The sequence below is a fragment of the Dasypus novemcinctus genome, chromosome X (genome assembly GCF_030445035.2).
Source record: "Dasypus novemcinctus isolate mDasNov1 chromosome X, mDasNov1.1.hap2, whole genome shotgun sequence".
Lineage (NCBI taxonomy): Eukaryota > Metazoa > Chordata > Mammalia > Cingulata > Dasypodidae > Dasypus > Dasypus novemcinctus.
This window is the reverse complement of record NC_080704.1, coordinates 4,315,276-4,387,364: the sequence shown is the minus strand read 5'-3', so window position 1 is coordinate 4,387,364 and position 72,089 is coordinate 4,315,276.

The following is a 72,089-nucleotide window of genomic DNA, read 5'->3' as shown; positions in this document are numbered from 1 at the left end:
TCCAGCATTACTTCTGTGATTTATAGCAGCTTGATGCGGGCAATCTGCAACTGTGTTTGCTCTTGTTTCCCTCTGCATAAAGGGACATTGGGCTGTGTGTTCTCTAAGGTACTTAACATCTCAACGTTCAGCTAATCTCTTGTTCTTTGAAAATAATTCTGGCAAGTTGTGAATCAGAGCAGATAGAATGTTATCAGTAAATGTAATTCAAAGCGCCCCCTGCATTGCCATTCTTCCATTATTAAATGAAGAGCAGATCCTCACTAATTTTTAGAATTGTAAAAAAAAGCCCCTAAATACATCATCCTTACTGACCTTTACGTTTTGAAAAAGTATTAAAGGAGCTCATTGGACATGAAAAGCTCCCATAATTTTCTCGTGGGCTTAGAATACTTCATAGGACAGAATGCAGGTGCACATAAAAAATGTCTGATATTTACTACATTTACAGATAGGAAAACAAAGGTAGAAAAATGTAAACCACCCCCAAAGCTAGTTATCAGGGCAGGAATTGATAAGAGCCAATTCTCCAACTGTCTTCTTTACATATAAAACAAAGGACTTGAAATTTGAGGGTTTTTTCAGCCTGATTCCACTTGTTATCAGCTGTGAAAAAATGGACAATTTATCATTTTGCCTGACACCTAGGTTTTTCATGCATAGAATGGTGCCAATTCATAGGGGTTTGGGGGCAGATTAAATGAACATTGCATGGACAAAGGGTTTTTAAATCTATAATGTGTTGTAAAGTACTCTTCACTTGTAAATTATGGGTTACTCATAATTATTATACAGGCACATTCAGAGGAAGGGGTTTATACATGCATAATCTTAGGTAAATGCTAATTAAGCACATTATTTATACAACATACTGAGACAATCAAATATGAAGTATTTAGTCCCTTCAAAAGCACAGTATCTATGTTAAATCTTTGGGTTCTCCAAGAAAGATGGTGTAAAGCCAACTAATCCAGTTGCCCTCTCGATGGGTGCTGAGGCAAACAAGAATGGAAATGATTATTGTTAGATTAAATTTTTACTATAAATATTTAATGATTGCCTTTCCATAAGATTTTAATATGTCTGCAAAAAAGTTATCGGGTGTTTTCCCCAAGTAAATATTTCTCATTTTAAAATCTTGAATTTGCTTAATAGGACTACAAACTTGTTGTATCCCCCTCTCAATAACTTATTATCAGCATTATACCATGTTTAGAGTTTTAAAAACCTCATGGTAGTCTCACAAGCTACACTGTTTCTGAATAAATTGTCACTTGGCCGACTTCCATCCCAAGAGATTGAATTTACCTTCAATTTCCGCAGCATAATATATTATAGAGATCCCTACTTATCATCAGATATGGAAATTCAAAAAGAAGAGCTGAGAACATCCTGAATATTTGAAGTCATTTTGGTTAAGGGAGGCCATTCACTCCTTTTTTCAAGTGGAATTAAAGTTGTCCACATGAGTGAAAAAGGCCTCGAAAACCGTTCTCCATGGATACCCCACACTCCATATTTTCCAGTGCTCTTCAAAGTCCTCCAAAGAGTCACAATCCTAATTTCCAACTGATTCAGCTGAAGACATTTCCAAATGTCTGTTTTCCCCTAAATTGACTGTGATGGAAATTGGCATGCCACTTTATTTATGATTAGGATGCCTCTTTTTGCTTTTTCTTTGTTTATTTGCTTGGTTTTTATCTAGAAGTCTGATGTTTCAAGGGTAGATTCCGACTCACACAATTTGATTTCCACATGGCCATTCATCCAACAAGTATTTAATCAATCATCCATAATAAATGAAGGCCAAAGGATGGAATAAATGAGTAGCAAAATTTCTGAGCAATAGAAAGGAGACAATTTGTTAAAGTTCCTGTCCTTTGCTCTTATATCCAGATATAGGACAATTATTTGTACATTTAATCCCTACTAATTTCAGAGATATTCTAATGGATGGAAAAAACAGTTTGATTAATCTTTACCAAGGGAAATTGAAAAAAAAAGATTGTTCTTGTCCTACTTAACTTTGGATATAAAGATTTTACTTTTTCGTAAAGGGTTGTGGAATAAAAGTTATAGGCTCATTTTCCTATTGGAAAAGAAATCCAGTGGGTTCCTTTCACAGGCAGAGGGTCATGATGAAATATACCTTCGAGGCATCATTTCTTTTCTCTTGAACAACCCAAAATATATGAATCTCAGTTAAAGGGACGTTGGAAAAATACGAAGTGCAAGTCCTACATTTTCTGCTACTGATGGTTGAATTATTCAGCTCGGTCCACTGGACAGCAGTGGAGTACATTGAAGTCATTTTTATTTATTTTCTCAGTCTCTGGAAGAATGTGCATGGTTTCAAAAGCTGCTGATCAGTTCTGCATCTCACGTACAGTCCAAAGGCAAACTCCAACCCTAGTATCACTATTGAAGAGTAATCTCTGGTTTTTGTTTTTAATGTCAATGTTGTGTCAGTGACCTCCAGCCAAACCCCACCAAGAAGACAGGTGTAGTTTAACAAGTTGGGTTTATTACTGGTTGCCAGAAGACAGAAAGCTCAAAATGGATTTATTAGGCTAAACTATAGCCCCAAAGATATCAGCTCCCTAATTCCTAGAACCTGGAACCATTACCTTATATGGCAGGAGAGATTATGCACATGAGATTGAGTTAAAAGGATATTGGGGGGGGGGGGGGATTTTTCTGGATTATCTGGATGTGTCCAATATAATCACAAGTGTCCTTATAAGAGAGAATCAGAAAGAGATTGGCCACACACAGAGCAGAAGGTGATGGCTGGAATGCTGGCAGCCACCAAAAACAGAAGGAGGCAGGAGGGAGTGTAATTCTACTGACATCTAGCTTCAGACTCCTGGCCTCGAGAGCTATGGAAGAATAAACATATTGTTTTAAGACACTCAGTTGGGAGACATTTGTTATGAGAGCCACAGGAAGTATATACCACAGGGAAATGGGGGCACATCAGTCGGAGGTGTAAAGAGAACCTTCTGAGGAGATGGTCTTTGGTTGGGCGACTGTGCCCACGGAAGGAGGGTTTTGGTTTTGTATTGGGTGCTAAAAGAAAACAGGGACATATCTATGAGCAGGTGTCTCAGTTGATCTTCTCTATAAAGAGGGTAGACCAACTTCACTCAAGCCCTATTTGCTAAAGCAGCATCACCCGTATTAGCAAGGAGAGAGAGGGATATTAATCAGCCAAAGAGGTGCTGATGCAAAATACCAGAAATCTGTTGGCTTTTATAAAGGGTATTTATTTAGGGCAGAAGCTTAACTTCCCTCACCAAAGTCTGTTGCCATGTGTTGAAGCAAGATGGCGGGCGATGCCTGCAAGGGTTCAGCCTTCCTCTTCCTCTTAAGGCTTCATGGTCCCAGCTTCTTCCAAAATCAGTTGCAGACTGGGATAAGCCCCATGTATCTCCTAGGGCTTAGCAGAGCTCAGCTGCTCTGCTCTCTCTACGTGGTCAGCTGTAGACTATCAGGCTCTCTCTCTTCCCAGGACATCTGCTGTGTCTATGGAGCCATCTCTATTCCTCCATGTTCTTTTCCTTTGTGTTTATTTCCCAGGACTTTAGCATCAAGACTCCAACTCTCTCATCTGCCTTGTCATTTTTTCTGTGAGTTTCTGCCTACCAAGGGGGCAGGCACTGAATATCCTACTGATGTGGTGCAATCAAAGTGTGACAATCATAATTTAATCAAGTAAATTTGAAACCTCCGAGTGTAATACAATAAGATATGCCCAGAGGTACAGACCAGTTTACAAACATAATCCAATATCTATTTTTGGAATTCGTAGACAATATCGAACTACTACAGGGACTACTTGGCATTTTGTGGCTTGGACAAGGTTCAGGATTTCGCTGTACTCAGATGTAACCATAGCAAGGTCTTGTCTTGGTCTTGATCCATCATGGACATGGAACGGTCTTGCCTGATGTTGCCATTCTGTGAAATCATTCATATCCAACTGAAAAATCCAGCAGCTCAGCTGAGGGTGTCAGGCTAGCTCTTAGCTCTCTGTGACTGCTGCTTTGCTCTTATTAATGGGTTAAGAAAAGTCTGCATCTGAACCAGATTCCTTTCAGTAGTCTACCCTTTCCTCCTGGTAGCCCCACCACATTTCCATGAACACATTTGAAGCAACAGAGCAAAGACTGGAGATTAATTGGTGGGACTGCAAACACACCCGATAGGCAAGCATCATTTTTGAAGCTTTCTGTGCAGCTGTAGAAGCTGTGGGGGTTGCCCCTTCTACCTCATAACCCTTCAATAACTTCATGATCACCGACTCTCAGGCACCTTCATCCCCGTCAGCCGACACCTGCATCTCTCTTTTGGAGGTTACCTTCAGAGAGAAGGAAACAACATCACCTGAACACGTGGACAGCCAAGAAAGCTAAGGAATCTCTGCCCCTTTGGGATAGACCCAAATCAGTGACTAATAGATGCAAGTCAGTATAGCCCAGCTTGATTTGGAAACCCTGAGGTTTGACCCAGACCATCTCCTTGGCAGTGGGCTTGGGTCCCCTCCTTCTTGCCCTACTTAAAAAAAAAAATTGGGGTAACATTAAAAAAAAACCACATAAATGTCACCATTTTAACTACAGTAGAAAAGACAGTTCAATGACTGTTGGTACATTCACAACGTTGTCCAACCATCACTTCTATCCCGTTTCAGAACATCTTCATCACCCAAAACCCCTACCCACTAGCAATCACTCCCCATCCCCTCTTTCCCAGTGCCTGGAAACCTTGAATCTGCCTTCTATCTCTATGAAGGTCCCTCTTCTGGAACATTTCACACAAAGGAAATCAAACAATACGCGGTCTCTGGAGCCTGGCTTCTTTCACTTAGCATGTTGTATTTCTAGGTCCTTACCTGTCACCCCATACCCACTGGGATGGCTGCAATAAAAATAAGCAGGGAAGCAGATTTGGCTCAAAGGATAGAGCGTCCACCTACCACATGGGAGGTCCAGGGTTCAAACCCAGGGCCTCCTGACCGGTGTGATGAGTTGGCCCATGTGCAGTGCTGATGCACACAAGGAATGCCCTGTCATGCAGGGGTGTCCCCCACGTAAGGGAGCCCCATGCACAAGGAGTGCACCCCATAAGGAGAGCCACCCCGTGCTAAAGAAGTGCAGCCTGCCCAGGAATGGCGCTGCACACACGGAGAGCTGACGCAGCAAGATAACACAACAAAAAGAGACACAGGATCCTGGTGCCACTGACAAGAATACAAGCGGACACAGAAGAACACACAGTGAGTAGACACAGAGAGCAGACAACTGGGGGGAGGGGAAGGGGAGAAAAATAAATAAAAATAAGTCTTTAAAAATAAAACAAACAAAAAAATGGAAAATAACAAGTGTTGGAGAGTTGGTTGGTTGAACTGTAAAATGGTTCAGTTCCTATGGAAAACAGATTTTGGTGGTTCCTCAATAAGTCAAATATATGTTACTGTATTACCATCTGACCCAGAAATTCCCCATTTTTGTGTGTGTTTTTTTCTGGGAATACCTCTAACAAATCATTTTCCTGGATATGCTCTGCGGTAACGCGAGTGAGGACAAATGCCAATATTGAGCTGTTGATTATTGCAGCACATTACTAAATGATCACCTAATTGTCAGGAATTCCCAGTGAAAGGCATAGCTAACCTATTCTAAGCATGATTGCGGAAGGTTTCAAAAATGAAAAAAATTATAGACCTTTTGTAGATTACCGTTGTGTAGATTCTTAGAAACATGATCCACTAGAATCATCTTCAAATAGGGAAAATCTCCTCCCTTGCATTGTAAGCACAAAATTTGCTGCTTATGTTTGTTATCTCATTGCTCTCTCAGAATCCTCCTTCACAAGGTCACTGCAAATGACGCCATTGTCTTATTTCTGATATCAGGGAGAATTCCTCATTTTCCACATGCCTGCTCTGAGTTTTTGAAAGCTATCCTTCCATGCTAACAATATTTCATCGTGATTAAAAACTGTTTGAAACTGTGTTCAGTGAGAAGAACACAAGATCAAGTGTGATCTCAAATACTTAAATTCTTTCTCTCCATACATAGAAAGAAAGAAGAAATGGGGACTCATTGCTAAATGAGTTTGGAATGATGAAAATAGTCTGGAAATAGTGATAAAAATTGCACAGTATTGTCAATGCACTTAAAATCAAAGAGATACTCACTTAACATGGTTAAAATGATTTACATGATATGTATAGTTTACCACAGTTTAAAATAAATGAACTATTGTGCATCCTACCCTGTAGAAAACCCACAACCCATGTCTTAGTTTATGTACTTCCTTATTTCTTGTTTCTTTTTTTTTACCTTTTAAAGTTATTTATTTCTTTAATTTTTTTTTGTTTCTTAGTAAACTCTTTACTCAGAAAAAAATAAACCACTAACTATAGTCTGTGGTTTAAATTAGGGTTCACTATGTTGTGTAGTTTCATGGATTTTTTTATTTTTTATTATTCTAGTACTATATTTACAACCTGCTATTTTCCTTTTAACCACAATCAGATATAAAATTCAGCACCATTAATTATATTCAAAATGTTGTCCTATCATCACCGCTACTCATTACCAAAACATTCCCATCATTCCAAATAGAAACTCTCTATGCAACTTCTCTATAACAAACAGATAAGTATAAATAAATAAACAAACTATATAAAAACAAAAGCATACTGTCTTTGATTAATCTTCTTGAGATTAGTGTATATTTCTTGGGTTGTTCTCCACAATTCAAAAATGTGCTTAGCATAATGTTTCTTAATCTAAGATGCAAGTTTATGAATAATGCAAAAATAGACAATAAAAGTACAGATGAAACTAACGCTGCAAAGAAATAGGAAAATGCCCCATGTCTTTGAGATATAATGGGAATTCTTAGGACTGCTGGAGTCCTGGAGCTCATTATTAAAATTCTTAACCAAACCACAAATTTAAGCTAATATAATCAAGTCCAAATTTGCCTCAGCATTCTTCGTTGCAGAAATCTTTTTGTTGGTTTAAACAGAAATGGATTTATTGCCATGTGCTAATAAATAATAGAATTTGTGATGGCTGTACAACTTACAATGGATGCTTCAAAACCAGAAGTGACCAGCCAAGAGAAATACCCAATTAGACCACAAAACCAACTCCAAGAAAACCCTACACAAGAGCCACAAGCCAGGGCCTTGTATCTAAGAATATAGCAGGAGTGAAGCCAAAGCTATAATTAATAAATACAAAAAGCAGATGTTGTTTTTTTTTTATCTTATGGTGAGTCTCCACCTCCCAGCTACCAGAAGGGCTGAATGTTCTCCACAATCCAGTGATGGTTTTCATCTCTCCCATTCGTTCAAGCTGGTGTAAGTCCATTGCATGCAGGACCCAAATTCAAGAAAATCTGGTAGCTTCTCAGCTTCTGCTACGGAGGCCCACTTAAAGGAATAGATGCTGGACATCAGGGAATGCCACAACATCTTATCCAGGTGCAAGGCCAACTATCCGTCCATAAAGTAGAAAGCACAAATTCAAAATGCATGGCCTTAGGAATCCTTCAAATATCAATACCAGTATTCATTTCAACCACGCTGTGTGGGAAATACATGTAATCCTGTTACTATTCATCACACATTCATGAATCTGCACAAGGATTCATAGACATGCCCTATCAATGAAAAATCAAGGCGGTTATAGCCTTACAGATTATTTTTAAAATTACGAAAAAGCGATCAAAGCTGTAATATTTTTCAAGGAATGTTTGTCCAGAAAAATTCTACTTTAATTTAAAATGAGATGATAAATTCCATTGAGAAAAGAAAATCAATAATGGCATCTTTAGCCATTTGAATTGATTAGGGATTTTTCTAAAGTACAAAAACATGTGCATTTAAAAAATGGGTTCTAACGATAGTAAGGAAGTTTGGTAAGAATTAACAGGGTAAGGAACAACAATCTTTGTTTTGCACTGATAAATTAGGAGTGCAGAACAAGTCATGTCACCAATATAAAATGAAGTTAAAATAAACATACTTAAAATGAGTGTCCAAAAATTATTGTCAATATATCCATTCAATACAACAAATGCTTGCTGATCACCTATCCATTGCCATAAGCTGGTACCAGAATAGAAACAACAAGGTAAATTTCATGCCAGCCTAAGGAAGTATCAAAGTGAGGAGATTTTCTGTAGTGGTGAAGGGAATTTCAAGGGACATTCAGATTTATTTTTCTTTATTAGTAGAGTTATTACAGAGGACTGAAACCCTTGATCAGTGAGTCAAACTATCATATGAAATTTCCTGATTATGTCTTATGCTACACAAAGCTCCAAGACAATGTTTAATGAGGATTACATTTAATCACTAAGGATTTCCTCGAGGTGGTGAGTAAATACTGAAGTCATTCTTCCAATGAATAATGCACATTTCATTGTGTTGTCAAACTCACTTTCTTTTTCCAAAGCCTGGGGAATGAGGGTCTGGAACGGGGGCTAAGGGGAGTGGATTTTTATACACCCTGGTGTAATGAACTTTCTTTGGGTTTACAATACTGAGACTAATGAGCTGAATGCTAGAAGACAGAAGGTAAGAGAGAAGAGATCTGAAAGGAATGTGGCAAAAAAAAAAGAAATAGACAAGGGAAAGAATGGACGATGTCAAACCCATTCTGAGGATTTTTTCCATGGAACGCAGCTAGCAGGGGTATATACGTGTATTCTTTCCAACAGAAGTGATGTCAGAAATACACTTTGTTGTGTAGAGTCCCTTAGATGTTACGGTGTATTATAAGGGCAGCTGCAGTTTATTCTAATGAATACAGTACATTTCTACGTGTTTGAAAAATATCCTAAGTCCTTTGATACTTTTTGATTGATTTCTTTAAGTAAATTCCCAGAAACTTAGGCACAAATTCAATGTTAAAAACATACGTAACTCTAAAACAAAATGACATCTTTTTTCTGAATTATTCAAGCAGATTATTGAGATTTCCTAATAGCCATGTTGCCTATAAGGGACCATACATCAATATATTATTCCTAAAATGTCAAATATGATTGCAATATTTGCCATGCTATAGTAGTGAACTACCCTAAATGCGTTACTTAAAAAACATTTACAAAGGAAAAGAAGAGACTCAGTAAAAAGCGTTCTAGAATTCTTTCCTAGATCCTGAGTACTGATAATAGGAACAGAAGTTGTTTGAGACTCCCCAATATGTGTGTCAGTGAATTCATTCAATAAATTTGTGTTTTTTAAGAGACATGTAATTTTCTAATGATACACCAACTTCAATAAATGAACTAGGGGATCTTTTTCCAAGTTAACGTCCTAGTAAATTGAACTTACCTTGCTGAGATAAACAACAAAAACTAATTTAAAATGGAAAGAGTGCATACATTCAAATGCCCAGGAGATGTAAAAAGTGAAATAAATGAGTTAGATGTTTAAAGAGACTTTGGGGGTAATTATTTTCTGAAATATATGTATCTCTTCTGTCCTATTATGAAGACACATTTCCTACCCTTGAAGATTGAGGTTCTCTTTAATATAGTTTAACAATAAACCATTGGGGATCCCTTAAATTCTATAAGCAGTACTTGTAAGTACATATTCAAATAGCATAGTCCCTAATTCATTTAATTGTTTATTTTTACCTTGCTTTCCAAGGGAAAAAAAATTCTCCCTTAAAAAGTATGACGTAATTTTCCTTGACTAAAGAAGGCTCAAACCTTCAATCTGATTTATTGGACTCACCTCACTCAGCTAAGATGGAGTTGAAGAAGGACAACCACCACACCATGGAGCCTAGAGTGCCTACAACTGAAAGCAGGAGGAGTGCATCCAGTATCCATGTGGAATCTGAGCCTCCTCTTGACATAGAGGTGCAATGGACACAACCAATCCAATGTCCACAGAGAAAAGGTGGCATTGGAGTGGGAAAAGTGGACATGGTGGCTAATGGGTATGGGGAATGGCAGGAAGAGATGAGATGTGGAGGCGTCTTTGGGACTTGGAGCTGCCCTGGATGGTGCTTCAGGGGCAATCACCGGACATTGTAAATCCTCACAGGGCCCACTGGATGGAATGGGGGAGAGTATGGGCCATGATGTGGACCATTGACCATGAGGTGCAGAGGTGCCCAGAGATGTACTTACCAAATGCAATGGATGTGTCATGATGATGGGAATGAGTGTTGCTTGGGGAGGAGTGGTGGGGTGGGGGTGGTGGGGTTGAATGGGACCTCATATATTTATTTTTAATGTAATATTTTTACAAAATCAATTTAAAAAAAATAAAGAAGGCTCAATTATTTTATAATTTGTTCAATACAGGGAAATGCATGTGGCTCAACCAATTGGGCTCCCATCTACCATATAGGAAAAAAAAATTTTGTTCAGTCAAGACTGATAAAGAAATTATAAATTGCCTTACAAAAGGGAGACCATCACTATGGATGGTTACTTCTGATACATTTCTAAAACCTTGTACTAATGTACACCCAAGGTGAAAGACCAACATGCAAGTGTAACATATTGTGTTATTTGAAAATGTAATCATTCATGTTGCTATTTTTGGCCACTTATGAAAAGTGGACAATAAATTTAGAATCACTAAACAGTTACAATTTAATGAAGTCAGATTCAACAATTTTTAGTGTCTTTAATTAGGCAAAAACATACATCATTAAACACTCCCCACAAAAAATTAAGTTCTCTTGCAAATGCGATGCTAGAAGGCAAATAATGGCCTTAATTGATGAGTCTTCTGAAAACTCTGACATCTACTTTGCTTGGCTGATAAAATTTCTGACTAATTTACTGAAAAGACTCCCCCATTTTAAGAAAAGAGTTAGTTCAAAGAAATGCAAAGTTAACATTTCTGCTTAGAAGGAATGTTATTTATAGACACACTTTGTTTGAATGAAGTATTCATCAATTCTTACTTTATTGGATTTTTAAAATCAGAACTTTGTGCCAGAATTTTAAAATTTAATTCAAATTCTTATTTAATAATTTCCAACATTTACACTCTAAACTACCAAGCAACATCTCTCCCTTCCTCACCTCAAATCTGCTTTCTGTATTTATAAATTTTCTATGTTTAGATATTTCATATAGGCTGAAGTATTTGAACTTCTGTCTGGCTTATTTCACTCAGCATGTTTTCAAGGCTCATTCATGTTGAAGCATGGATCATTTTTTGGCTGAGTAATATGTATTGTATAAATAGACCCCAATTTGTTCATCTATTTAACTACCAATGGATATTTTGGTGACTTGGCCCTTTTGGCAATGGTGAATAATGCCACTGTGAATATTGGTGTACAAATATATGTTTGAATGCCTGTTTTCAATTCCTTCACATGCCTGTTTTCAATTCCTTCACATATATACCTACAAGAAGAATTATTGGATCACATAGTAATTATATATTTAACTTTTTGAAGGTCTACCAAACTGCTTTTCACACTGTCTGTACCATTTTACAGTTCCACCAACAATGCACAAAAGTTCCACAACTCGCCTTTAAAACAAGAGTTCTTTAAGATTAAATTGTCTTGTAGAGCAAACTGATACTTCCTTAAAAAAAAAACACACAAAAAAACACAAAACTATCTATGAGCAAGCTAAGGACCTGGTCACTGGTTTATAATGGTAGAGGAGATTTTGTATGAATCTCCATCATGAAAAATGTAAGTAATCTGAGCATGATGTAGAAAAATTGAATAAAAAGCCATCTGTGCATGGAAAATTAGTTATCCCTTCTCAAAATTATTTAGTATCCACCTCAAAGGCATGGAATAGAGAAAATAACTCCAGAGGTGATTTTTATTGAGTTAATATTCTTTGGTCACACATGCTCTGATTTAAAATAGGAGGAATTCAAAACCATCTCACTTGAAAACATAAATTCAATATACGTTGAAAATTTATAGATAATATGGCCACTTAGGATTTTCGAAGAGTTAGAGATTCATATTTGCCATATTAGCCCATCAAAGACTCCTTATAGATTCTATGACATTTTACAATGCAGGAAAATTTCAACACAGATGTATTATTAATCTCAGGAAAAGCAGTTGGTCAGCCTTGTGGATTCAAAGGAAAGAATACATAAAACATCAGGGATAAGTTACATGATAATATTAAATTATAAAATTGTAATAAATTGATAAAAGCTTCTCTTCAGGGTGATGGTTAAAAAGGGAAATGTTACTAGAATAAAAAATTGAAAAATAAACATAGGACTGTACAACACAAACGGAATCCTAATGTAAACCATGGACTTTAGTTAACAGTATAATTTTAATAATAATCTTTCATCATTATAACTAATATACCATACTAGGTAAAGTGTTAATAATGGGTGAGTGTTATATGGAAATGCTGTATTTTTGTATGAATTTTCTGTAAACCTACGACTTCCATAATAAAAAAGCAAACACAAAACTTGTACAATATACATATATTTATACAATTATATATAACTATAAAATTTTATTACAATTATATTAAAATACAATTGAATTATACAAATTAAATTATATGCACAATATTTTTTTAAAAAACACTAACAAAGACCTAATAGTAACTAGTCATTAATTGCTAACATTTGTAATCAAGCATAAAAATAGAAAATTTAACAAATCACAAATTTCAACTCTGTGCTGTCCACTTTGTAAACAGTGTCATACTACGAGAGGTAATATATTTTAACATACATTGACCCTACTCCCCAGCAACCACACTCCTGGCCAAGGGACTTGAAAACATCTGTTCATGCCAAGACTTGTATGTACGTTCTTAGCAGCTTTATTCATAATAGCTAAAAATGGAAAACAAAACATATGTCCATCAGCTAGTGAACAGATTAACGGATTTCATTTACCCGTGAATATAATCCATCCAGTGAATTCACACATTCATACAATGAAGACTTTCAGTATCTAAACCCTCCTCACTCTGCCCAAGTTTCCACCAGAATGAGATATCCACATTACTTCTTCCAAGTAAGGTGACCACCTCGTGGAGGGAAGCAAGGGAATGATAAGACCTTCTATTAGGAAGAGCCTCTCTTGGGTCCTAACCTACTCCACACTTTGCATTGTCAGGGTCTCCAAAAGCCTGACTCCCTTAAGCAATGGATACAAGGCATTTGCTCACATGGAGAAGAACCTGCCAGTCTCACTCATGGATTTTGGGCCCCCATGGCTGGGGAGTCATGATCCATGGCTAACTCAAGAAGACCTGATCTCTTGTGCCATAGCAGAAGGATGCCTCTCCTTCCCCAACAGGAATAGAGAGACCCAGGGGCTGAGCCAGGTGCTGTAAAATGGACACGCTTTAGTCAAACTGTGCTCAGTGAATGTTCACATGAACTCGGGAAAAAGTGAGAAGGAAGGAGGTGGCACATGCCCATTGACTTGGGGACGTGTTTTCTCTCTAGGCATTCCTGAGAAGGAATTCAGCCCATGTTCATCACCTGTCCAGGGAGCAAGTCTAACAGTCCCAGGACAGGGTTCATTTGGGGATTGCTGGGAAAGCTGTGTTCAGGCTGTCCCCCAATACAAATAATACTCAGCAATAAAAATGAACAAAAATTAATAAAGGCAACATCATGAATGAGTCTCAGGAAACATTATGCTAGTGAAAGAACACAAACAAAAAAGGCTACATACTGTGTGATGCCATTTATATAAAATTCTAGACAAGGTGAGACTCAAGGGAAAGTAAATAAATCAGCGTGTGCCTGTGGCTGTGAAAGAATTGACAGCAAAGGGGCACCAAGAAACTTGTCATAAACATAGTCATAATTGTAGATGCAGTTATAGTCATAGAAACTTATAGACATAAACATAGACATAGAAAAGGACATTCATAGATATTGACATTGACATAGTCATAGATATACTCACAGACATCATAATAGACATAGACATAGACTTAGTCATAAACACAGACATAGACTTAGACATAGTCATAGACATAGACATAGTCACATACATACTAATGGACATGGACATGGACATAGACAGACATGGGCATAGACATAGACATACACGAAGACATAGTTATAGACATAGTCATGGATATGGACATAGACATAAACACAGACATAGACATAGGCAGTTATAGACATTGACATAGAGACACAGTCAGGGACACAGACACAGACATAGTCATAGTCATAGACACTGACATAGTCATAGACATAAACATAGACATAGACAGTTATAGACATAGATATAGATAAAGACATAGTCATAGACATAGAAATAGTCATAGATATAGACATTGACATAGTCATAGACATAGACATAGACATGGTTATAGACATAGTCATGGACATGGACATAGATGTCAATGTGGACATGGACATAGACTCAGACATAGACATAGTCATCATAGACATGGTTATAGACATAGTCATAGTCATAGACATAGACATGGTTATAGACATAGTCATGGACATGGACATAGATGTCAATGTGGACATGGACATAGACTTAGATACAGACATAGTCATCATAGATATGGATATAGATGTAGTCATAGTCATAGACATAGACATAGACACAGTCATAGACATAGTTATAGACATAGACATCAATGTAGACATGGACATACACATAGACATAGTCATGGACATGAACATAGACATAGACATGGACTTAGACTTAGACATAGACATGGACATGGACATAGACATAGTCTTAGACATAGACATAGTCATAGTCACAGATATGGATATACACATGGTCATAGACTCAGTCATAGACATGGACATAGACATAGTCATAGACATAGTTATAGACATAGACATCAGTGTAGACATGGACATAGACATAGTCATGGACATAGACATAGACTTAAACATACACATAGACATAGACATAGTTATAGACATAGACAAAGACATAGACATAGACATAGTCATAGACATAGTCATACATGTAGACACGGTCATAGACATAGATATAAACATAGATGTAGACATAGACATAGGCATAGACATAGACATAGATAAAGACATAGTCGTAGACATAGTCATAGTCAAGGACATAGACAAGACATGGTGATAGACATGGTCATAATTATAGACATAAAAATAGACACAAACATAGTCATAGACCTAGTCATGGACACGGATGTGGACATGGACATAGACATAGTCATAGACAATCTTAGACATAGACATACACATTGACATAAACATAAAGTTAGATCTAGTTACAGACCTAGTCTTAGATACAGACAGAGATAAAGGCGGAGATATAGAGTTAGATGTAGACATGGTCTTAGATGTAGATGTAGACACAGTCATAAGCATAGACATAGCTATTTAGACAAGTATGTGTATCTACATCTATCTAGATCTAGATATAATCTATATTTTATCTACATCTCTTCTATATCTAATATCTTGATACCTCTCTCTATACACTATATCTAATCTATATAATTCTAGCTCAACTCTATGTCTATATTATTCATATCTGATCTTTATCTTGATCTCCACCTCTATACTAATCCATGCCATTAACCTTCCATGGGAGAACCATGTATCTCTCCTGAAAAGGCTTTACAGTGATCTGCTGCCTGGAGCTTGCTGGCACTAGACCCCTGGGAATGGGTCTTTCTGAGGTCTACCTTACTCATGTAATGGTCGGATGCTGAAGCTGGCTCCTTGCCTCATTGACCTGCTGGCTACCCCTGCCTAGTCTGGGACCACTTCTACCCTCTGGTCTACTTTTAGAGTTCCTAAGGGTGCCTTCTGCCAACATTTACCCACACTCCTCCTGAACAAAGACCTGTGGGAGGATGGCTCCAGAAGCAAAACCCAGTAGCAATGGTTTCCTTTGTTAATGAAGATTCTGGTTTCAAAGAAAGGCAGAGTTGAGTAGTTACAACAGAGACCTTGTGGTCTGAGAAAGCAAATTATTAACTATCAGATCCTTTACAAAGGAAAGTTTGCTGACACCTAGACTAGAAGATCTGTTTATTTATTAAAGTACAACAAATGTTTTGGCACATTAAATTTTTTTTAATTGCTTCAAGAGACATCTTCCATAGCCTTTTCCCTGTCTCTATTTTATTTATTGGGTACACATGACACAGAAAGATGGAAATTGTTTTAAGCCAAAGGATGGATGTGCACAAACACACACACACACAATTCTTCTGCACAAATCCTTGGCACAATTCTCAACCTTCATTTACAAGACGAATGCATTTTAGAATATTCCAATGCAGCAGAGGGGCGGTGGGTCCTCTGAGCAAGTGGGCACCTGCTCCGTAAAGTTCACCTGGCTGGTAAAATATGACTTTCTAAATCTTGAGATTTATTTTCCAATTTTGGTGTTATCTGCAGTCCCTAGTTAGTGTGTTAAATTTGCTGTTTCAAGTGAGGGGTTAATGATGAATATCATCAATGTTACTTGGTATTATATTACAAACAAAACTAATAGAAATTCTTCAATTTATTTATATTAATTAGTATCTGTGTCAAAATGAGATAGAGTATATCCTATCCCTTTTAAATCTTTCTTTGCTGCTTCTATCCTTCCCCACCCCCTCCATTCTCAAATATTTTGGATTATGTTTCTCTTTTCTTACTTGTTTGCTTTTGATTTATTCCTTAGGCTTGTTTGAGGTTATTGTTTTAGTGGAAATTTTACCATGCATATTTAGGTCTAAAATGAACATTTTAAAACTCACATTTACTGAGGGTTTTATTGGTTTTTTGTTGGTCTTACATTGGTGTATATGATTTGACAATTTCTAATCTATTATTTTTCTTACCAGGTTTCAAACACCCTATACTTATTTTAAAGACCTGGTGCTCTTATCACTTGGAATATGTTAAAATAATTAAATAACCTTTCTATTTCTTTCATTAAACTCTTTGCTTTTAGATAGTTTTTTTTTTTTTTAAGATTTCTTTCTTTCTTTCTTTCTTTCCCCTCTCCCACCATCCCGGTTGTCTATTCTCTGTGTCTATTTGCTGCGTCTTCTTTGTCTGCTTCTGTTGTTGTCAGTGGCATGGGAATCTGTGTCTCTTTCCATTATGTCATTTTGTTGTGTCAGCTCTCCGTGTGTGTGGTGCCATTCCTGGGCAGGCTGAACTTTCTTTCGCGTTGGGCGGCTCTCCTTATGGGGTGCACTCCTTGTGTGTGGGGCTCCCCTATGTGGGGGACACCCCTGCGTGGCAGGGCACTCCTTGCGCACATCAGCACTTCACGTGGGCCAGCTCCACAAGGGTCAAGGAGGCCCGGGGTTTTAACCATGGACCTCCCATGTGGTACACGGACGCCCTAACCACTGCGCCAAGTCCGCCGCCATAGATAAAGTTTTTTGTCTATCAGCTGTACAGTGTCTATTCTGTGGTGTGTACTCTTGTAACACTTTGAGATTATTTTATGAATCCCAAAAGAAAAACGATTATGTTTGTAAACTAATCTACTCCTTTGGGTGTGATATCCTTTAACTAAATTGGATTCAGCTGAGGAGCCCTTGATTAGATTACCTGTTAAGCTCGCTTTGAGGGCTTTCTTTGATTTGACTCAATTCAGGTTAAGCCCCTGCCATCTTGATGGGTGGATATAAAACGTCACTCACTCAACACAGACGCACAGAAGGAGAGAGAGCTCTGTCGTTCTTAATCCTGGGGCCCTAGAGAGAGTTGACGCATTCACCTGATAGCTTTGCAGCTGACCTTGTGAAGAGACCAGAAGAGCTGAGACTGATCTAGAAAGCCTGGAAGGAAATGAGCCCTATGTCAGGAGAGAGAGGAAGCCCTGAGACATAAGCCCTGTGCCAGCTGCAGCTGAGAGAGAGGAAGGGCAGAGTGGAAGGCTGGACTTTTGCAGAGATCAGCAGCTATCTTGCTTCAACACATGGCAACTGACGTTGGTGAGAAAGCCTTATTGAGTTGGACTCTTGAGGGCCTTGTAGTTGTAAGCTCTTACCCCAAATAAATCCCCTTTATGAAAGCCAACAGAGTCCTGGTACTTTGTACCAGCACCCCTTTGGCAGACTAAAACAACTATTATTAAATTTTACTGATTCTTGAATAAACTCAGCTTGATCGATGCCTCTTGAATATGTTTCTTAATTTGGTTTTGATGCTTGAGTATATATGCATCAGTTTACTTTAGATTTCCAGTTATCTAACCGATACATGGGTAATCCTGCCAATCCATGTGTTTGGATCACTTTAGCTGGGATTGCCCCACTTAACTCACAAGCCATTTTTTCCACTATTCTAAATCTGCCCTCTATCAGCTCGCCAATTATTGCTATCTTTATTACTATGGTATATAGACACTGCTTGTAGATTTATTTTCATGTTTATTAATGTTTTTGCTCTCAATTTCTTCATGGATCTCAGACCCTCCTTTCAACATCATTTTCCAGCCTTCTGAAGTATATATAACATGCTATAATCACATAGGGTCTTTTTTTTAAAAATTGCATTCTAGGTCCCTAGTTTCAAAATTTTAGTTTCAAATATTCTAGGATGGAGACTGGGCATTTGCATTGTTTGAAATGTTACCAAGTCATTCTAATATCTAAATTCCTTTTACGAATGTGTGAGTGGTAAACTCTTCCATTTGTATCCATCTTAAAATATTCTAATCGCTCTCCCAACCTTTAAAATAACACATATTTCTCTTCTGGATAGCCAACTTGAAAATACTATTCCATTGATGACTGGCTTATACTGTTACAGTTGAGAAACCTGGGAGCAGTTAAATACCTTTTTTCTGTTTGATGATTTTTATGATTTTTCTCTTTGTCTTGGTATTCCACATTTCTCTATAATGTGTCTGGTGAGGATTTCTTTCCATTAATCCTGGTTATTAACATCTGTGCTTCCTGCATATGTCTTCATTCCTGGAACTCCAGGGTCTTCATGTCTTACCACTGCCTCTCACATGGCAAATCTCTTCTAAGACCCTAATGCATTATATTGTAATGCAAATCCTAACTGCTCTCCCGTATTCCACATCTCCTTGCCTCTGCACTTAATTCAGACCATTTCCACAGACATTTCTTAAGGTACACTAGTTTTCTCTTCAACTGTGTCTCACCTGCTCTTTAACCCATCTAGTAATTTTTTTTTATGTAGACAGTTTTCAATTTCTAAAGGACCATTTGGTTCTTTTTCAAATGTACTGTGGATTTTATTGCTTTTTTATACTCTTTTGGCTTGGTTACTCTCTGTGATTACTTATGTTATATCTTCATATATCGAATGCACAATTAATGGACAATTCTGTATGTGGCGATTCCACTGTCCATGGATTTATTGGTTTTCTGTTGACTCACTCATTGTGGCTTGATTATCAATGTGCTTAACAATTTTTATCTGGAAGTGTCTATTTAAGAGAATCTTCATTTTGCAATTCTCTGGGAGACATTCCTACAAGAGGATGTGTTTATGCTTACGGCTAAAATGAAGGGATGCTACATATCTTTTTTTTCCTCCCCGCCCTTTTTGGCATTAAATTTCTCTCTCTGGTGGTGCTAGATTTCATAGGGCAACCCTTGGGCTGCTTCTCACAGCTTTCCACTGGCCTAATCTTTGAACCACAGCTTAAATGTGGGCATATGGTTTTGTGGCAACACCACAGCTCAACTTTATTAAGACTCATGGTTCACTGTGACCTGAGGTTGTTTTTTTCCTTAAAGTGATGTTTTCAGTACATTTGCAATCCCAGTTATCTATGCGATAGAGGGCTTGCTTGTTATCCATTGTTGGGAATGTGCATTTCCTTCTGATAGCTTTTAGTGAGAGTGGACATGAGTTCTGCTTGTCAGGCTCCTCATTTCTCTGAGACGTTGGTAGGACCATTCCTGGTCTAAATCAAGCTTGCACGCTCTCTGTTCTTACCTGGAGGTAATTGTCTTGGACAGTTGAGCCATTATGCATTCCTAGAGTTGGGTGAGTTTGCTTGGTGATCCGTAAGTCCAGCTTCCCTTCCTGTAGCACCTTTACTGCAGAGTTTCCGATCGCCTTCCTGTCTCACCTCAGAAGTTACCCCTATGCATTTTCTCCCAAGCAATCCCCACATTCACTGCAGGCGTTTATTGCATTTATCAAGTTTAATCATTTCTGCATTCTAGCACAGGGAAATAAAACATACATGGTGCTTAGTTTATTGTCAGCAGCACCTAGATCAAACCATTCTTTAACCCCAGTCTCCTTTCTGGAATGAATTAGAACAAATGCATTCCTACCCGGACATAATCCTCATCATATATTTTGGTATAGTTTTCTTGTTTGCTATTAATCTTATGAACGTCGCCTTAATGGAAAATCCTTTGGAGTATGGCTGTTTCTCTTGGATAGCTCAATAATGGTGCATATTTCCCAAAATAGTTTTAAAAATTCATTGGGTGCATGTTGACGAATGAACAACCGGTTTATTTTATTCCCCGAAATGTCTAGGTGCTGCATGAAGGTTAAATCTTACAGGCATTATGTACTTCTCACTACATCTAATTTAATAGGGCATGCAGTTTGCTCCCAGACGCATTTATGTGCATTTCTTAGACCATGAACTGTTGTCATCAATTGCTATGAAGTTGTAAGTCTTTACCCAAATGGGCAGAAAGGCAGACACTGGCAGATCTCGTAAGAGGTAAAACAACCTTTTTCAGCAGATTTAAACTGAGAGTTTCTATCCTTAAGCAGACTCTCCTTAGTTATTCACTCCAATCATTTCTTTTTCTTCTTCACATTTTTGTGCCTCATAGCCTCTTCTCATTATTACCTTCATTCATATTTTTTTTACATTAGCAAATGAAACGGGTACATATTAACAAATGTACCTTGTGCTGTGTACAATTTAAATAATTTCATGTGGGGATAATGGGTTGGAAGGTGTTGCAAATTATGCTCTTTGAGGAAAGAGGACCAATTTCAAATTAAAGAAACATTAAAAGAGTTGCAGACTGTGCCAAGAATTGATGTTCATGTCGTAAATCAAACCTCATTTTCTTCTCAGAACTGCTAATTTATTTTCTGCCTGTCCTAATGCCTATTTAATCACAAATAGAAATGGGTGTACAATAAAATATGCCTGCAGACATTTAAATAGCAATTTTAGACATTCGATGGTTTTTTAAATGTTACATTGCCAAGCTCTCTTACTTGTTATCCACACAGCTTTGCTGCAGAGATGCATTTCAGAGGCATGGGAAATGTTACATCAAAGTTGTTCACTTTGGGGATTTAATTTTGCTTATTTTGACCATTTTAAAGCAGAAAAATCCAAACCCTCCCCCTACTCTGTAAATGTTTCAAATCTCACTCCGTTACCTAGAACTCTTCCAGGCAGGTATAGTTAAAATATTGGAGTGTAAAAGATTGCATTCAATAATTTCACATATTCCAGGGACCCCAGCTTGATGTAAACTATATCCTTTTATACTAAGTTTTTGATTAGTTATAAAAACAAAGAAGGTTGCCGATAAGATTGAGAATTGAGACAGCTGTGGAAAGAGCAAATCATGCCTCGATAGTAAACCAGGACAGACATCACATTTTTTCCCTCAAAGCTAATGATATTTATATATTTCTGGGCTTTAATAAACACCATTGATATTCCAACAAAATGAATTACTGCCCAGGAACACTTTTTCTTTAAAATTTCAGTCAAAATGTTGTTGGATGTCCCTGAACAGAACTATGATGCTGAATAGATTTTTTTTTTGATTAATGAAAAGGAGAAGCACCAAGTGAGGTTCTAATGAGCTACAGACAAGAAGCTCCTGCACATGGAATATCAGAATATATTCTGTGGGCTGGAAGTAGTATTAATTGAACAGCAAAAGAAAATCACAAATTGTTGTAAAGTTCTAAATGCACAGAGAACAAAGAGAGATTCCTCCAACATTTGATTTCCCACACCTCCCAGGTAAGGATCACTGAGGATCCTGGAGAAGCTGCATTTTTAATATTGATGCCGGGTGGTGAGTCTTTCCAAAAGGGAAGTTGAAGAAACTCGGTTTTTTTTTTTTGTTTTTTTTTTAATTCTTTTTTTTTTTGATTTTTTTTATTGACTTTGTAATAATATTACATTAAAAATATATATATATGAGGTCCCATTCAACCCCACCACCCCCACCCCACCTCTCCCCCCCCCCCCCCCCCAGCAACACTCCTTCCCATCATCATGACACATCCATTGCATTTGGCAAGTACATCTTTGGGCACCTCTGCACCTCATGGTCAATGGTCCATATCATGGCCCATACTCTCCCCCATTCCATCCAGTGGGCCCTGAGAGGATTTACAATGTCCGGTGATTGCCCCTGAAGCACCATCCAGGGCAGCTCCATGTCCCAAAGATGCCTCCACCTCTCATCTCTTCCTGCCTTTCCCCATACCCATCAGCCACCATGTCCACTTTTCTCAATCCAATGCCACCTTTTCTATGTGGACATTGGATTGGTTGTGTCCATTGCACCTCTATGTCAAGAGGAGGCTCAGATTCCACATGGATGCTGGATGCAATCCTCCCCCTTTTAGTTGTAATCACTCTAGGCTCCATGGTGTGGTGGTTGTCCTTCTTCAACTCCATCTTAGCTGAGTGTGGTGAGCCCAATAAGTCAGATTGTAGGTGCTGGAGTCTGTTGAGGCTCAGGACCTGGCTATCACTTTGTCAGTCCAGAGATTCAAATCCCCTAAATATATCTTAAACCCCAACACTAACTGCACCTCCAGCACATTAGCATGAAAGTCTTATGTAGAGAGATCCCATCTGAGTCCAGATTCATCACACATAAACACCAGTTCCAAAGAGGGGCCATCTGACCTGGTAAGAAACTCGGTTTTAACATCTACCACTTGATGAGGTATAATTCTGTCTTCTACCTTTTTTTTTTTAAAGAAACAGCTTTAACTTCTTGGTTGAGTCTAAGCAGACAAAGTAGATGATGGGAAACGATTTAGTTGCATGATTTTGCCTTCTTTTAATTTTTCTTTGCAAGACAGTGGAAAGAGTCAAGGCTTTGGAGTTCTCTGGACTGGGTTATGCTTCCACTTTGCTCCTTTCTAGCTGTGTGGCATTGATTTCAAAGCCACAGAGTGTCCCTTCAAGAGAGGGCGTGCCATTTGGGCTCAGAGTGCACTTGGCTGAGCTCCTCTAGCTTCAGCACATGAGGATGCCCGGCCATGTCTTGCCAGATCTCTATCTAAGCCTTCAACTGCATTCCTGTGGGTGTTAACTCTTTTGAAGATGTATTATGAGACAAGACATGGACTCATTTCCCAACAGGATCTTCAAAGTAACCCAGTAGAAACCAGAAGTCAGCAGAAAACAAAGGAGTCGAAAGAAAGAGAGAAAACTCACCATGAGATGGAGGTCTGGTATGATGATTGACCCTGGAGAAAGCACGGCTTTGCCAACATCTTGTTTTTGATTTCTAACCTTCAAACCTGAGATGCAATAGATGCTTGATGGGTAATTCAACCCATTGTGTGGTATTTGTCAAACCAATACAGCCTCTACCATAGAGTAAATCAGCCCTCTTCCCTGTTGTAGCAGGAATTTTACACTGTTGCTCCATGTGTAAAATATTCTTTTGATTTATATGTCATCTTCCCTTCTACAACATAAGGTTAATTAAAGCATGCCATCAGAAAATTATTCAAGGGTTTTGGAATCTACATTGAAATGACAGTGAGAGGGACCTCAGAAAGATGTTAATGAAGTGGTAAATTTAATATAAACAAACATAAAAATAGCGGTATGCCTAAGTGCTTCCTTTTGGCCAACCCAGGGTGCCAATTTGGGGGAAAATGTCCACACCAAGCTACCGGCATTTTATGGAGCACATTTATTTTCTTTGTCATTGACAGACAGAGTCTACAGTGCTGAAAATTAAAACGATTACCTTCCAGACTTGGTAAAACAAACGGTCTGCTAGCTGACTTGCCCTTTTCATTTTCCAGGGACTACATGTATAATTAGATGGCAGCGTTATGAGGAGCTTTTATTATTTTAACCTTTTCTTTTTCACCCTTTTCTGATTTTTAAAAACTGCTTTAAAAATTCTAAAGCTATGAAACATAGATAATTATTTAGGGAAGAATAATAGAAACTCAACTGTGTAGAAGCAAGTAATCTGAACAAAAGGGGTGATTACCTTGGAAAAATCATGAGTAACTTTATTTTATTTTAATTGTTTTCATTTTTAATTATAAAGAAACCAAAAATTAGTGACTATATACTCAATTGCAAATATTCACTTGCAAGTAAATAATATAAATACATGGGTGAATTATCTTGACATTTTCCAGCCTATGATAGGTCATTATTATTTGAGCAGTAATGAAAAAATAATGTATAAGTATGACTCAGATATAAGGATACATATGGAAGCAGGTTTTCATAAATTCTAAAGTTGTCTTGCTTTTGTTACAGCCTATCCTGTACCATCAATACCTGAAATTTGCCCTATGACAATCTTCTCTGATCTCAGAGTTGAACAATTCTAAAAACAAGGTCTCCATTCAAAATACTGGATGGCCACTTTCACTAGAGAGCTATTTATTGATTTTCATTTTCCTGCATTTAAAATGATATTAAAATATTTAAGTGTGATAGATAATTTCAAGCAAAGACACCAAAACCTACACTTGAAAGTAAATGTCCTCCATCATGCTAATTCTCTATGGAAGCTGAAAGCTTATGATATAGATTCTGTCAAGCTCCAAAAATGGTGGAAATTTCCTCCAGATACCACAATATATTTGTATAAATCTTTGTTTTATCCATAGTCCTTTAATGACATCATATTTTGGCTTTACAGTTACCTTATAGAAAGAAAGATACGCCTCTTCAGTTTGCTCCCTCATCTTCTCTCAAGCTGTAACTTAAGTCTATCTCAACATTTTCCAACTAGAAAGTAGCAGAACTAACTTTTCCTTGGCCTTGCCCAACCAGGTGCCCAAAAAAGTCTTGCAAAGTCAGAGATGAACTCCTAGGGAAACCACTGTGCTATATGGGCCACCAGGAGAAAACATGAGGTCCACTGGTCAAGAAGTCCAAAGATGAATGCCCCAGAGGGTCAACTGGGAAGGAGTTTAGTCCCATTGCTCCCATATTCCAAATGTTCTGTCCTCCAAAGCTCATTCTGACCAAGAAGCAAAGTCCTCATCATTTCCATGTCAAAGACCCTTCAAATCTCCATTCTACTCACTGTGTTCGCCTTGCCCCCACATATGCACCAACCTATCTAAAACCTGTCCTTTTAAGTCAGATGTACTAAACGTTTACTGCAGTTGTATAAAGTGATAGGAAAACAAAGCATATCAAGTCAAGATATCTTCTCAAGAGGTTCACAGGTAGCTGAGATGCAGGGACACATCACAAGATATTGCGATATGTGCTTTAGAACCATCACTTGCACGTGAGGATGGATGGATGGACCATTGGGGGACCATGGGTTTTCCCTCCCTGTTCCTCTAGTTAGTAAATTGGGCCCACCTGGTGCTTCATCTTCTGCTACCTGCCTGGGGCTTGGATGTCCAGCTGACAGGCAATTCTGACTGATTTGTTCGGCTGCCACCCAGGATAGCTTGTCCCCATGCACTCTGGCAGAGGCACAGAACACAGGGAAGCACACACCTCAGTACTTGTCCCACCATGTTAAACAAGTTCTGTCCTTCTCCAGCAATCTCCCCCCATACCATGCTATATGGGCCACCAGGAGAAAACATGGGGGCCACTGGCCAAGAAGTCCAAAGATGAATGCCCCAGAGGGTCAACAGCCAACATGTAGCCGTGTAGCCCTGCCCGCATCCAAATTCACCCTGCTATTTAAAAAGGAGATAAAATTGTGTGAGGAATGTGCATGGAGACGTGCAACCCAACAGAGAAAAGAAAAACAGAATTAGCCATTATTTACAGGTGCTATTATGTTTGAAGTTTTATGGACCCCACAAAAGTTGGGTTCTTACTTAATCCATTTCTGTGGGCATGTAAGTGGGAGCTTTCATTAGTTTACTTCACTTAAGTGCCTTTTGATTCGGTTACTTCAGTAAGACAGGGTTCATGGTGGCTCTTACTCCTCTTACTGGAGTCCTTTATAAGAGAATGAAAATCAGATGAAGGAAGAGAGAACACCACAGAAGCCAGAAGCTGAAAGCAATGAAACCCAGAAGAGAAGGGAAGGACCAGCAGATTCTGCCATGTGCCTTGCCCTATGACACAGGAGCCCAGAATCACTGGCAGCCCATCTTCAGGGAGAAAGCATCACCTGATGATGCCTTGGTCTGGACATTTTCTCAGCCTCAAAACCATAAGCTAATGAACTCCCACTTCTCCAAGCCTAACTATTTCATGGTATTTTCTTTAAGCAGTCTAGGAAAGTGTATTAGTCAGCCAAAGGGGTGCTGATGCAAAATACCAGAAGTCCATTGGTTTTTATAAAGGATGTTTATTTGGGATAGAAGCTAACAGACACCAGACCTTGAAGCATAAGTTACTTCCCTCACCAAAGTCTGTTGCCATGTGTTGGAGCAAGATGGCTGCAAATGTTCAGCTTTCCCCTTTCTCTTCAGGCTGTATGGTCCCAGCTTCTTCTAGGATCAGCTGTAGGCTGGTATAAGTCTTGTCTCTCTCCTGGGGCTTGATTATCTCCATGCTCAGCTGCTCAAGGCTCTGGTCTCTGCAGTTGCAAATTATCAGGCGAACTGCTGGTCTCTCTTCCCAGGTCCTCTTCTGGGTCTAATAGAACCTTCTCTCTTTCCTCACAACCAAGCTCCTCGCTGTGTTTAATTCTCAGGCTCCAGCTCAAAACTCCAATCTCCCTTCTCTGTTGTGCATTTCTCTGTGAATCCCCTCCCATCAAGGGGGCGGGGAGTCAACTTCTTCCTGACACTGCCCCATCAAAGCCTTAATTATTATTTAATCAAGTAAAAGTGAAACATCTGAATCCAATACCATCTAATATGCCCAGAGGGACAGACCAGTTTACAAATATAATCCAGTATTTATTTTTGGAATTCATAAACAATATCAACGTGCTACAGAAATTAAAACAACTATATACAAAACAGGCTGCCAATGTTTGAAAACACTGTGCTTTAAAATTCTCTAAAATCTTACAACCATTTTAAATTTCTACTATACAGCCATTTTGACAGGGTAAAGGGGAACTTCAGAATAACTGGATCAACTACATTATTACAGGGAGAAAAGCTTCTCCTGATGGTGCTTTGATTTGAACGTTTTCACAACCTCAGAACTGTGAGCTTGTAAGGTAATAAATCCCCAAAGTAAAAGCCAACCCATTTCTGGTATACTGTTTTCAGCAACCTAGCAGACTAAAGCAAGGTGAGAAAACATTATTTATTTTAAGATTGATGATGCACTGAATGAAAAACAACTGGCAACTATGTAATTAGGAGAAGACAATTGGAGCAGGTGCAGCTCAGTGGTTGAGTACCTGCTTCCCATTGACAATCTGTTGAATAATAAATGCCCTTGTTTATTCTAAGGAAAATCAGCTAAAATTGGGCCACCCTCTTTGTAGGATTTCAACATAACAAGAATGGGTGGTGATGCCTAGAAATATTTTCAACACTTTACCATACAGAAGGGCAAATGCAAAGAACAATTTCACTAACTGATCATTGAATACACTTTTCTGGGAATCTAATATCACACCTCTTTTTCCCTCTCCCTGCCTTTAGCACCCTTAGTGGCCACTGTCTCCACATCAGTGATATAATTTCTTCCATTGCTAGAATCACAATAAGTCTATAGTAGAATACCGGTCAGTTCACTCTAGTCCATATTTTATTCCTCACTCCTGAGGATTCTGGGATGGGGAAGCCCACTCCACCTCTAATTAGGAGGTGGTTTCAATCCCATAAGGCTGATGGATGGGACTCTCTTGTTTGCAGTTATAGACCATGATCTTGAAGTAAAGTAAAAATAACATTTTTCTTGTGGGGGCGTGTTGGTGTGGGTGTGATATATTTATTAAATAATACACAGTATAGTGTGGACTTACTAAGTGGCCCATGGATTTCACCTGGCTGACAAAGGGGTCTGTAGAATAAAAAAGATTAAGGACCCCCTGTTCTGGGTGATGATCTAAACACATTAACACATTGAAAGCGCAGGGGAAAACAATGAATGAATGAACAAAACCACACAGAAGGGCAAATGCAAAGAACAATTTCACTAACTGACCACTGAATACATTTTTATGTGAATCTAATTTACATTTCAGTGATTTTATACATATATTTTCTGCTACTAGAATTAAAGGCACAAAACTCCTCTTATTATTCTGCCCTGAATCTTCATTTTCTTTGCTTTCCTGACAACATTAATTACAGAAGCACAAACCACAAATACCAAAAACACCGTTGCTGAAACAATTCAGAAAGGTATCCTCATAATCTAGTTGGATTCTTCTTGATATATTTTTTTAAATTTGGCATTTCTCATAATAGCTTAACATTATTCCATTTGTTTCAATTGTTTACATGCTATCATTGAATGTCGACTTTTATTCTCTCTTTATGGTAGCTCTTTTTCAGAAGGTGACTGAATTTTTTAAACAAATCAATTTTATTGATACATATTAATGAAGCATAAATCCATTCAAAGTGTACAATCTATGGTATTTAGTATAATGACATAGTTGGGCATTCATCACTTCAATCTTTATTATTTTCATTATACCAATAATAATAATAGACAAACAACAGACAAAAAACTCATCACCTCTCAATCTCTCTATGCTCCCCCTTTTGCATATAGCTGCGATTCTGTTTCCATCTCTCTAGTATTTGTATTTCTATTTTGTGAAAACTGTCTTATATATGCAGTATCACCCACAGCCGTGTTTCACATGAGATTTCACAATGTTATGCAGTTCAGTTTTACAGTTTTTAGCTTTCGAAAGGTGCCTGATTTTAAACCACAGAGAAGGACTCCCAAAGAGGTACAGGGTGGCAAAGGTGAATAAAACAGTGCCCCAAACCTGTGCTCAAAGCTAGGTCAGGAGAGCTCAGGTGACTTTTGACCATTGCTCAGGTGACTCAGCGGTGGTACAGACCATTCAGTAGGGCTCTACAAATGGCCTGCAGCTCTCTGGACACAACAGACTCAATTTAGGGAGATATTTAATCCGACCTGCTTCGGTGGCATGTTCTGAAGATGGTCTCACCTGCCACCTGGCACTTGCCTTAGTTTCCCCAGACGGATGTCATGATGTGCCACGACATAGCTTAAAACAACAGAAAGTTATTCTTTCACAATTCTGGAGCCCTGGTGATTGATATCAAGGTATCTTTAGGGCCGTGAGTCCTATGGAGACTCTAGGGGAAAGAGTTACCCTGACCCTCTGAGCTTCCAGAAGCTTCTGCAATTCCTGGCATCCTTTTGTCTGTAACTGCATTACTCCAATCTTCACAGGGCCATCTTTGCCTTGTGTGACTTAGCCTCTTTGCTCAACTTCCTCTTTTATTAGAAGGCTCCATTCTGATCAAATATAATCTCATCTTACCTAATTCCATCTTCAAGAACACTATTTCCAAACAAGGACACAGTCTCAGGTACTCTGGGCTAGAACTTCAACTCATCTTATTGAAGGACATGAGTCCATGAATAACAGGCTAGTTCTACTTTTCTTTTTTTTTGTCTTTATTTATTTTTTAATGTTACATTCAGAAAATATGAGGTCCCCCTATACCCCCCATCCCCCTCACCCCACTTCTCCCCCCATAACAACAACCTCCTCCATCATCATGAGACATTCATTGCACTTGGTGAATACATCTCTGAGCACCGCTGCACCTCATTAGTTCTACTTTTCTACAGGGCTTAATAAAATTTAAGATGAAGAACAATTCAGATTTTCAAAAGTCTATTTTCAGTTCAACTTATTTATTTACTCTAAGAAAACCTCCCCAAATGTTTTTCAAATATGCTCTTTCTAATTAAAAACAAAAAAATCAATAAACACATATGTGTTTAGTCTTCAAATGAGAATTGATATGCTTTGTTTTTTTATTTAAATGCAAGCTCAAATTTTGCCTCAAGGAAAATTACGTTAGAAACTGTCGATCCTCAAAAATGTTAGCTCATTTTCTTTAAAAAAGGAAATAGATGACACCCACTTTGATCTTTCTGCAGCACTTTCCACCTCCCTGCTGGAGAGCTGAAGAGAAAGTTGCCCATTTTGAAGGGGTATGACTAAAGGAATATGCTTCAATGTTAAAATATCAGGATAAGAATTGCCCAGATATTTTCATTCGGAGAGAAAATGTGCTGTCCTTATTTAATATTTGGATCTTTCCTAAGGGTGAAATTGACTGATTATGGCTCTGAGGAGATGCTTCAATTACTTGACTATTTTAGTAAAAATGCTTTCAGTTATCTGATTAATTGCTTGGCTCCGGCAAATTGCACGGCCAGTGTCCTCTAAATCAGTTGCAGCAGACAGCTGACGCCTTGACAAGCTACGTGATTGGAGTTCTGGCAAAGCTTGGTGGAAGCTCCGTCAAAGTGAAGTTTAAAAAAAGAAATTAAAAGTGACCGTTGAGCTGTGATCTGAGGACAAAGTACCACTGAACTGGCACTTCTTTGTTTTGAAATACGTAAGCTAAAGTCTCGCATTTTTGATCAACATTTGCAACGACGACTGAAGGAATGGTAGAAAATGTGTAGATTCGCAAGAACATAGAGGTGACCTCTTCTCCAGCACTTCTCATCCCCAAGAGGACATAGCCCTGGAGTGGGGAGATGGAAGCACAGACCTATCCCCTCTGAAATACTGATTCAGAAGGTCCAGGTTGGAAAACAGGAATAGATCATTTCTAATGGTTTCTTAAAGGTGCCTGAAGGGAGGCTGGGCTTGGGAATTCATCTAGACGGATGATTCCTGGAGTGGGATTTTCCGTGGGACAAAGTGAGGGGGGGGTTTGATCTCCGGTGTTTGATGTGTTCTTCAAACTCTCTTTCCAAGACAGGGGTTCTTAACCAGAAGCCCATGAGCTTGAATTTATTATTATTTTTTAAATATATTTTTAATTCACTTTTTTAAAAGATTTATTTATTTATTTATTTCTCTCCCCTTTCCCCCCTGCCCCAGTTGTCTGTTCTCTGTGTCTATTTGCTGCATCTTCTTCTTTGTCCGTTTCTGTTGTTGTCAGCGGCAGAGGAATCTGTGTTTCTTTTTGTTGCGTCATCTTGTGTCAGCTCTTCTTGTGTGCAGCACCATTCCTGGGCAGGCTGCACTTTGTTTCGCACTAGGTGGCTCTCTTTACGGGGTGCGCTTCTTGCACATGGGGCTCCCCTACATGGGGGACACCCTTGTGTGGCACGGCACTCCTTGTGCGCATCAGCACTGCGCATGGGCCAGCTCCACACGGGTCAAGGAGGCCCAGGGTTTGAACCGCGGACCTTCCATGTGGTAGACGGACGCCCTAACCACTGGGCCAAGTCCGCTTCCCCATTTTAAATATAAAATGTTACATAAAAAAATATAAAGGATTCCCATATGCCCCATTCCCCACGCCTCCCACCTTTGCCCACATCAGCTTCTTTCATGAGTGTGGTACATTCATTGCAATTGATGAACACATTTTGGAGCATTGTCACACAGCCCAGGTTATAGGTTACATTGTAGTTTACACTCTCTCACGCCATTTGGTAGGTTATGGAGGGATATATAATGGTCTGTATCTGTCATTGCAATGTCATTCAGGACAATTCCAAGTCCCCAAAATGCCCCCATATCATACCTCTTTTTCCCGCTCTCTGACTTCAGCACCTCCAGTGGCCACTGCTTCCACATCAATGATATAATTTCTCCCATTGCTAAACTCACTATAAGTCTATAGTAGAATATCAGTAAGTTCACTCTAGTCCGTATTTTATTCCCCAGTCCTGAGGATTCTGGGGAGGTGATGCCCACTCCACCTCTAATTGGGAGGGGGCTTCATTCCCATAAGGCTGATGGATGGGACTCTCTTGCTTGCAGTTGCAGATGACGAGATTGAAGTTAAATTAAAAAAAAAAAATTCTTGAGGGGGCATGTTGGTGTGGGTGTGATATATTTATTAAATAATACACAGTAGAGTGTGGACTTAGTAAGTGGCCCATGGTTTTCACCTGGCTGACAAAGGGGTCTGTAGAATAAAAAAGGTTAAGAATCCCCGTTCTGGGAGATGATCTAAACACATTAACACACTGAAAGCCCAGGGGAAAACAATGAATGAATGAACAAAAAGTGTTTAACTTGGTTTAATCCAATATTTCTCATGGGAAAGCCATTTGCACACCTGGGAAATACTTCTTATCCAATCTTCTTTCTTTCCTGATCCATAGATTCCAGAGCTTAGGGACATCACAAAGCCATGCCACATCGAAGATCAGCATTGTCAGGGTGCAGTTTGCAAACAGCCCAGGAAAAAGCCCTCTCCCATCTACCTTATTCACACACTGAATGCGCTCTTCCTTGGGATAGAACCATTGGGGTATGTTCTCTGTTTCTCTCTCTCTTATTCTTTCTCTTTTTCTCTCTCACCATATCCTTTGCTTTTCAATGAAAGCTTGGTATTCCCTCTAGAATGTGGTGAGTCTTTTCGTATACCCAAAGTTAGGAAATCTTTACAAGAATATAAACTCCTTTTGAAATTTTTATCATCTTGTAAAACTTTCATGTGCAGCTCCTGTTTTGAAAAAGAAAACACAAAGCTTATCTAAAAGGGAGTATGTTTTAAGAATAAAGGTTATTGTTTAACAAGACTCTGCCAGGTGATGGAGGTCGAAGCAAATAAACAGAACGTGCCTTCCTTTGCTACTGCCAACAGAGAGAAAGCAAGGGCAATTTTACTGGGTAAAAGAGTAGGATTACAGTTCTTTAGATTGGTTTTAAGTAGAAAAGTTGTGCCTTTGCTATTTATCAGACATGGTTTGATTTATTTGACAGCATTCTTACTCAGTCAAAAAAAGCCATCTGTGGAGAAGCACGGGAGAAAAATAACAATTGATGTGACCAATGGACCTTGGTCAACAATCATGTAGAATTCATGCATCTATGTCAAAGAGGTACTGTGCTGATAATGCGGAGTATGGAAAAAGTGTGCCAAATGTACGCTATGGACCATGGTTGGTGGTGAGAGAGGATATTATCTCATAATCTGTAACAAGTGTTCCACCACAGTGTGGTGTGTTGGTGAAAGGGTGTCGTATGGGAATTCTACACATGGGCATGATTGTTCTGTAAGTTCACAACCTCTGTAATAAAAAATATATTTTAAAAAATAACAGGGTGGGTTGGGGGAAAATACACAAAATGTAAGGTATGGACTATAGTTAGTAGTAAGATTTTGATGATACTCTTTCATAATTTGTAACAAATGTCTCACAACAATGCAAGGCGTTGGTGGTGGGTTGATACACGGGACCCCTCTGTGATGTTATGTATGTTTGTTTTGTAAGTTCACAACTTTTACCATACACTTATTGTTTATGTAGGTTCATAAATGAATGATATACTTCAGTAACATTTTTAAAAATGAAGACAAAAAAGGCCTGTGTTCTGAGTTTAATTCTATTCATGTCTTTAAGCTAATCACTACTTTTCTCAAACCTCCAGTCTCCGCAATTAATTCCTACTCTTACATTCTTGAGGTCAAAATGTAAAATGTGAGTGGTTTATTGACTGCTAAATTCCACAGAAAAGATAAACAAAGGAACCAAATACCAAGAACAAGCCCTGTATGTTCCTAGAATGTCCTTTTGAGCCTTTTCTCCTCTATTCTTAGATCCCACCTAGTATTACATAACGCATTTAATTGCCATTATATCTTTAGTTTCACTTCCTTCCTTGCATTTTTAATTGGGAAAACATGTCTACAACATAAATCTCTCCATCCAAATCCCACCCAAGCATGCCATTCAGTGGGATTAAACACGTTGATAATGTAGTGGTAATCTCACCACTATTCATTACTAGAACTTTTCCTTCACCTCAGACATACTCCTCACTCATTATGCATTAACTGGTAACCTGCACTCTAATTTCTGTCTCTAGGAGTTTGCATATTTATATTTGTGGTCACCAAGGAACTTACTTCTAATATCCTAAATCTACAACAATTTCATTTGCATTCCTACCAGTTTAACAACTTCAGTAGCGTACATAAACTATATTCCTGTCATCTTCAGCACCCCCCAGCTTTATGTAGCTCTTGTCACAAATGATGTATTTATATATTATAGCCCCAGGTCATTGATGTATCATTTTCTTTTTATACATTTACTTTTAGATCCTGTAAGAAGTGAAAAGTGGAATTACAAATTATAAAGGCAATAGTACTGGAATTTTTATTTACCTGTGTCATTATCTTAATGGGAAATCTTTATTTCTTCTTGTGGCTCCGGTCAATTGTCCACTCTCCTTCCCTTTCAACCTGTAGAACTCCCTTTAGCATCTCTTATAGGGCTAGTCTAGTGGTAATGAACTCCCGCAACTTTTGTTTATCTTGGATGTCCAAATTCTTCCCTCATTTTGAAAGGTAATTTTTTTAGGATGCAGAATTCTTGGTTGGCCAGTTTTTTTGGGCCTTTACATACATCTTCCCAATGCTTTCCTTCTTCCATGGTTTCCTATGAGAAATCAGCATTTAATCTTATTCAAATTAAGTGACATAATGCCTCTCTCTCCCGGTTTTCAGAATTCTCTCATTGGCATTCAACAGTTTGATTACAAAATGTGGATTTATCCAATTTTGAGTTTGTTGAGGATCTTGGGTGTGTTTATTCACATATTTTGGTAACTTTGTGAAGTATTCAGCCATTATTTCTTTGAATATTCTCTCCTCCCCTTTCTCTCTTCTCCTTCTGGGACTCCCACATTGCATATATTGATCCATTTGATGGTGCCCCACAGGTTCCTACGGGTCTCTTCATTTTTCTTCAGTCTTTTGTCTTTCTGTTCCACAGACTGAAGGATTTCAATTTGGTTTCTTCACATTCCTCATTCTGCTTCTGCAGGTCTCAATCTTCCACTGAACCCCTCTAGGGAATTTTTAATTTCTGTTATGGTGATCTTCAGCTCTGTTGGGTTCCTTTTCATAATTTCCTTCTCTCTATTGATATTCTCTGTGTGTCCATCTACCATTTTCCTGACTTCCCTTCTTTGTCCACATTTTCCTTTAGCTCTTTGAGCATATGTAGGACCATTTTTTAAAACATTATTGTTTGGTATGATCCATGTCTGTTCCTCCTCATCAATGGTTACTAATGTTTTAATCTTCTTCTTTGCCTGGACCATTGCTTCCTATTTCTTTGTAATCTTGTGTTGAAACCTAGAAATTTTGATATTTTAATGTGTTAATGATGGAATTTTATGTATTAATGATGGAATTTTTTTCCATCAATGATGGAATTTAATGTGTTGATGATGGAATTTTTCAGCAACAAAAAAATATTTAATTTTCTCAGGATGACCCAGCAATTAAAGACCAGGGGATCTGATTTTGTCCCATAACCATAAACTGAGTTCACTAGGTTCAGTTGTCGAAAAAGGCAAAAATACCTAAAATATTTAAACATCAAGTCTGCATGATCCCAAAGAATAAGTCTGAATAATTATTTTGACTTATAAGTTCTTACATGACAGAACTTTCTTTGAAAGCCAGGTGATAACAGAGGAAACATAGACAACACCTTTCCCAGTCTTTGCAGATGGACTTGTGCAAGTGCTCTCCGCCAAAGCTTATCCATACAATCAGTTTAGAGAATAGCTCAAGGTCAAAGCATAGGGGCCTGCCTGATCCTTTGGTATATATTTTGGGCATGTATGCATGGCACTTGGAATTACATGGATATGGATGTCCCCTCTTCCCCAGGAATAGTTTTCTCCTGGTCTCAGGTACTATACCATGTGTCCTACAGCCAGCAATCTCTTGCTCCAGGCAACACAACTTGACTGCTCTCCTCCAGTGTTCTGTAGGAAAGCACAGTGAGCTGCCTTCTAAATACAGGGCAAGTTTCTAAGACAATGAGTCTCTCAAGCCACCATGAGAAAGATTGGGCTGGACATACACACTTCAAGTATGTGCATGAGACTACACTGCTCAGTCTGGAACTGGGACTGGGGGTCCACGATGGGAACATGGGCCAACTCCATGCAAAGCGGTTGAGGAGTTGGGGAGGAGACAACCAGGCTGCACAAGATCCTATTGCTTTTAAATGGCTTTTTTCTTGATTCGGCACTCACCCTGTTCCTGCAACCCTTTAGCTGTTTTCTGGACTTTTCAGAAAGATGTTTCTGCCAGTTCTTGCTGGTTGTTCAAAGCTTCTGTGAGGGGAGGGAGCCCTGAAGCATCTCACTTGAGGTTCTTGTCCAGGGAGGGACCAATCAATCTCCTTTGAAACCATTTCTGGATCATTCACATTTCTCAATTTATGGAACAATATACAGATTCCAAAACAGTTCCTATCTTTGCAACATGTCAAGGTAGGACTTGGAGGAATTACTGCAGCTACACACGACCTTCCTTCACCAAGCTATTTAAATCACTCAGTTTCACTGAATCCTCGTGCTAAAATTTCTATGATATTTCTCTGTGTATATTTCTGGTCTGTTAAAAATTCAATTCTGTATGCCTCAAGGTCAAACCTGCTTCCTTTAATACTGGAATACAGTTTTTCTTTGAAGTCTGATATTTATCAGGCCTCTGATAGTTTTTTGTCATCCCTGAAATTTCAAAAAGTTCTACAGGATGTTCTGTTTTAGGAAAGAATCTCTGCAGTCTTTTGGGGATGGGACTATGGGTGACAAAAAGAAAAAGAAAAACTGGTTACTGTAAACTCTGATGCCCTTCACTTCATTTTGTTCTTCAGTGAAAATTTAAACTTGTTATATAAAAAGCAATAGTAAAATGCCGAAATTGTTTAATAAATGACTTTAATTTTGAATATTTTAAAAATGTAAGTATTACACATAAAATTAAGTATAAAAAAGAATGACAGGTAGCCAATCATCCTCTACACTATCGAGTCCAGGAAACCTCTTCTTTATTAAAAATAAAATGTTATAGGTATGACTCAAATCATTTAAAATTCATTGAGAAATGCTTTATGGCCCAGAATATGATATCACTTGCTGAATGATTCATGCTTACCTGAAAGGAATATATATGTGGCTATTGATGCTTGAGCTATTCTTTAAATATCAATTAGGTCCAGCTGGTTGATAGTGTTGATTAAATTTCCTTTATACATACTGATTTTTCTGCCTACTCTATCAATTTTTGAGAGAAAGGTTTTGAAATATCCCACAGAAATTGTGGCTTTCAGTGGTTCTCCTTGCACATCAATCCATTTTTGCTTTGTGTTTCAAGGTTCTGTTATTTGGTGCATAAATGTTTAGGCGTATTATGTCCCCTTGATAAATTAACCTTTTTATCTCTAAGAAATGACAATTCTCATCTGTGGTAATATTCTTGACTCTGAAATATAATGTGTGTTATATTAATACAGGCACTCCAATTTTTTGATTAACATTAGTAAGGCACAAGGTTAGGTTAGTATTTTCTTTGTATTTGAAATGTATTTCTTGTAGGTAGTATATTGTTGGGTATTGCCTTTTATACAATTTAACAAACTCTACTTTTTAATTGCAGTTTTCAGACAATTTATATTTAGATTTCTTTTGAAATAACTAAAAAATTTTCTTGTTCTTGGTTTTCTATTGGCTCCATCTGTTTTGTGTTCTCTCTTTTCTTTTTATATACATTCTTTTAGATTAGTTGGATATTGTTATTATTCTATTTTATATGTCAGTTTGTTGTCTATAACTTCTTGCTTTACTATTTTAGTGGTTACTTTAGATTTCCTAGTATATATCAAGTCATCAGAGTCTACACACAATTTGTGTTCCACTTCACATAGCATAAGAATATTACAATAGTATTCTTCACTTCTCTCCTCTTGAGCATTTGCCAATGGTGTCCTTCATTTTATGTATCCAACTGTTACAAACTCTGAGATTTAAGTAAGAAGGAAGACATTTGCCCAGATAGTTCAAATTTTCATTGTTAAAAAATTTGTTATATTTGTTTAGACAATCATTGTGTAAAGGTATTTAAATTTTAAGAAAAAAATCCTGTATATTTACCAATACAGTTGTAATTTCTACTGATCTCCATTCCTTTGTATTGATCCATATTTCTGTATTCCCATCTGGTATCATTTTCCTTCTGCTTGAAGGATGTCCCTTAACATATTTTTTAATATATACATTAGCTAATTCTCCCTGCTTTTGTATAGGTTTAAAGCACCTATTTTGCTTTTGTTTTTGAAAGATATTTTTGCTATGTATATAATTCTCCGTTTTTCTTTTAGTACATGAAATATTTCCATATTCTCATTGCTTTCTTTCTCACAAGCAATCTGCTGACCTCTTTATCTTTGCCCATGGTTTATCTCTGGATGCTTGTAAGATTTTCTTTCATTCACTGATTTTGAGCAATTTGATTATGGAACATTATACATTTCTCCTAAATATTGCTTTAGCATCACTCTCAAAATTCGAAAAGTTGTAGTTTTAATCATGAATTTTTATCCTAGGAGTTGCCTAGGCTTCTTGGTTCTAGGGATTAGAGTTTACATCAAATACAGAAAGTTTGGGTCATTCTTTCTTCAAATACTGTTTTTGTGGTTTCCCCTTTTTGAGGAATTCATTTACACATATATTTGGATGCTTGAAGTTCTCCCACAAGACACAGATCCTCTGTGCAATATTCTATACCTATTTCTCTCTTTCATTAGGCAGAGTCTCTATTCCTGTGCCTTAGAATTCATTAGTGCTTTTTTCTCTAAAGATTAATTGACCATTAATTACTTTCAATGCATTTTCATCCCACGTATTATAGTTTTCATCTCTAGATGTTTGCTTTGGGCCTTTTACTTCTCTTTCCTGTCTCTGATTAACTTTGTAAACATATGAAATACAATTATAATAGCTGTATTCTACCATTGTCTGTTAATTCAATTCTAACATCAGTGTCATTTCTGGGTCAGTTTTGATTGATTTATTTTTCTCTTTTCCAGTTATATATTTCTACTTCTTCCTGTGCCCGGAAGTTTTTGATCGAATGCCAGACAATGTAAAATATAACTTATTGGGTGTTGAGTACTTTTGTATCCTATAAATATTCGTGACAAAAGGTCTAAGATGTATATAAGCAATCAAGTGGGCACAAAATGTATAATATTAAATAAACTAGACCATATTCTGAGTCATCAAAACAAGTCTTAATGAATTTTAAAAGAAGTAGCCAACTCATTCATGGTCTCTGACCACAATGAAAGTAAATTATAATAAATAACAGGAATATATCTAGAAAATCACCAAATCTTGGAAACTAAAAATGTACTTCTAAATAGCCAATGGGTCAAAAAAAAAAAGACACCAAAAAGGAAATTAGAAAGTATATTGGATGGGAGAAAAATGAAAACGAGGCTATAACATTTGTAGGTTGATGCTAAATCATTACTTAGAAGAAATTTATAACCCAATACATTTTTATCATTATTATTCATTATTTTTAAAGAAGATTTAGATTACACAAATATTACATCAAAAATATGGGAGATTCCCATATATCCCACCCCATACCCACACTTTTCCTTATTAACAACATCTTTCATTAGTGTGGTACATTTGTTACAATTGAACACATATTGAATCATTGCTACTAAACATGGTTTATAGTTTACATTATGGTTTACACTTTGTACCATAGACTTTTATAGGTTTTGACAAAATGTGTAATTGCCTTTAACCATCATTCAATATCATGAAGAATAATTCCAATGTTTCCAAAATGCCCCATGTTATACCAATGCTTCCCTCTCATTCTCCACAGAACTTCTGGTGACCACTGTCTTTTTTTTCCCAATCTCTATTTTTTAAAATATATTTTTTATTTACTTTTAAAAAATACATAGATTATATAAACTGTTACATAAAAAATATAGGGGATTCCCATCACCTCTTTCTCCCTCTCCCTGACTTCAGCACCTCCAGTGGCCACTGTCTCCACATCAATGATATAATTTCTTCCATTGCTAGAATCACAATTAGTCTATAGTAGAATACCGGTAGGTCCACTATTGTCCTGCATTCATTCACCAATCTTGAGGTCCTACAGTCATGGCAGATAGCTCCCAACTTTGGTGCCTTGCCAGTGGGCCCTACTTTGGAGTTTGTGCTCCTGAGTGTGACAGAGGTAGACTCAGATGTGACTTTTCTACACATGGCTCTTCTATCCCTTTATTGAACCTTTAGTTGGTGCTGGAGTTGGTAGGTGTATATCCAAGAGACTTGAATCTCTGGGCTGTCCATGGTCCATGTGCCAGCTGGGTCCTAAGCCTCAGTGGAGTTTCAACACCTACTCTCCAGTTCATTGGACTCACCTGGGAGAACTAACAAGGAGGTGAAGATGGAAAACCAACATACCAAGGAACCAAGACAGTCTGCAACTGCAAGCAGTAGAGTCCCAGCCATCAGCCATATGGGATCGAAGTCCCCTCCCAATTAGAGGTGGAGTGGGTATCACCATCCCATAATCCTCAGGACTGGGGAATAAAATATGGACTAGGGTGAACTTACTGGTATTCTACTACAGACTTACTGTGATTCTAGCAATGGAAGAAATTATATCATTGATGTGGAGACAGTGGCCACTAGAGTAACACTATATATTTTTAAATGTAGGTCTGAAATCAGTAATCTCAGATTTTACTTTAAGCAAGAAAAGCATGTTAAACCCCTCGTAAGCAGAAGAAAGGAAAGAAGATATGAACATGAAATGAAAAAGAGCTAAGATAACCAAAACAGTCATATGAAAATCAGATTAAAGAACATCCAAACGTGATTATTAATTTCACCAGAAACTCAAGAAAAGCTAATTCAAACAATAAATAATAGCAAACTCTGTTGCATTTGCACATAACAAATGTAAGATTACCAAACTCTACCATTCTCACTCTTTCTCCTGCAATGTGACCTTTTACAGTAGAATCTCATTCCAGTGTCTCCAAATAGGGCTGTTGTTTGTTTTCATTCTGACCTATCGTTTCAGATGGGTTTTTCATCATGTTGTTCTTTGATTGCCCTTTCTTTGCGCTGGTATGTCTCTAGGACTGTTCAAACTTTTCCACACTCTCAGAGCATTCTTCCCTAAAACAGTGAGTGCAATATCTCCTTGATGAGAGCATATCTCAGATTCCCAACATCTCCCTGAGATTTTGATTCACCACAAGTTTCATCTCATGTCAAACCACTCCGACCTCAAGCAACCTCAACTCAACATGGCTCTGCCATATCGATGGTTTCTTTACTTGTTCATCCTTTCGTGCCATCCTTTCCTAGAGCGAGTATGCTCTCATGAAAAACAATTATACAAGTACAAATAATTCCTAGGTCCTAGTGTTACCACCCCTGGTTTCTAGGTTCGTGGCTTCATAGCAAGAAAGAACTGAAGGCTGAAACACAAATTAACTAGGCAAGCAGAGAATTTATTGAGTGGGAGAGCAAGAGAACAGGAATATGCTTTTAGAGCATAAGGTGGGCATCCTCAAGGGAGAGAAATGTGAAGTTCTGCCCTAGGGTCCCCTGTTTTATAGGGGTGGGGGTACAGGACTCCAGGGTCTGTGCTAATTGGCATATTGGAGACAGAACAGTGAAGTTCTATTGGGTGATTTGATTCTTAGGAAGTTTGCTGTTGATGCCCAGTGGTGATTGTCTTCTGGCTATTGCTCCCAGGGGGTTATGGAAATAGGTGGGTATGGTGGGAATCTCCTGTTTTTCTCCTTGTCTTCTGCTGGGTGGACACCGTAAGCTGCGTTCTCATGACTTGTTTATGCAGTCAGTGGGCACATACTGCTGGTGTTGTTTCCATAGCTGATGGGTGAATGGTATAAAGTGCATTCCCATCACGTCAGCAGGCATTAGCTGTAACTTATTTGCATGTCAGCAGACACTAGCTACCTTCTGAAAACCATCCAGAAGGATGCTGCTTTAGTTTTTTTTTCCCACTGGGTGCTGTTTGTTTGGAAATGTACTAGGTTTTCTGATCCTCCTCTTTACGTCCCTATTCTATCCTGCCTCGGTAGTCTTTTAGTAGTGAAGGTTTCTGGCATTTTGGGGCATGAACAAAAAGGAAGAACTCATCACATCCTTTTTAATGTAACTGATAACTACCTAGAATTGATTACACTTCATTTCCTTATGTATATATTTACATGTATATGTAAATATGTATAAATATATGCTTCATGTGTATATCACTGTATGCATGCATTTATAGCATGCATAATGTTGATATGTATATACATATGCACACAAGATACAATAAACCCAAAATTCCAAGATTGCAAGAAAGCTTGCCTTGGTATACATACATATTTAAATTTCTACCCAAGGAAGTGATTTCTAGAAAATTGAAGTCAGAGTGAGAACTGAGGAATAAACAGGAGATGACTTCGATGGTGCAAAATTATCTCTACCACATATAGTCACAGAATGCTCATTATAATTAGGGAAGAAGAGTTTGAAAATTGCTTAGAGCATATAAATGTGTGAAATGCTAATGTTCTCTTTCTAATATTCTGAAATGTTGTTGTATTAGGAACCTTCCAATTTGTTAGGCATTCTTGTGTCTCCTTTTATTTTCAATCTCAAATGAACAATCCCATTTTTTTTTCTAGTTAGCTCATTATTAGTGGCTTATGATGTCTGTTATCCCACATATCTATGCATGCCAGAGGGCACCTGTGGGGACATTTTAAAATTAAACCGACAATATAGTTACCAATAAGATAGAATTCAGCTAATGTTTTCCCAAAAGGGCTTCATGAATAAAAAACAGAAAAGCAAAAGAATTCTCTTCAATGCTCATTTTACTTCAAAGCAATGAAGAGATAGATAGAAAAACTCAGATGGCAGTTTTAATTAATGCTTCTAATTGTTTTCACCTGAACTGCTGAAGGCAGGCATAGAGCCCTCTTTCCTCAATGGTTCACACAGATTTGAAGCTTCTTGGTAATTCTAGAGAGAGCAGGAGCATCCCCTGCAGGCAGGTTTTGGGGTTGTTTAATTCAACATTTTCATGGTATCTTTTTCATCTGTTAATTTGTATTCACCCTGCGTGTTGACAGTAATTGTGTCGAGAGAATTAGAAAGAGATGGCTACTGCAGTGGTTTGTGAATTACCTTGATCTTCTCAGCTCCTAAATGGATTCCGCAATTTTGTCAAAGGATTTGGAAGCACATGCTGAAATGTATACTGGGATTTCTTTCTATTTACTGTGTTTTGTTTGTACTAGGTTTTAAAAATAAATGTGCCTCTCTCTTTAGAATTGTAGAAGTTCACCCATAAATGAAGATAATTAAAAATGAAATTCAGGGAGCAGCACATTTTTTCTTTTATTACATTGCCAGCTTTGAACGCTCTCTTGCCCTAAACTGGGAAGAGGTTTAGTGATCTCATCGCAGCTGATAAGTTCTAGAACTCGGCGTGAGCTTGTGTGTGAAAGCGTGTGTGAGTGTGTGTTCGAGGCTGTTTGTGAATAAAGGTGTGTATGTGACTATGTACGCGTGAGGATGCAAGTTTGCAAGTTTGTGATTTTAAGTGTGTTGTGTGTGTAGGCGTGTTTATCAGCGTGCAATTGTGTGTATATGACTGCTGGCATAGGAAGGTGTGTTTGCTTGTAGCCTATGAGAGTGAGTCAGTGTGTATTTATTCTTCCTTAGAAACATGATTTTGCAAGTAGGACTGTCCTAAAGATCAAATGGATTCAAGGAAAGTCTAGACATTCACTCTCCAACTGAGCTGATTTAAGCAAACCAAAATGATCTTTAAGCAATCACTTTTTGTTTAGCTAATTGATAAATACATTTTGTTGGGACTGTGCCATGCCCAGTTGTTTACTCATTGTCTTCTCTGAGTAAACAAAGAGTATTTACTCTCTGGCTCTTTGCAGAAAAATCTTGCCCAGTGCTACTCTAAAGCATTGGGGGAAAAAAAAATCCATCCATCTTCACAATACGATATAAAGAAATGTGAGAAGCTTGGGCTTATTGCAAAAATTTTGGCCACAGGTATGACAACTTTGTGGATAAAATATCTTGTGCAAGAGAGTGTAGTAAGGGAAAATGAAGACAGATAAGAGATGTGACAATCTCTAGAGACACATTCAGAAATATTTCTCCAATGAAAATCACAAGTCTGTGTTGGTTTCCTCGGGTGGCCAGGTTGAGTGAAATGGTCGATTGCTACTTTTTCTTTTTCTTTTTTGGCTATGTTTTTTGAACACACATCACTGGCGTAATTTGGAAATAATTTAAAATAGAACGAAAAAAAGAACAAGAAAAACGTGTACATCTGCTTGCTGGCCTGTGCAACTCTATTTAAGTCCTCACTTCACGTGCCTGATTCGCTTGTTTGGAGGATCTGCTATCACCAAGGTCATTTAGCTCATTATTCATAAACATGGACAACAAAGAGAGGTTCTACTTCTTTCTCGGTTTCTTTTCATTGTTTTCCCTTCCTTTCCCACAATGTAGCCTGTAATGAAAAATTAACGGAAGTCCCCAGAACCCGCTCCCTTAAGAAATTAGACTGGGGTAGAGTCTTCCGGACTGCATGGTTTTCTTAGCCTCAGACCCTCTCGCCTGCTGTTAACAGAACTTAAAAAAAGCAAGTGAGAGCCATCTCTCCAGGGTGAGCCCAGGACAGACTGGACAATTTTGGCAACTGGCCACGACACCTGTAACCATGAATGCGTCTTGCCAAAGAAAGTCATCTTGAGGTCAGGCAGACATTTTCTCATAGTACTTTCATTCTTCCCTTTTTGAACTCTTTTTCCTCCAGGGGGAGATTTAGACTATTAGCCATGAATGTTTTCCATTTTATGCCATTTTGGGGTTTATAAAAATATATGTGTGTATATATATATATATGACATGACCATCTTTTGACCATCCCAATAAATTCATGAAACGGTACCTGATTATCAGCCCTGTTTAGAAACTATGTCATAGAAACCTAGAAAAACACATGAAAGAGTGTGGAAAAAGTCTCGCAAGGTTGATAGTTGGACAAGAGATTAAAATTTAGGCCATTTTGAAGCTCACTCTGTGAATAAAATGTGTTGTTAAAAAGATCTGTCATCTAAATGTATACACATATAGTTTGAATACACATTTTCTTGCTCTAGTCTTACATTTATAATGATCTCATATTAACACTTTCATATAATCATGCCTTCCTTTTTCTTTAGAACACCAAAGCTCTACTTACTTTTGTATGACACTTTTGTGAAAATACAGTCAAAATGTAAGCATACTCTATCATATTGACTTTTTTCTTACATCTCTTGCCAAAACAAGAAGTGGAAGGAGTGGGTATAGCTCGGTGCTTTGAGCACCTGCTTCCCATGGGCAAGGTCCCAAGTTCAATCCCCTTAAAAAAATAAAAATAAAGAGAATAGCTTAATAATTGTGTTATGTTATCTGTTATCTTGCTTCAATGCTAAATTATACAGTTGAGAACCATGTAAGTCATTATAGAGAGAATAATTAGTGGTCATTCAAGCATGTTACCACGTGCTCATTTGTCTTGAATTGAAAAATACAAAAACAAGCCAAAACAAAGTTAAAGATATTTATAGAGATTTTTATATCTCAGTATCCCAAGACTTTGTCAGGAATTCTCATGAAATACCTCTAATATCTATCTGCATGTTGGAAATGAATGGAAATACAGAAGTTTTCTAATGAGGTTTCTTAGTTGGTGATGTTTAATATGGCTGCGATAATTTTAAATCAGGGGCAATGTGAACTACTGCACCTGTTTGACAAATGTGATGTCATTATGTGCACATTTTATAGTGTATTTGTGTGGGGGTGAGTGGGTTTTGTATTCTGAGTGTAGGAAAAAAAAAGTAGAGAATAAGGAAATCAGAGTAAGAGCGAACTAGATAGATGGGGAAATTCAGTTATCTAATGGTGTTTCGCAACCGTGCAATGTAAACAAAGACTTTTTTTAGTACTCACCTTGACATAATAAGTTTATATTACCGAGCAACTGGTATCACCATGGTCATTTAGCTAGTGCCTAACGAGGTTTTACTTCTCCTTTTTCTGTTTTATTTTATTTTTTCAACCTTCTCCCAAAGTTCGCTTGTAGCCAGCAATGGTTCATTCCATTGCTAGAATCTGACAAGACATTTGCCATGTTTCCTCACTACACTTAGATCCCTTATCTGAAAAAACAAACCAACCAACCACACACGCACAACAGATTATTAGGTTATGGCTTCAGCATGCTATTTGGAACATCTCATTTTCCTTTCAGAATGCCAGCGTGGCTTTCTCCTGGCTTTTCATTAAACACTCATGCTAATGCCAGCTTGTAAGGCTCCCCACAGATGAGCCTCCCTTGCCTAATTGCCTTCATTAATGACAGCTTTTTACCTTAAGCTCAAAGAGCTGGTGCTTCCTCACTGCAGAGAATACACTGGCTAATCTGCAAAGACGCTTCTTAATGCCACATTTCCCTCTGGGTAAATATTTCCCACTTTTCTGAGGTCCATTACGTTGACCACGCCCAGGAAACCAATATTTCCATCTTGGTTTGCATTCACAAAACAGATTGTTACCTTTTGTAACTCATGAAAATTCCTGACCACCTACTCTTCCTTTGTCTCCTTCCTTCCTTCCTCCCTCCCACCATCCCTCTCTCCCTCCCTTCCTTCCTCAAATACTTTTTGAGAACCTAGACACATAAGCTTCAACTATGAAATAACTATCAAATATGTTTTCCACGCCTCACTGGGTTGTCCAGGAGGTCAAAATGGAAACATATATCAATGACCTCTTTCAAACTTCCTTTCCAGGTGGAAAGTTTGAAATATTAAGCATATGTATGGATCCAACTAATTAAATCTGGAGGATTCTAAATCATTTTCCAAGTTAAACAAAAATAGTAAGTATGTCAACATCTAGATGCTACATGTGTATTTGAGTAGTATCAAGGCAGTATTATGTAATCACCAATGGGCAGAAGATATAAGAAAAGTGCTCATAACAAAGCATAAACAGAGAGTAAGTACTTTAATATAAGAGCATTATTATTATTATTATTATTATTATTGTTATTTTTTTGGCTATACAATCTCTTTATTTTTATTTTTTTAATGTTACATTAAAAAAATATAAGAGGTCCCCGTATACCTCCTACCCCCCTCACCCCACTCTTCGTACATCAACAACCTCTTTCATCATTGTGGCACATTCACTGCATTTGGTGAACACATTTTGGATCACTGCTGCACTGCATGGATGATAGTTTACATTGTAGTTTGCACTCTCCCCCAGTCCATTCAGTGGGTTATGGCAGGATATATGATGTCCAGCATCTGTCCTTGCAATATCATTTAGGACAACGTCAAGTCCTGAAAATGCCCCACATCACATCTATTCCTCCATCTCCCTATCCTCAGCAAACTCCCATGGCCACTTTCTCCACATTAATAATACAATTTCTTCCATTACTAGTCACAATAGTTCCATAGTAGAATATCAGTAAGTCCACTCTAATCTATACTCTATTCCTCCATCCTGAGGACCCTGGGATGGTGATGTCCACTCCACCTCTACATTGGGAGGGGGCTTAGATTCCACATGGATAATGGATGCAATTCTCCTGCTTGCAGTTGTAGGCTGTCTCAGTTCCCTGCTGCAGTGGTTGACCATCCTCACCTCCTTGTTAGCTGACCTGGGTAAGTCCAATGAACCAGAGGATAGGAGTTGCAACTCTGCTGAGGCTCAGGGCCTGGCTGTCACATGGACAGTCCAGAGATTCAAGTCTCCTGAATATACACCAACCCTATTCAGCCAACACACTGATGGAGACAACAACCAAGCTTGAAAGTGTCCACAAGAGAATCAGAGGGAACTATGTTAAAGGCAAGGCGTCATGCTTATTTCCAGGTGAATCCTTATTCAGAGTTGAACTGATTGAACGTACGTCCTGTCCTGGCTTTGCCAACACTGTCCGTCTACCTTAGTTTCCTACAGCTGCTGCACATGGTGACTTAAACAAGAGAAATGTATTCACTCAAAGCTCTGGAGACCAGAAGTCTGACCTCGAGTTGAGGGCAGGGAGGCTCCTTCCTGCCTCTCCCAGCTTGAGATGGTCACTGCCATCCTCAAGACACCCCAGTGCCACCTCCTTTGGGTCATTACTGCCTTCTTGTGTCTGTCTCCCCTCTCCTTGTGAAGACGGCCGTGAAGGATTAACGCCAGTGTGACCTCACTTTAATTGAACTAATTCCACCTGCAGTGACCTGTTTCCAAAGAAGGTTAAGTCCTTTGGCATATCATTTTAGGATGCACAAAAACCTGCATAAGCCCATCCTATAGATTTCTTCAGAAATGTGTGTTTCCTGGGGACACGTGCATCTCCCTTTCTCCCCTTTCAAATTGGGTCAACCATCTTCTTTGCTCAACCTTCCACCCAGGACCTGCTTTTGGTCTGTTCTCCAAACTGAGCTGCTCCAGCTACCTTTTGAACAGATCTTCTGGTTCCTGGCAATGTAGAATCTGGAACGGCCACCAATTTTTGTATTTCCTCTGTCATGACCAAGTTAAGGGTGATTTTAAATGTCTTTCTTTATTCCAGGTAGCTTGTGAGAGGGTGTTAAAACTTCTCTGCATTAATTGAATGAGGTTTAAATTAGATGTGTAACTAGAGTTGCTCTAATGGATGGGCCCCACATTTTAAGGACATGGCTCAGCAGAGTGGCAGTAAACCATACTTTATCTGATTCTCTTCCTCCAAAGGGAAAAGAAAAGTTGCTTCGGGGGAGTCTTTTGACTAGGCACGCTTGTAAAATCCAAGAAGATACAATTACAGGTGTAAGCTCTCAAAGTTTCTAACCCTTCTCTAGAAGAGGTTGTCACATACATTGGTGTCTGCTGCGGCTTAAGGGGTATTATCTTATAGGAAAGTCGATGATTAATTATCACGGTGCTCGGTGAATCACTCAAGCACAGCTCACAGCTGAGTTGATTGAAAGCCTATGTCCAATGCAATTAACAGCTTGTCCTTCAGATGTCTCAAAATAGAACATTGGAACTTGTATGGGGCTGTTTTAAAATGCTCATATATGCATCCATTGTGATCCTAACATGGAAAAAAAATGCATCACAAGAGAAATTATTTTCAATATTTCCAAAAGCACTTTCATAGTGTCATTAAAATTTAAAAAGAACTAAGGACTGGAAGAATCATAAAATGCAAATGAAAAATAAATTCTATTGGTCCAAAATGTGTGACAGATATACATTCAATGATACTAATTTAAAAGAGGTCTTTAAATGGAAAGCTTATGCACACATGTAGTTTTACTAAATTAAAGCATGTAAGCCCAAAAGAATAAAATGCTACATGTAGTCTATTGAATTTGAAGAATTTTAAATCATTTTAGAAGTTAGACAAAAATAGTAACTATGCCATCTTCAAGATTTTACAGGTGTATTTGTGTTATATCATTGTAATAACATGTAGTAGCAAGATAAAAAAAAATTAAAAAAAGAATGAGGGAAACCTAAACACTCACGTACAAACTAGTGGTTGAGATATTTTTTATGCAGAAAGTTTCCTTATTTAGACAGTTTTCTTTTTTGCTACAGTATTTCCAACCCATAGGCTGGAATGAACTACTCAATAGAATCATGTTTGTCAAATTTCCAACCCATTGGAAAATCACATACTGAGAGAACCTCCTTGAATCACAATGTCCCTCACTTACTGGATATAATCAATGTGACAAAACTGTTCCAGCCTTTCTTTTTTTAAGTTGGACTCGCTGCATGGAAAGAATTAATAATAATTCTTGATTTATGAAATACTCCATGACTAGCTCCCCACCCTTTTCCTCCCCTCCCCTCCTCTACCTTCCTTTCCCTTCCCTTTTCTTTCCTCCCTCTCTCCCTCCTTCCTTTCTTCCTTCTTTTCTCCTTGTCATTCACCTACCACCCAATAAAAAAATCATAATTTTGGAAGAAAAAAACAACTTCCCCTACCTCCATTGATTGAAAGAGAGCACCACCTTAAAGCTGTATCTATTATTTCATTGCTTTAAATTGGATAGGAATTAGGTTTATATTCCTTAAATAATATTTTAAGCTTTTAGAATAGTAGTACCCTGTACTGCTTTCAGTCTTTCAGGGCTTTCCTTTTCATTTCATAGATTGCAAACTTCCATGTATACCATCCTGCTTAGTCCCAGCTGATTCCTTTTGATTGCAATGTAATATTTAGCGGCATTAATATGCTATAAATTTTCTTGTGCTTCGCACTAGTTGATTCCTTTTTGACTGCTGTTTATGTCACTGTATTAATATATGAATACCCCAGAGAAGAGGATTAGTTATAAAGCATTGCATCAAGGAATGTAAACTCCTAGGAGTTAAAAAGTCAAAGAAAATGTCTTTGCTTGGAATGCAAATATAGTCTCTTTAGCAAATTAAAGAATGTCTTCCTGTTTACATTGGAGATACAGAAGGAAATAAATGACCAAAACCAAGCAAAGAGATAGATAAAAGTAAAGTTACCATATTAAAGACACAATTTGAAAGTAAAAATTGGTTGTATGTGGAGGGTAAACTAGAGACGTTTTCTCTACCCCTGAATGTAAAGGAAAATTATGAAATGCATGAAAACTTTAAGAACAAAAATAATAATGAAGAGATTCAATTTATAAAAGTTTCTGTTGTAGAAATAGTAACATATCTCAATAGGAGCTTTCATTAGAAACAATATTCATGAGCATTTACTGAATGCCTGTCAGAAGCCAATAAATACACTGCATGCATCATAATTGCACTGATTCCTTAAAAAATTGCTTATATATATGCTGCAGGGACAGTTACCGGACATTGTATGTCCTCCCATGGCCCACTGGATGGACTGTGGGAGAGTGTGAGCTACGGTGTGGACCACTGACCACGACGTGCAGCGGTGCTCAGAGATATATTTACCAAGTGATGATAGAGGAGGTAGTTGTTATGGGGGGAGGAGTGAGGTGAGGGGGGTGGGGGGCATATGGGGACCTCATATTTTTTGTATGTAATATTAAAAAAATAAATAAAGACAAAAAAAAGTTGCTTATATCTTTCACCAAAACCTAGCGCAGTCTTAGCCCCTCTGGGTGCTTAATACATGTCTCTTAAAATGAAAAAGACTATTCTATTTATAAGGAATTTGCATTGTAACTTTTCCATTTATTCATTCTTACTATAATATCCTCCAATATTAGATAAATTTAGCTGGGAAGACAAATAATCAGTCAACCAGGGGGAAATTTTGCTGTCATTAAGTCCTTTTCACATCGTCTTTCATAAAGCGCCTCAAGCCTCTTATGCACAGAAGATACCATAATATATGTAAAAGATGAATAGAATAAATAGTGTAATCTAATGTGCCAATGTTGTTCCAGGAAAGGGAAAAAAAATGTATTTTCTTCTTTGTAATTGATATATTTTTTGTTAATGGAAAAATATAAGCTTTACTTTTTTAAAAGTTCCCTCTAAACCTTACGGTATATAAGATTTTGCCCCTGAAATGGGTGTGGCTTTTAAGATTAAAATGGAGTCTGTTGCATATTATTACTCAAGATGAACTCTAAATCTCTTTATTAAAAATACAATTCCAAGAAGCAAGCCCTTTGGTAACAACTATGGGGCCATACAATAAATAGAATAAGACAGTTGACATGTTTTTCTTTACTCTTAATTTAGTTATAAGCCCATTGAGCAAGGCAAAACAATGATATTTGCTAATTAAATCTACTCTGATATTTTAGATTTGCATTTGAGTTCTTTGAGGTTGATTGTGGAGACTTGCTAATATTACTATTCGGGAGACCTACACTTAGAAGGCAAATGAGAGATGTTTGCTAAGTGAATAAAAAATAAAATCAATGGTTGTAAGTTGGTGGCATTTAAACCTCTTAAAAATGGTATCATTCATTGAATGTCCTAGGTGCTACGTTAAGGGTTTTCTGTCATTTCATTCATTAGATCATTGGATGGCATCGTAACGAGACTCTTCTTATCTCCATTTTCTTTGTGAAGAAAAGAAAGTCCAGATAGATCACGCCTTCTTGCCTAGGATAACAAATGGTAGAGCTATAAGTAGATGAAGGTTCTACTTCTTTCTTCTTGATCCTCCTTGGAGCAGAACACTTGGAGCCATCACCAGCAAGCCCTTACTTTTGCCTTCCTCATCTTTCCCCTTTTCATTGATCACTAGGTGACTGCCAGAAACAAGACTCAGGGCCCTGCTTCCAAAGAGTTTCACATCTAAATTCTTTTGAGAGATGCCATAGTATGAGACGTGTCTTGGGAACAAAAAGAGCATCACCGTTTGCTTGGACCGACAATGACTACCAGGAAAATTGCCTAGGACTAGAGAGTAAACACATAGTTTCAACTTGGAAAATGAAGCAACGTGGTCCTCTGTGGTAGGCTGAGGATGTCCACATCTGAATGCATGGCACCTGTGAATGTCTTCACCTCCATGACAGAAGGGGTTCTACAGACGGGAAGAAACTAAGTATCCTGCAATGGAGAGATTATTCTGGATTCTCCAGGTAGACCAGATGTCACCACAAGAGCGCTTACAAGAGGGAGGCATGAGAGTCAAGGCAGAGAAAGAGATGTGAGCATGGGAGCAAAAGCTGGAGAGATGCAACCTCCAGAAGCTGGCAATGATGAGGCATGAACTCTTCCTTGGAACCTTCAGAAGGACCCATGCCTGCCAACACCTTGATTTTAGCCCCTGAACACTCATTCATTTTCTTCTGACCTTCAGTGCTATGTTGTTTTATGCCACTAAATGTGTGGCAATTTATTACAGAAGCCTCAGAAAACAAACACACTCTTCCACCATCGTAAGCCTGGGCATTCCTGCATGACAGGTATTTGGAATTATATATTTCTCCTTTATTTTACTCACTTGGCTAGTTATCCATCTTAAGGAGAGGGGTTCAGGGGAATGAGTAAGTTACAGGCTCATCTAGTTTTCGCGGATGATCCCTCCAAGGGATAATCAGATGCATCAAGGCGTTCCTAATTTTGTCAGATCAGTCAAGTCAAGGAAAACGGAACTCAGGATCCATCAGCCTCTCACAAGGATGAAACTCAAAACTTCGGTTTACAGGTGGAGAAAATGACATTCACTGACTTATAAATGAAAATGAAATCCACTGACTTCTTTTCTGAAAGTTTTCACCTATAAATATTATCGAAACATAAAGGAAAATTATCTGAAACTTGAAAGAACTGATATGAGTTTCTTTCTTTTTTTCTCTCTCTCTGTCTTCCCTCCTTCATTAAAGCACTAAAATTGAGAGTATAGAGGGCACACCAGGGAGGGCTTGTTAAAACAGCATGCTAGGGACCTTTCTTAGAGTTTCTGATTCTGTAGGTCTGGGATAGACAATCTGCTGTTCTAAGAAGTCCCTTGGGGCATGCTAGGGCCCTTAGAGTTTCTGATTCTGTATGTCTGGAGTAGACAATCTGCTGTTCTAAGAAGTCCCCAGAGGCTACTGCTGCTGCTGCTACTCCGAAGGGATGGGCACTTTTTGAACAACTATTTTAATCTTCGGTCTACTCCAAAGATTCAATGCAGTGCTTCTGAACCACAGGTGATTTCTGTCCTATGCAAGGGACGCTGAACAATGTCAGAAAACATGTTGGCTGCCACACCTGGGGTCAGTGGAGCTGATATTGACAACTACTGGCTAGAGGACCAGGAATGCTGCAAAACATCATCCAATGCATGTTGGGCATGTGGAGAAGCATGGGAAAAATACAGCGGGAGTGATCGATGGACTGTGGTTAGCAGTAATAACATAATATTTTTGCATCTATGCGAAAGCTGTACTGTGTTGATAGTGAAGCAGTATGGAAAATGTGAGCCAAATGTACACTATGGACATGGTAACAGTCAGATGGTATTATCCAATCTGTAGCAAATGACACACCACATTGTGGTGTGTTGACCGAGGGGTGTTGTTTGGGAATTCTGCACATATGCATGATTGTTTTATAAGTTCACAACTTCTGTCATAAAAAATATATTTAAAAAATAATAGGGTGGATTGGGGAAAAACACACCAAATGTAAGATAAGGACTATGATTAGTAGTAAGATTTTGACAATATTCTTTCATAATTTGGAACAAACTTTTCATGACAATGCAAGGTGTTGGCGGAGGGTTGATGTATGGGACCCCTGTATGATGTTATGCATGTTTGCTTTGTAAGTTCACAACTTTTCCTATACACTTAATTGTTTATGTATGTTCATGTATAAATGGTACAAAGATAATAATAATAGGATTGGTTGGGGGAAAATACTCTGTTTAGTAATAATATTTTGGCAATGCTCTTTAATCATTAGTTAAAAAAGTTTAACAACAATGCAAGTTATTGTGGTAGGGTGAGTTATGAGACTTTGTATGATGTTATATATGTTTGTTTTGTAAGTTCACAACTATTATTATACACTTATTGCTTATGCATGTTTATGTATGAGTGATATACTTCAATAAATTTTAGAAAAAGAAAAAGGAAAAAAAAAAACCATATCGTCCAATGCACACGAGAACCCCCAACAATGAAGAATGTTTTGGTCCAAAATGTTTAGGGAGTAGTGTTTGGAAGCCCAGGCTCCTTAATTTCAGCTGCTCACAGACATTAGCTTTGTGACTCTGGGACGTGAATGTTATGTCCCTAAGATTTAAGGTGTCAACATAAAATAGAAATGAAATAGACAGTAGGGTTGTGCAAAAGATGAAATGAGAAAAGCCAGCAAATGGCCTAGTACCCTGGAAGCTCACAAGACCAACATTAACATAAAATCTCTTCAGGGAGCAGACACGGTTGAGCACCTGCCTCCTCCATGGGAGGTCCTGGGTTCAGTTCCCGGTGCCTATGAAAAAAAAACAACAACAACAACAAGCAAAACAAGCAATGAAACCAACTCAGGGAAGCTTATGTGGCTCAGTGGTTGAGCACCAGCTTCCTACATATGAGGTCCCAGGTTCAATTCCCAGTACCTCAAAAAACAAAATGTCTCTTCAATGTACTATTTCCTCAACAATATATTAATTCCTACACAAGAGGTGCACATACTCAGAATCATCATGGCCTGCTCACAATTTCCTCTGATGTCAACATCATCACCTGGAAAACCCAATCACAGACCATTCTAGAAAGATGGGTTTTGAAAATTGAAGGGAACAGAATGTCTTTACCTTCATCCCCTAATTAAACCTTCTTATCTTGAAACTGTCCTTGAGCAACTTCCAGGAAATCGGCTCCATTTCCCATTTATCAGATTCAGCAGAGCATCTATAATTTATAACACTCCACTGGGCACACATTAATTTTCTAATGAACCCACGAGGATAAAGAGTAAAGGTGGAGCTATTTTGCAAGGTTCATCTGGGGTTTCACAAGGAAAATATGAACCCTTGTTTATGCATTGGCAGAACCTTATAAAGAGCTGTAAATGAGTGATTTAAGAGTTTAATAATGAACTCTTGAATATTTCAAAATTTATGGCTTTTCAAATGGTATTCTCCAAAGTTTTTATCTCCTAGCCTTGCTGCTTTGATATTTAATACATGAGCTGTGTCAGGGATAATGTTGACTCGGAGGAGAGTCCGTCAAAATCGCAAATAATTTAGAGGCATTGTGCTGGGGAGCTATTCGAAGAAAGAGGTGAAGAGTCTGAGACATCCCAACATGGCTCTGACATTCTTCTCAGCTCCTAAGTCCATCCTCAACTCTTAATTGCCCGTGGACAGTTCTCCCAACGAGAGCTCTGACAGCTCGGAATTTCCAGAGCTGCCACACGTGGAGCAAACAGCATTTATTTGTGCATAAAAGAGTCTTCAGATGCAATATTTATAAATAAAGAAGAGCCCTGTAGGGCAAAGACAATGATTCTGTATACTAATTGGTGAAGCAGATGCTAAAGGTCTGCCTGTTGTTCGGGAAAGGATATCAAGCTGGACTCCCACCCAGTGGTGCCTGAATGGGGTTGCCCCTGCTGAACGAAAGACAAACAGCTGGGACTGTTTGATCTCAGTTTCACACCAAGGCAAGTATCTGCTCTAAAAACCCTGTTGGGGCTTTTTTTTTGGTCTTTATTTTTTTTAATGTTACATTCAAAAACTATGAGGTCCCCATATACCTTCCACCTCCCTCACCCCACTCCTCCCCCCATAACAACAACCTCCTCCATCATCATGAGACATTCATCGCACTTGGTGAATACACCTCTGAGCACCGCTGCACCTCATGGTCAATGGTCCACACCATAGCCCACACTCTCCCCCAGTCCACCCAGTGGGCCATGGCAGGACATACAATGTCTGGTAACTGTCCCTGCAGCACCACCCAGGACAACTCCAAGTCCTGAAAACGCCCCCACATCACATTTCTTCCTCCCACTCCCTACCCCCAGCAGCCACCATGGCCACTTTCTCCACACCAAGGCCACATTTTCTTCCATTACTAATCACAATAGTTCATGAATAGAATATCAATAAATCCACTCTAATCCAGGCAATTATAGAATATAGGAGTAAGGACCCTATTGTTACCAGATTTTGTCTAGGTTCTCAGCTATGCTGCAGAAATGAATTTCAGGAGCACGCAAGGTGAGTTAGCCCAGTGATTTATTCAGGCAGGGAAGGATGAGAAATGGGAGAAAATAACAGAGCAGGGGTCCCAGGTAGAGAGGAAGGGGCTGAAAAGTGATCAAGAGGGCTGATTTACAGACTACAATTCTCCATTATAGATTATAAACGCCTGGGTTTTACTTGCGTGGCCACGTGGCAGAGGAAACATGGTGAGAGCGGTGCGCAGAGGGCAGGAACGGGTCCACAGGCGAGAGAGAGAGAGAGCGCTCATTCAGGCCTTGCGCCTGGTTTTTTGAACTGCTAATTATTCCACGCCTTTGCTAATGGCAGGGGAGGGGTTCCAGCTGTTTGCTCTTTTGATTGATCACCCCACCCATCAATCCCCCATGAGGGCCCAATGATAAAGTCCTTGGGGAATATTGGGGCTTCTCCTGGCTTCCAGAAGAAGTCTTTGTTCTGGATGGCAGAATCTTGGGGGTGGGGTTCTCCAGCAGCCATCTTGGGGTTCCTGATGTCCACGTGGGCTCTCTGCCAGGTTCCAGATCCTTCTATTGATTCCCTGCCTTACTTTGAAATGACAGATGTTGTTTTATATGTATATATATGTTAGGCTTCTAAATGGGTGCCACCAAGGAGGGGAATTGATTGCCTGGATTTCCTGAAAGTGTATGAAACCTGTACTTGGAAAGTGCGTGCTTAACCCATGGTTGACTTTTCTCATTTTGTAAGCAATATCACAAGAATTACATGAAATTTATAGAAGGTTTCTTTTATATCTTTTAAGTTGGGCAATCAAATCCCAACAGTCCTAGAAACACACCCTCCATGCCCCTTGTAAACTTGTAATTAAGAGGGAAAGAATTTCCCATCAAGACAAAACAAACCCATTGACCTTGCATTCTATTCCGTGGATTCCAAAACCCTCCTCAGCTAAATCTTATTTAAAAAGAAGTTATATTTTAAAAAAAAACAGACATTGTATGTCCTCCCATGGCCCACTGGGTGGACTGTGGGAGAGTGTGGGCTACAGTGTGGACCATTGACCATGAGGTGCAGCGGTGCTCAGAGATGTATTCACCAGGTGCAATGAATGCGTCATGATGATGGAGGAGGTTGTTGTTATGGGGGGAGGAGTGGGGTGAGGGGGGTGGGGGTATATGGGGACCTCATATTTTTTGAATGTAACATTAAAAAAATAAAGATAAAAAAAGAAGTTATATAAAATATTCCTACTTTCTAACTACAAGTACTCTCTATTTGCTGACGTTTGTCTTCTAACTTCATGAAACGACTCAACTGTTCTAGTTGCCTTTTTTTGCTAAATCCAATGGATTATCTTCATTTCATGCCTGTCATTGTCTTCCTCTTTGAATCAGAATTGTTGTGTACTCTATTTTCTTAATTGTATAATTTTTACAAGTATATTTTTGGCCTGATCTTTCTACCGCTTTGACAATTTTTTTTCCTTAATATTCTTTATTATGTTCTTGTTCACAAAATTTCTGGACTCAGCTTATTGCTTTGTTCACTGTATTTCATGTTATTATCTTAGTGATTCTCCTGTTCAAAAGACTGCATTCTCTCTCATTACATACACACACATAAACACATAAAATAAAATCTTCTGTACTTCTCTCTCCTTTAAACTGCAGAAGAGGTTGGAAATATCTTCCAGCCATTTCTAATGGACGTAGATTGGCTCATGCTCCAATCTAAATGTATCACAGCTTATATTCCAATCTGCCTCCTCCTCCAATTTTTTCCAATAACACTCAGTGCCACCACCATCCACCTAAGCCATCCATACAGTGGATGACAACATTCCAACCCCAAGAATGTCCTGCCTTTAATGGTTCCCCTTCCTTCCCCTTGCCCCAAATCTTCAGACTCTACTCCCTCTTGCCTTGGGCTCTAAAAGAGCTGCTTGCTTCCCTTTTAGTAATTCCAGAGCAATGTCACTGCTGTGTGACTCTGTCTCTTCATAAAGTCCCTTTGTTTAAAAGCCTTCGTTTGATGACCGTTGCTTTAGAATAAAGCACAAGACCATCAAACGCTACCATCACCCAGTTCCCACCCTATCCCCCTTCCAGCTTCACCTCATTGCTCCATCCACCTCCCCCATTACTTCATTCATTAACTCTTACCCTGCACCATCTGTGTCCCACACTCTACATTGGCTGCAGGGTTGGGTTGAAATGTCCCACTAGAGCAGCTTACGCTTAACTGGGGTTCCATGTAAGTTTGCTGAATGAAATGTTGATTTCTGGAAAGTGGGTTTTCAGTGGTCCTTGAGCTCACTGGACTAGTACTCTTGATGAGTGACCCAAAGGATGGATGGTTTAGTGTTGCTGATTAAGATATCAAGATCGTTCTACTTCTTTGACATGCTCTCCTGTAAACTCTGTAAATAAACTTGAATAGCACTTGGCTTCCATAGAGGATGCTGTCAAAGGGAGAGCACACCACAGCAAGTACACACTAATACCTGATCACTTGATTATTATAGTATCCCCTATCGAGTGTGTCAGACACAGGGATATTGACTGTACAAGTGCTTCCTCTTCAAACTCTTGAAATATCGTGAGGACATGAGAACTGAGCAAATAAATGTTCATGAATAACCTCAATATTGCTAATAGATGCCTCAATCAATGTAAACAGTTTCCCTTCTTTCGTATTTACCAATTTCCCATTGCATTTTATAATCAAAAATATTAATTTTTGCAAAGTTTGCCTTGGCATTTATTGATTTCACTAGAAATTGATCTAATTTTAAAGAAGAAGGAGATCATGATGAAGGACAAAATTGTCATCAAAACCACATATATAGGAACTTGGGGGGGTGGTTGGCAGGGATCTGAGGAATTCTGGAAAATTCTAGTACAGGTTGGCTAATATCACAACTTACACAACCTAGGATAGGTTAGCTAATAGTGAAAATTGTGGACTGGAATATAGTTAATAGTACAATTGTAACAATATTCTTCCATCAGTTGTAACAAAGTTACCGCAGTAATACCCACTGTTAATAATTTGGAGCTATATGAGAATGTTATTTCCTGTATGATTTTTCTGTAAACCTATAACTTCTCTAATTAGAAAATTCCATAAAAACATAATTGCAGCACTTTGGGGGTATGACAGGGGTATGAAGAAGACTGGACTATACTGGCATAGGTTGGCGAATGTCCTTCATGAAATCATGCTTTCATGAATAAGCCATGTATTATTCTGTCTCATTTATTTTATGCTCAATCTGTATTAGGACTGATACTATAGCTGCATAACCAAAAGATGAAAGAAATGCAGAAACTTGTCAGACAGGAAACTCTGGGCAGAGCTCTCTCCCAATCTTAAGCTCCATCTCACCGGTGTCTGCATATAAATAACCAAGAGGGAGACAAGACTAACATTTGAAAGTCAAGAAATGTGCCTGTTGTGACAGACTGCCGCTGAGGTGGTATCGGTAAGCCTTTCCATTTTTCTCTTTAGACGAGAGCCAGATGTTCTCCCGGTACTTTGTCGTAAGATGCCTGGAGACAGATTATACCTTCAGGAAGCTTATCACAAATAAATTCACATTTAATCATCACGCAGTGCCCAGAGAGATTCTGTCTCGTCCTAACATTATACGACTTCACAGTTACATGCATTTATTTTATTGAAAAAAGGTTAAGGCAAAAATAATATCAGAATTGTATTAAAGAATGAGAAAATAAAATGAACTGCCAGCATTGCTGTTTTTTAAAAAAGCCAATTGGCAAATGGAAATGTGGACTCTGATGTCCCCAAACACTGTCAGGCTACTCTACTTCTAGACCATTCCATGGGGAACTCACTGTCCAGCACCACCAGTGTCTTTGATGCACCCAGCTGAGCTTCTGAGAAGCAAGCTGAGGCAAGCATCCCTCCTTCCTTCCCCTCCCTGCCTTTATAGAAAATGCTTTCATTCCTGTTGCACCTTGTTTCTTCTCTATAGTTGCCACTTCTCCTTCCCCACACCAGTTCTTCAAAGTGGGTGCAATCTTCCTGGTCACCTTGAGATGAAATCGGCAGATATGTACGGTCTCTAAGCTATAGGGAGCCAGGGAGGACGGCGGTTGGAGAAGCAGCCTCTTAACAACCAAGATGTACCATGTCTTGGTACCGAAGTTTCTCTGCACATCAAAAATTCCCTTTTCCATTTAGAATGCTTCCACTCACAGACATGTGAGCTATAAATGAGCAGGCTGCATGATTGGCCTATCCTGAGTCACCTTAGGGGAGTGGACAAGGCCCTCCACAAAAGAATCATGTTCAATTGTTAATCTGTCCTTTTCCATGGGTGAGAACCCATTTGTAACTAGGACCTTTGAAGATGCCATTTTCAGTTAAGATGTGGCCCAACTGGATGAAGGCAGGTTTGTTCTCAATTACTGGAAAGTTTACAAAGAGAACCCGGAAGTCAAAGAAGTGAAAAAGGAGAGGCTATTTCCTGTGATGGGAGGGAGATATACAAGGCAAACACTAGACTGTGCAGACTGGGTGTTAGCTGGACTTTGGATGACTTCCAGCCTCAAGAGCATGAACCAGTAGAGTCCTGGCATTTAAGCCAAACCAAAGCGTGGCATTATTTGTCATAGCAGCTGACAAACTTAAGACACCCGGCTTCTACTAATTTTGGCAATGGGACACTTATTTATCTCTTATAACAAGATTCTGCGAGGCAGGCTGCACCTAATTTGGTGCAGCTTCTCAAAGACACTTTCAAGGACTCTTTATCCCACCCATCATTTCCTTTTGTGTGTGTGGTTTTTAAAATATATTTTTATTACAGACCTTGTGAACTTACAGAATAATCATGCCCATGTGTAGAATTCCCATACAACACCCCTTCACCAACACACCACACCGTGGTGGAACATTTGCTGCAGATTATAAGATAATATCATCAGAATATTGCCACCAACCATGGTCCAGAGCACACATTTGGCGCACTTTTTTCATAGCTCCCCATTAGCAACCCACTGCCTCTTTGGCATTGATGCATGAATATTACCATATGGCTGTTAGCGACAGACCGTAGGTCACTCCGGTTGTATTTTCCTGTTCTTCTCCACATTCCCACCACCCTGCAAGAGTCTTCAGTGTGTCTTTTTTTTGTAGGACTATATTGCTTTCTCCACGAGATGGCTAGCAAAGCCTTAGTCCATTTGTTGATGTTTGAATGCTGACAGTAGTCAAGCCTCTCAACGCCCTCTCTTCCTTGTGTCCCACATCTGGGCAGGCAGTTGAGAAAGCCTGGCAGCTCCCCTCTTTAGAGCCAGCGTGAAGTCCAAATCATAAGCCAATGCTGTTACCCCATCCCCACCCCGTAAACACTGTAGAACTCCCACTTAGTCTCAACTCTCACTTCTTCTTTTTTTTTTTTTTTGCTCTCTCAAGCCATTTAAAGCCCAGTTGGAAAATTCTTCTTGGAAGTCCCAAGTAGAGTCTCATGACTGAATAAATAAATCATTTTATACCCTCTTGGTTTGTGTGTGGTGTTTGTTTTGAGAGCTGAACCAAATTTTGGGTGGAAAACCCATCCTATGTCTGTGGAATGGCTGTACTGAACACAATTTTTTTTTTTTTCTCTGCTAGGAGCAAAATGTTTCCCTTAAGCTGCTGCCATCCAACATTCTCATATGACTTTTTATTCAGAAATAGATATCATGGCCATTCCTAAGTTAGTCAGTAGGGGAGGAAGCTATGACAGTGTTGGGGAGAGGCTCGCCTTTCCAGAGCACCCTGTTCAAACACTATCAGGCTTCTAAATCGAAGAAAGAATGAAGGAATAGCTGTTCAATGGACAGTCAAGAGGAGTATCTGCCACAAGCAGAAAGCCACAGAGAGATATGTCTGTTAACTAACTTTCCTTTCCTCTAGTTTCAACCATTAGCGAGCAGAAAACACCCTCTGGATCTTACCGTGAAGGTGAGAACAAACAACCAAGCAAGGTGCATGCTATTTGAGGATACGCTCTAAGGAAACAAGGACTTCTCAGAACTTTGAGAGCAATGCTCATGCATTCTGGTTAGTTTTTTGAATGCTGTGAGATAGTAAAGAAATATACAGGGGAAAATATCGAAACACTGGAGGAGAGGAGAAACTTGAGCTAGTTGTGGTCATGTGGAAAATTAATTAGAATTAAATAATCATAGTTTTTTAATACCCCAGGACATTTCATTAAGAAATGCATTCATTTACTTACAAATAACCATCTTTAATGCACTAATATATTCTAGCATACAATTTCTTATAGAAGAGCCATCATTCTCTAGTTTTGCATATACCAAAATGGATTCATTTGATTTCTGAACAAGTAAAGTACTGATTCATAAAATATGACAAAATCCCTCTAAAACACGGTGCCTGAGGTTGTCATAAAAATCAGTCATAACATAAAATTGTAAGCCTGTTAAAAGCACCCTACTGCAGAACATTAATCAATATTGAAGTGAAAATGAGAGCTGGTGCTTATCAAAAGGGTTTTTAAACATTTTCTTCATAGTTTTCCTTGAAGCTTGAAGTAATGCATAGTCTATGGGAAAAGTTTTATCCAGGGCAGGGAATTTTTGAGATATGTATGCAGCTGTGAGGTTGCCATGCACAGCTCTACAATGCAGTCACAAATAGTTGTTGCATCAAGTAGGAGTCAAAGTTCATGAGCATTTCTAGCCAGTGTTCCAAGCTTCAACTCTAAGTCATTTGTCTGGCACAGAATAAATAGTTCATTTGGCAAAACAAGTATATGGATCAAGGCAGATGTTATGGGATGAATTATGAAATTTGTCTTCCCAAAATGGGTGTTCAAATCCTACCCCTCGTTCTTTTATTTGGAAAGTCTTTAAAGATGGGATTAGTTAAAATGAGGTCAAACTGGAATGGGATGGGTCTTACAAGAAGGCATTCTTCCAGTCTCCAGAACGGGGAGAAAATATTTTTTTTGTTGTTGTTTTAAGTCACAAAGCTTAGGGTACTTTGTTACAGCAGCCCTAGAAAATCAAAACCATATGTTTCCCAAATAAGCTCACCAAAAGCCTAACGAGCCAGCCAGGAGAAGTAAAATACTACACATTTTCAATGCACAACTGTAGAACCTAACAGATCAGAATTTAATTTCTTTAAGAAGAACATCTTCAATGGTAGTGCACAAAAAGAATAGTTTTTTTTTTTAAGATTTATTTTACTAATTTCTCTCCCCTTCCCCCCTGCTCCCACCCCATTGTCTGCTCTCTGTGTCCATTTACTGTGTGTTCTTCTGTGTCCACTTGCATTCTTGTCATGTGGCACCGGGAAACTATGTTGCTTTTGTGTGTGTGCTGCTATTGTGTCATCTTGCTGCATCAGCTCTCCATGTGTGCGGCACCACTCCTGGGTGGGCTGTGCTTTTTTTGTATGGGGCAGCTCTCCTTGCACGGCACACTCCTTGTGCATGGGGCACCCCTACACGGGGGACACCCCTGAGTGGCATGGCACCCCTTGCGTGCCTCAGTACTGTGCGTGGGCCAGCTCACCACACAGGTCAGGAGGCCCTGGGTATTAAACCCTAGACTGTCCATATGGTAGGCAGACACTCTATCAGTTGAGCTGCAACTGCTTCCCAGAATGAGTTTTATTTAGAGGAAAAATGAAACGTCAGACATAAGGTTTTATGGACATTTTATAAATTTATTCTGGAAACTTTGAAGGATGTGTCAGACTTGATGCTTACAGCAGGTGCAAACTTACAGGTTGACTAGAATGAGGTGTATGGATAAAAAAATCTCCTGAAGCAAAACCAGAAAGAATCCTTAAACAAACAGTTAGCTGAGCCATGGAGAATGGTGGAAAAACGAGAAGATGGACAGGGTTCATTCAAGGTAAATAGAAAGAAAAGGCCTAGTGAAAAACTTTAGTGTCCATATTATCTGAGATTTCAAGATCAGGGTTCTAAACACAAGCCTTAAATGGAAGACTAATTTTTTTGCTTCTTTGTTCACCTGCTTATCTGAGTTAAATATTTCTAAAAAGATACTTACTTAAGCTTTCTCATAACTACAGTATTTTCTTGGGTATCCAGCCCACTTGCTGATATGCCAAAATAACTTTAAGTAAACACCATTCAATGAGTAGTGATGTTATAAAAGTAAAAGTTCTAAAGTTGTACTTAAAAAAAGAACACAATCGTTTTGTTATTGCATTTTTTTTTCATATTGAAATTGAAATGTTTAGAAAGGCAAATCTGTGTCCTATGCTCTCACACAAGTCACTCTGATAGGATTTCAAAGATTTTACTAGACTGCTAATAAAAAGATTACCACCACATCAGGGAGCCAAGAGTGCCTACAACTGCAAGCAGGAGAATTATATCCATCATCCATGTGGAATCTAAGCCCCCTCTCGATACATAAGTGGAGTGGACATCACCATCCCATGGTCCACAGGATGAAGGAATGGAGTATGGATTAGAGTGGACTTACTGGTATTCTACTATGGAACTATTGTGATCAGTAATGGAAGAAATTGTAGCACTGATGTGGAGAAAGTAGCCACGGTAACTGCTGAGGGTAGGAGAGGGAAGAAGAGATATGATGTAGGGGCATTTTGGGGACTTGGAGTTGTCCTGGGTGGCACTGCAGGGACAGATGCTGGACATTGTATGTCCTGCCATGGCCCACTGGGTGGACTGGGGGAGAGTGTAAACTACAATGTAAACCATTATCCATGTGGTGCAGCAGTGCTCCAAAATGTATTCACCAAATGCAATGAATGTCCCACGATGATGAAAGAGGCTATTGATGTGGGAGGAGTGGGTGAGGGGGGTGGGGGGTATATGGGAACCTCTTATATTTTTTAATGTAACATTTAAAAAAAGAGAAAAAAAGTAAAGAAAAGAAAAATAATGAAAAAAATGAAAAACAAAGATTATGAATTTCTACCAATGGCCTTGACTCGTCTTATTTGGAAATAGCTCAGCTGAATGAGGGTGGGTGTCAGTTTTGCCCTGTCCACTTCGGAGGTAACACCTATGCTGGGCTTTATAATCTACCACATTTTGCTCAATGACTTCCTTCTAGCAAGAAGTACCTCCCTTGGGCCTTGAGCTTCTTCTCTTTTGTTACCACCATCTGTTCTTTATTGATATTGATACCAGAGCCATAATGTCTTATCATGTGGAAAATCTGCCTGAGAACAGCATAATTTCCTTGTACAATGATTTAGGTCATTTCATAGCTTCTAATAGAACCTTAAATCTTTGCTCAACATAACACTTGAATCTGAATATTTGATTTTTGTGTTTGCTCATCTCCAGAATAAATCTCCTTAATTCTTTCCATGGCTTTATTTTTTTTTTTGTAGAGATGATAAGAAAGTCCAGGGCCACTGTGTGTAGGCATAAGTGGGTGAAATGATTTTCTGCGAGGGGGTTGCATACTTTCAGTCGTACTGATTCATCACTACGCAATATTGCATTTTAAAAGCCATTATACAGTATGAACCACTTGTTTGACAATAATTTCAGTGCAGGCTCCATGGAAATGGGAATGCCTTTGCTTTGCTTTTTAACTTTGCAAGAGCTTTCTTAAAATTCTTCTGTTTAAGGTATTAGAGTTTTTCACATCTTATATGACATTGTCAATATAAAACCATACTTTCTTTAAAAAAAAAAAAAGTCTCCAGTGGCAGTGCACAAAAGGAATGAGTTTTTTTTAGAGGAACAATCTTAAGATGTATTAGATCATTGCCAGAATTGGGGCGGGGGGACTCTCTTTGCTGATCTAGACCTGATTTTGATTCCTTTAAAATGTAAACTGGGTTTCAAGACTCTTGGAGAATTAGAAACCTCTCATCATGTCTCTCTATTGTGTCTTTATCGTCTCCTTATGGTACTAGAAGACAACACGTAGATAAGACGTCAGAGAATTCATCCCTGATTGTGAGGTTCTTTGATATGGTGGGGAGGTGGAGATTGGAGGGGGTGGTGGGGCACAGAGAGACCATTTGTTTGTCCACAACTGAGCATCTCTTTCCAAAGAATGGAGGTTAGGTTCTTGGGCAGAAATAATTACCACATGTAAAAACAATCTGACCTGTGGACCTGATGGAGATTCCCAGGAAGCTCCATCTTAGTTTTTTAAAAAATTATGGACCAAGCTGGTACAACTCTAAAATTACTACCATCACACATACCTTTTGTTGGAATAACGTGATATATAACTTTCTAAGAAAGATGCACACAGGTGGTGGTGTGACTTAGGCAATGTCTATTAACAACATTTTTCTTTTTTCCTTTTTTGCAAAGCATGAGGAATATGAGTAAATGTTGGGAGACTGGCAAAGGTCTTTGTGTCTGAGAAGTTGAATGTAACACAGGACCCCTTGGGACACAAAGGGTTTAATATATTGAGATGCCATATACCATTGTTCCCCACATGAGTTTCTTTATGGATATTGTAGGCTATATTTTTCCATTCTCACAGCACAGTATCATTCACATAATAATATAATAGTAAAAAGAAGAAAAACTGAAGAAAGCAGATAGGACTTGTCAATAAATTCACTGTAACACCAATTACAAAATTCAAATCATTGTTTGAAATTGGACAATCTCTTGGGTAGGTATGGGTGTAAAATTATCAAATAGTAGAAAGTTGTTATTGGACAATTCCACCCATCCTCACTGTAGCTCATGATTTCTTTACACTGTATTAGGAGAATATAGGATGTTACTTACAAAATAATATTTTACCAGTTTGTGGGTTAAAATAAATGACACAAAGCTGTAGGAGAAGCAAATGTCCAATGCATGATGGACTGCATAAGACAAATGAAAGTATGTACATACACTTATATATATACACATGAGTACACACACATACAATACAGGTACACTACACATACATATCTATGGTACCTAAACATATACATTGCATATACATGTGCATGTACATACATATATACATGTACATGCACCTACACACAAAGGTACATTCTGGTATAGCACAGTGTAGAACAGTTTTTAGAGTTTTTAATATTTTTTAACCTATGTCAAGTTTATGGTGTCCTAGAGGTTGTCTTTCCATCAAGCTGAATTTGCGAGAAGACCTTTAATCTAGAATATTGTATCAACTGCTGTTCTGCTGGTGATATACCAGCAACGGCAAAAGCTAAGATGCAAGAGAAAAGAGGAACCATCCAGGACAGATTTTCAGAAGAGGTGGGATGAATGATGGCATGAAGGTATTGTCTCTAACAAAGAGAAACATCCTAGGGAGTCAACAGAATGACTGTTGACCTCAGGGTCAAAAGTGTTGCAAAAAGCTGAACCAGGAACCTTGACGATATCTTCAGAGAGTGAGTGGAAGTTCTGAATTTTCACTTTTGGAAACAAACATTTCTTGGCAGATGACAAGTTCAAGTCATAATATGGAATCCCTAAGATTAATATGGCATGAGATATTCTACCAATACATTCTCTTTACCCAAACCCATTATGAACAATTCTATCCCCCTGCCTGTCCATCCTCACAAAGACACACACATATTCTTTTTAAATAGGTCCCTATTAAATCTTGCAAGTCTTCCCAAGACATAGACTCCTAGACTAGAGTCATTTATACTTTTAAGAAAGGAATTTAAAATTATGTTTTAACAATATTGTGGTTTCATGGCACTTCTTGATCTTATTCATGTGGTTCTAATCCTGAGTCACCATTTACAGGGATTGGGATGATTTATTCTTGGTTTTTAATCCTGACTTGTATTTTGGTATCCAGTACTACTTACCTTGCAAAGAGGAGTAGACTTCTTTCCATCATTTTCACCACAAGGCTGGTGTTTAATAGTAGTCCTCTGTCTTATCATCTCTCTTATTCTATAGAGAGAGCATGCACCATCAGTTATGATGTAGAGAGAAATCAAATGAAAAGAACCACAAGAGCAGCCAAAATCAACTGATGGACGTTCATTCCAAACCCCATAAGCAAGAGCTGGGGTTGGAAGAGAAATCAGAAGATAAGTTTGCCCCAGGAAACAACAAAATTGCTAAATAAACTATTCCTTCAATGCCAGTCATGGGGAAAATATACCACATGGTCAAAGAGCGCTCTCACACAAGAAGATAAGGAAATTTGAAGGAAGAACAATGGAAAATGACACCCATGCAGCCCTTAGGAACAGAATGGTCAGAAACAAATGGTAAGACAGCAGTATTTGTAAATATCTGCAGAAGCATAACCTACTAGAATGACAAATCTCATGTGAAAAAATGATGAACTGCCCACTGAAGAGATGAAATACAAAATAAATAATGTTAGAAACTCAATGGCCTTGATTGGCAAAAGACTAAATGAACAAACTACAAAATAGATGTGAATAAAAGACCCAGAGAGTAGCACAGAAAAATAAAAAGAAGGAAACAAGGAAGTATTAGTGTGTAGAAGATCGCAAGGTTGATATATAATATGTGTGGTGGAAGTTCCATAAATGGAGAAGATAAAGGATGCAATGGAGACAGTATTCAAAGATATAAGGACTGAGAACTTTTTAGGAGTAATAAACCCACAGGCATAAGAAACCCAGCACGCTCCCAAGCAAAAAAGGAAGGAAGGAAGGAAGGAAGGAAGGAAGGAAGGAAGGAAGGAAGGAAGGAAGGAAGGAAGGAAGGAAGGAAGGAAGGAAGGAAGGAAGGAAGGAAGGAAGGAAGGAAGGAAGGAAGGAAGGAAGGAAGAAAGGAAGGAAGGAAGGAAGGACAGCTAGACACAACATAGTTAAATTGAAAGGAAAAAAAAATAGGCCAGATTAAAGGGAAAATATCTTAGAGTCAAAGATAAAGGATGCTTTGCCTTCAATGGTGTGGCAATTAGGTGGACATTATTACTTCCCAGCAGCAGTGATGGAGTGAGATGGAGTGGAATAAATCTTTCAATGGAACAAATGGAAAATAATTGCCAATACATATATTTTGAAACTTTTTCTGTGCTGATTTTTGGTAAGTGAACACCATTGTGGTCATTTCAAAGCACTGATGTCTTAAAAGCTTGAAAGGGTATGAAATGAAAGTAAAAAACGAATTGTCTGGGGAAGAAGACTTGGCCCAGTGGTTCGGGCGTCTGTCTACCAAACCCCTGACCTCCTTGACCCAGGTGCAGCTGGCCCACGCACAGTGCTGATGTGTACAAGTAGTGCCGTGCCAAGCAGGGGTGTCCGCCACGTAGTGTAGCCCCACACACAAGGAGTGCACCCCATAAGGAGAGCCGCCCAGCACAAAAGAAAATGCAGCCTGCCCAAGAATGGTGCCATGCACACAGAGAGCTGACACAACAAGATGACGCAACAAAAAGAAACACAGATTCCCATGCCGCTGACAACAACAGAAGCGGACAAAGAACACGCAGCAAATAGACACAGTGAACAGACAACTGGAGTGGCGGGGGGAGGGGAAAGGGGAGAGAAATAAAATAAATAAATAAATCTTTAAAAAAAAACAACTAGTTGTCTGAATGTTAGTTGTCTGAATGCTACGACACTAGTATGGATAAAAATGCTGAGTGTGACCTAAATCAATGTCAGCAGGCTTGGAAAGGTGGGGTTAAAAACTAAGACACAGGTATGCAATGGAATCAACATGGTCATATTTTAGCTTAAAATTTTAGTTTTAATATAAAATATGACTTGTCAATTGTAGTCTTCAAGCATATAATAACATGAATGCACTCACACAAAATGTATTAAAATTGGACAATGCATTTAAATGTTAAGTCTAAACAAAACTTTTCCCTGATAGTCTGTCTTTTCATCTTCCTTTCTAGTCATCTTTTGGTCTCTTGGAGAATCTATCAGGTTCTACTTTCTACTACATTTCTTTCTGAAAGTTGTGGACAGGCCAAGTGAAAAAAAAAAAAAAAAAGATTTCCTGAAAAACAAGATGCAAAGTAATAAGTCAGAATTGAAGTTTAGCCAATGTGCTAGAAAAACACAGATGAGAACAGCTCAATTGTACTGCCCCAAAATTTGTATAGGGTATGTGAAGAGAACAAGAAAATGAAGAATGTGTACTATTCTACACACAGGCTCAAGAAAATCCAGTTGCCCCTTTACAAGGTACAGTAAAGTTTTCTAAAGCATGATATCCCGTTGTATTTCACCATTATGATAACTGCTGATGAAATTGGGCTAATGAAAGATGTAAGTACTGCTGACTGATAAATTTCTTTGAGTAATCAGAAGTAATGTAGGAACACAGAGAACATTGTACATACCTTCTTGTCCCTGCCACATTCCCTCTGAAGGAGGCAAGGATCCTTGGCAGAAAATCCTAACCCTTATAAGTCAACTGATAATGTAAGGAGACAATGGGAAAATAGTTAAGCAATTTAAACTTGGGTTTTTGTCCTAAAGAAAGTTTCCATGCTTTTAAATTATACATTTTTAGTTTAAGATAAAGGCTGAAGGATGCATTTGAAAGGTAGCATTGGTGTGGAGACAGAATATTTTGCTCCCTGTCCCTGAAATGTATAATTTCCATTCCAAAATCAAAGACCCTTTGTCTGCATTAAGCCTACCGCTGATGTATACCCACCTGAGTGGCCTTGGATAAGTTTCTCAACATGGAAGTTCTTAACTTGAAGTCTGCTGGTAAGAAGCTGCAGCAAGATCCTGAAAACTCTGAGTGCTCTGTGTACGTGCATTGTTTTAAAGAAAGGTTCATAATTATAACGAGATGTTCAAAGGATCTATGATGCACAAAGCGTTAAGAGTCACTAGTAGTCTATTTTTTCTTACTTCTAAAATGGTGGAATGTGCAGACACTGTCTATAAGTCTGTTTTAGCTCTATAATTGTATACATCTGTGAATTTCATAATTACTTCTAAAAGTCACACTCTCCTTCCTCACTCGGTATCCTTTCTTAACATAGCCTTTAACTGCTTCTATGGGGAAATAAATCATTGAGAACCAAAATAGATCAGCACTGAATCAGAAGGTCATTTGTCACTGCCCACAGATTCAAAACTCTTTTTGAAGAATGTGTCAGGAATCATGCTTTATTGGAACACGAAGAAATACAGTTTAGAAGTAATGAAAACTCCCACCTGAGTCACAGGAAAATGCCATTTCCCCAAAACATTGCCAAATTATGGCAGGTTCCTCAGGTACCCATTTTGTGAAATCAATCAACAATTTGCAATTAGCAAACCAATTATTGTTTCCAAAACTCATTATAACATACATTTATGTAGTACTTTTTCATTCACGGTGATTGTCCACCTACTTAAAATTGTTTAA